Source organism: Sphaeramia orbicularis, chromosome 9 (genome assembly GCF_902148855.1).
Source record: "Sphaeramia orbicularis chromosome 9, fSphaOr1.1, whole genome shotgun sequence".
Taxonomy (NCBI): Eukaryota; Metazoa; Chordata; class Actinopteri; order Kurtiformes; family Apogonidae; genus Sphaeramia; species Sphaeramia orbicularis.
The window spans coordinates 32,496,911-32,568,219 of NC_043965.1; the positions used below are offsets into that span (position 1 = coordinate 32,496,911).

General features: G+C 38.5%; 3 protein-coding genes across 4 annotated transcripts; 1 reads left to right on the forward strand and 2 right to left on the reverse strand.

Annotated features, from left to right (window-relative positions):
- The first annotated feature begins 8,409 nt into the window (after window positions 1–8,409).
- Window positions 8,410–28,429, forward strand: rorb (RAR-related orphan receptor B). Of its 2 annotated transcripts, none has more exons than XM_030143958.1 (10): window positions 8,410–8,726; window positions 23,095–23,180; window positions 23,285–23,426; window positions 23,803–24,234; window positions 24,617–24,738; window positions 24,899–25,031; window positions 25,160–25,267; window positions 25,405–25,515; window positions 25,651–25,763; window positions 26,189–26,353. In XM_030143958.1, the coding sequence occupies exons 1-10, from the start codon at window positions 8,720–8,722 to the stop codon at window positions 26,351–26,353; spliced, it is 1,419 nt and encodes a 472-aa protein (XP_029999818.1). In that variant the 5' UTR covers window positions 8,410–8,719. The 2 variants fall into 2 exon arrangements, with proteins under 2 accessions (XP_029999818.1, XP_029999817.1); XM_030143957.1 differs by lacking the exon at window positions 8,410–8,726 and adding an exon at window positions 22,312–22,527 and having other exon boundaries at window positions 26,189–28,429.
- trpm6 (transient receptor potential cation channel, subfamily M, member 6) lies at window positions 28,176–54,804 on the reverse strand. The gene is made up of 41 exons (XM_030143956.1): window positions 54,599–54,804; window positions 54,377–54,456; window positions 54,104–54,142; window positions 53,325–53,514; window positions 52,375–52,588; window positions 52,171–52,295; window positions 51,884–52,055; window positions 50,453–50,627; window positions 50,225–50,348; window positions 50,075–50,147; window positions 49,638–49,738; window positions 49,358–49,492; window positions 48,714–48,767; window positions 48,376–48,510; window positions 48,081–48,206; window positions 47,645–47,916; window positions 47,248–47,476; window positions 46,515–46,667; window positions 46,277–46,432; window positions 45,465–45,593; window positions 44,983–45,234; window positions 44,716–44,890; window positions 43,750–43,864; window positions 43,065–43,261; window positions 42,781–42,910; window positions 41,053–41,485; window positions 39,038–39,698; window positions 38,841–38,938; window positions 38,595–38,697; window positions 38,330–38,376; window positions 36,964–37,022; window positions 36,828–36,853; window positions 36,652–36,702; window positions 36,421–36,486; window positions 36,017–36,324; window positions 34,774–34,856; window positions 33,477–33,682; window positions 33,345–33,396; window positions 32,084–32,196; window positions 31,438–31,498; window positions 28,176–31,361 (listed from the first exon to the last, which is right to left on the reverse strand). The coding sequence occupies exons 1-41, from the start codon at window positions 54,635–54,637 to the stop codon at window positions 31,337–31,339; spliced, it is 5,982 nt and encodes a 1,993-aa protein (XP_029999816.1). The 5' UTR covers window positions 54,638–54,804; the 3' UTR covers window positions 28,176–31,336.
- Window positions 54,805–62,386: 7,582 nt separating this feature from the next.
- Window positions 62,387–69,576, reverse strand: carnmt1 (carnosine N-methyltransferase 1). The gene is made up of 8 exons (XM_030143959.1): window positions 69,407–69,576; window positions 68,369–68,564; window positions 67,517–67,683; window positions 67,231–67,371; window positions 65,639–65,817; window positions 65,331–65,444; window positions 63,320–63,423; window positions 62,387–63,224 (listed from the first exon to the last, which is right to left on the reverse strand). The coding sequence occupies exons 1-8, from the start codon at window positions 69,541–69,543 to the stop codon at window positions 63,030–63,032; spliced, it is 1,233 nt and encodes a 410-aa protein (XP_029999819.1). The 5' UTR covers window positions 69,544–69,576; the 3' UTR covers window positions 62,387–63,029.
- Window positions 69,577–71,309: the final 1,733 nt, after the last annotated feature.

Consider the following 71,309-nt stretch of genomic DNA (forward strand, 5'->3'; position numbering starts at 1 on the left):
TTTGCCCCTCAGCTCTTTTTTTTTTTTTCCCTCCTGTGTGTGTTGTCCATAAACACACGCATAGACCCATCCAGGCAGTCAATGGAGCCGCAGTGTGTTGCGGTGATTGTGCTGGTCAATGTGCTCCGCTGTGTGACTGCATGCCCCCAAGACTGAGGCTGAGTCTAGACACGAGTCAGCCAAGCCGCCCTGCTGACCTATATCCTACAGTTACACTAAGTGAGAGACATAGAGAATCACACAGAGAGAGAGAGAGAGAGAGAGGGGAAGAGTGAGGGAACGGAGAGAGGGATGGGGGGCGACCGAGACGAGAAGAGAGGATGTGGAAAGTGAAAGGCTGCCACAAAGTAAGAGAGCAAATTGAGAGAAGGGGAAGAGGAGATGGAGAGCGAGAGAGAAAAACATGCAGACAGGAAAGAGGTGGATGGAGGACAGGGAAAGAGGGGAAAGCGAGGGAGCGATGCAGCTATGGATAATTCAGGATGAGTTAAAAGGGGGAAGGGATAGGAGGAGAGGAGAGATTGAAAGTGGCAGCCACTAAAGCAAAGAGAGGAAGAGAGAGAGAGAGAGAGAGAGAGAGAGAGAGAGAGAGAGAGAGAGAGAGAGAGAGATGGCTAAGTACAGTATGTAAAGCAAAAGCACTGAAGAAATCCCAGGAGGAAGACAGCAGACATATTAAATTATGGTCATCATTATATCATAAAAGAGCACTGTGCTGATTTACAGCATGGTATATCATATAACCCTCTTTGATTGTCAGTAGTATGAGACATTTTTAAGTAAATTTATATGTTAGTTGCCTTTTCAGATCATTTAAGTTTCATAAATCAGTCGTAAATAAAGCTAATAAATACTGAATTCTAAATGCACGCTAACATAAAACAAAAATTACGCCTGTAACAGTATAAAAATATAAATAATTGAGAACATTGCTGTTCATATCAGAGAATAAGCAATGGTATGATACGAAAATATCAGTTTCACGTCGTACAGTGTTACTCAGTTATTGGTATTGAAGGAGAGAACCTTTAAATTAATGAAATCAGAAAGTCTGTTTTAGTTGATCAAACAGTATCAATTGAAACTTAATACCGTCTCAGTGGAAGTATGTCCATAAAGTCTCAGTTTTTATGAAAAAAATAAATTACAATCCTCTACAGTTCCTGTTCCAGTAAAAGAACTTTGGATGTAAAAGAAGCAAGACCTTTAAAATGCTCTGTTCAGAAATATGTGAGTCAAACTGTATAACATAACATTTTGTAAAAAGAAAAAAAAAAAAAATAACAGTAAGTGGATGAGAAAAAGCACACATACAGATGCAAGCCTGTGTCCATTTTCTCAGTGCCATATAAAAGCAAATGCAGGACAACTTTCAATTTATTTATTTTTATGCTGCTGATGCTGCTGCAAAACTAGTTCACATCCTAAATTTTGCCTGTTGATAGTGAAATGTGTAAAGAAGGACTGAACTAAACCATGTATCTGATGAGGTTTTATTATGAAAAATTATGAAAAACTTGTAATCAATAATTTGGTAAATACACAAAATACAATAGTATTATTTAAGCCGTAGCAGCCATCCTTTTGTTATGGTTTGTATACATCCAGGGAGTAGAGCCACTCTGAAGTAACTTAGTATTTACCATCTCAACCATAAACCTCAATGGACAAATCATCATCTATGTCTTTCCAATTTTTTCTTTCTTTTTTCCCATTACTCTTCCTCCCATGTATGGGAGAATGAATAGGCCCAGACAGAAGAGGACAAAGACTTAACATGTTTTTCTCTCTTTTCTTCTGTGTATTGAGAGGATGAGCTGGACTGTACTAATAGTCTTTGTGTGTGTGAATGGGACAGAGGGCTTTTTGTGTGTGTGTTCCAGACAGCAGCGCATAAGGCAGGACTTAAGTAGATGTTCGCCAAAGCGTACGTAATGCCAGAGAAATATCAACTAATCCCTACACTCTTCTACCCTACACCCCTCCCTCACTGTTCATTCTTCTCCTCCTCATACTCATCATCACCATGTTGTTACATTAAACCCTCAAAGTAACATATCTCACCGTGTCCCTAAATCTGACCAAATTCTGTACTGAGGAAGTGATTCACAATTCAGAGGTGGGCAGGCAGACATGCAATTACACCTATACTATAGCAAGTGCATACTCTCTCTCTTACACACACGTACACACTCCATGGGGTATTGTTGTTGTGTCTTAATCCTGGTGGATTAACAGACTAACAGACTCATTTTACCTCAGCCCAAACAAAGAGAGATGTCAAATCATCCACCCAACGCTAAAGGTGATGATCGCATTAACATGATGAGGCTCTATATGTGTTTACTAATGTTTCTGTGCTTATTTGTAGGGGGCAGGGTATGGTGGAGGTTAGCTATCTAATGACCACTCCATGAGGAAAAAAAAAAAAAACATTTTCCTGTTACACCTGTTGTGGAAGGTTCAGGCAGACACTCCCTGTTTTAGCAGAAAACACACAAGCAGAAGGTGCCGCTTTACATCAGACCACGGTGTTAACGCATGCTCCAGCCTCTGATTGCATAGGATGTCATTAGCCAATATGCTAACTCCAATATTCTCACAGAGCTGTGAGTGTAAACTGCTTAAAGACGTAATCTTATATGCTCTGTAGGAAATGCGGCGTTCTGTCAAACAGTGGTGCTGCAGAGTGTCCGCTAATCCACATGCTAGACTCCAGATTAACGAGAGGAGATGGGGATGTGGGTGAGGGAGGGGTTAAAAACATGCTGCCCAGAACCTACCCCACCCCCCTCTCCATCATCATCATCATCATCATCATCACACCACACACACACACACACACACACACACACAAACACACACAGATACACACAATCGCTCCCCCTCCCTTCAGATTACAGTGCTTAGTGCTGCCCCTGTGCGACAGACAGTAAGAGGATCTCTGGACGGCGTCCCTCAGGGCCCGGTTATTGGTCGAGAAAAGCCCCCTGGAACCAACACCTATACTGTAGGGGTCAGAGGTCAAGGGGTAGGGGGATGGATGGGGATGGGTGTAAGATGAAGTTATGAAAGATACTGTACATCTGTCTGTTGTAGAGAGGGATTATTGTAAAGTAACACAGCCATACCTCGGATCAATAAGATCAGAAAAAAAAAGCATAAAATGTGACAGTTTAGGAAACGACACAGACAATGTGACGTAATATAAGTGATCTAACAAAATGGTTTTGAATATTCAGGAGAATAAAGACAAACAAATCTGACACACAGCTTCACCCGTCCTCATACAAATGTCAGAAAGTGTCTCCTACCTCAAACAAACCATCAGTGAATATTAAACGAAGACACTGATTTGCAAAGCTGTTGCTATATTCTCCATTGGTTTATATCATTACGAACCACTTCAGAAAATCAACATAACTATCAAGGACCCCTGAACATGAAAGCCTCACACAGTCCCAGTCTGCAATTTCCTCCCCATTTCAACGTCGACGTTTATTAAGCTCTCCCAGAGAAATCAACGACGACTAAATTATTTTGAGAGAGCGCCTCGGGCTACAGAGGCATATTCGATATGCCTACTGAAAGAAAAAAGTATATATATATATTTAAATATATACAGTATATTAAGAGGAACAAGAAAAAGGGGAGAGAAGGGGAAAACGACTGACTCAAAGTAAAACTTGATTTAATATCTTAATGGCTTTGTGTGAAAAAAAAAAAAAAAAACAGATAATAGAGAAATCCAATTAAAATCTGATGATTGGCACTGCGAGGTAGAGACATGAAACTGTTTGTCTGATCCACTAGGTCTATATAAAGCTTTGATTAGATGATGCTAGTAATAGTGCCAGCCAGACTAATAGGTTGTATATTTTTAACTCTGATATACCACAGGCTCGAAGCACTTAACACAAATGTATAATACCACAGCTTCAACAAGGACCACCGACAAAGTGCAGTAGTCAAAGAATTATCACAAGGAATAATGCTAATACTTGCATGAACACATCAAATTGTAGTGAACCACATTCAGAGAGCATGTGTGTCTGTGCATGTGTGTGCGGTGGGTAAGCATTTCCCCTAATGCCTCTCAAGGTGACTTGGCCTTCCTCCTTCAGGGCTTTCCTTTCAATTCTTTTTGGGATTGAAATTATGATGAAGTAATTTTTCTACAGAAATTGCCTATGTCACTTGTGGTATCTCTCCGCAAATTTCTCAAGTGTATTTTCAATCTCTCCCTCTCTCCTCCTCTCTCTGACTCTCATCTCTCCCTCTTTGGCTCGCTTTCTTTTTCACTGAGCTCTCACTTGACATGTCAATGTGTCAATGTCATATTACATAGAAGCAATATATGTGAAACAATTTGGCGCATAGAGGGAAAAACCAGCAACCACTTCATTTCACAGCGGCAAAAACCGCCTGTCTTTGAAACAATGAGGTATACGGTCACGCTCATGTATAAAAACACACAAGAGGAGCTGTGCACAGGCGCACAAAAACACACACAAAGTCATAGACACACGCTTATACCCACACACACATATAGTTTCACAGTGAAAAATCACCTGCTTGTTTCAGGGGAAAATAAGTGTGGAACATGTCGTCAGATTGGAGAGGGAGATTCCTCAGAGACTGGTGGCCTAATTTCTTATTTTCAAGAGGAAACTTATCTAATTATATATAAGTTAACTTCGTAGTGGTCGATTCAAGGGCAGCACTGACTGGTATGAATGAACAGCCTTAAAAGAAACAAGGCTAGCACATCCAGCTCTCTTTAGGCCTGATGTTTTACCCCTTTGAACACATTTATGCCACTTGTTTACACAGAATAGTTGCATGACCGTAATGTTGTTAAGGACTATGTGTGGTGTTTCAGTTTGCATGAGTCCACCGCAAATAGGTTTTTTCTGCTTTTCTGTGTGAGTTGTAGTCACATTCTCACACCACATTAGAAGAATTTAGAAGCACAAGATTTCAAGATAAGACTCTATATTGCATGGTATTTTCTGGGTATAGTTTCTGATTAATATCCTATTAATGTACCAATTTTGCATTAATCCATTTGTCTACATATTGTTATTTGGCTCAGGATCTGTCTTTAAATGTTATTTTTTGACCATAAGTAATAATTAAATACCTCCAGCCTTTCCCCTTAATAATCAACACACACTAAACTATGATATTTAATTAAAAGATATAGGAAAAATAATCCAAGATGTGCATTCTTTTCAACTTGCAAAGATGAAATTGAAGGTGCAAGGCACTTTTAATCAGTTACTCTGTAGGGGGTAAGTTCTGAACGTATAAAGTGTCTATCATGTGTCATTCTTGATTTGCAGCATAATATCAAAAGATGGGACCACACTGTGCTATTGTCAACACTGAACCAGTAGACTTAGGTGAATGCAGCATAAAACAGACTTCAGAATATGAAAAAGTAAAGACAGAGAAAGTTAAGTGAGGCAGATGCATTTAAGGTTATGGAGTTACAAAGGAGATGCAGATAGGTGGACAAAGCTTTGTTGAAGTAAAGGTGATTAGATTGGAAATGTTGATGAAAGACCACAATGTATGTATGACAAAAAGCAGACAGGAAAGAGAAGACAGAAGAAAAACAGAGATGAGAAATTGAACAGGGTTAGTGTAAGTGTAGCAACCTACAAGGCGGCCTAATATCCACCAGACAGGTAGATGCACGCACAGTTGCACGAGTCGATCAGGCAGCCAATAGAAACAGACATAACGACAGAAGGATGTGAGATCCCGTCTTGGTGCAGAGATCTGCTTTCTCCGTCTCCAAGTTCAGCCCTTAGGCATGGCCCGGTCTGCTTCTCCTGCTCCCTTCCTCCTTCTAACCACCGCCATATGGACAGAGCTGCCTACTCGCCACTATATCTCATCAAACTCCACCTCCATGTTCATTATTTTCCCATCCTCACTCCACAGACAATGTATGTATTTGGTCATTTTTTTTTTGGTATTTTAAAGTCTTTACTATCTCTGTGGCTTTGGGAGAACAGTGAATAGTTGGCAATGAGGGGTAATCCTTCTTAATGGAGTCCCCAGACCTCAGATGGATTGAGGTCCACGCAGCGCTCAGATCACATAAGGACGCATTTTATTGCTTCAACAAAAAGGGATGAAACCTTTATTGTATTTTCAAGCTAACTACCCCCCATTTTCATCCACATCCCCTCCCAGGCTGTCTCCTCTTTTCTTTATCTCTTTCTTCTGTCTGCCTGTCTTCAAGAGCATTTCATCCTGACCAGTCTGGGATTTTATCACGCTTGCTTTGGTCATTACATCACAATTATGGAGCTGTTGGTACAGGAGAAATAAGGGATGAAAAAAAAAAAATGGAAGAGTGGAAAAAAGCGACAGATGAAATGTAGGTCAGTGGAGATGTGCTTGGGGCAGTTTCTCTCTGTGTTTCTCTCAGTCTCTCTCTCTCCCTGGGCCACAGCTAAAGAGGCTAAGAGACCGGGGGTGAAAGTGCCTTTTACCCACACCTGCCTCTCCTCTACCTCACATAGACCGCCAGAGCCTCCGACAGCGTTATCTCTTACAAAACCACTCCAATGACAGACGCCGAACGCCGGTCGTGACGCTAACTGTGTGTGACAGGATTGGCTTTTTCCAGCGCTGAGAGGACAGACAGTCATTCTGCACATTCATAACAAAATCAGCTTTTACACTTTGTGAATATTTCACTTAAGATATCACCAGAGGTCATGAAGTGTTGAGCTGGGGTCGAAGACGACCTGGTAGGAGTGATGCAAAATATCAAGTATGCTGCAATTTTCATCATATTATAATAAAAACATAAAATAATCTGCAGGTTAATTAACTCTGAGGTTGTCACAATGAATGATACGATGAAGTTGCATGTATTATTGTATATATCAATCATTTTCCAGCTGTATAAATATTTAACTGCTACTGCTTTGTGTCTGGGTTTACTCTCAGCAACATTTTTAATTTAGTAGTAATGGAAATAGCTAAACAAAGTAATCAACAAGCAAGAACTCCAAAAAACATGAAGAAACATAATGCAAGGTACACATGTAACCCAATATCGTGGGTATAGGCGTTCAAAAAGCTGAGTAGCTGAAAATCTGCATGAGTATGAAGTATGTAGAGTGGCTACAAGTTGGGATCATATTCTACTCGCCGTTACTTTACACTGGGTCATTCAGTGTACAGTACATTTGTCTATACCCTGGACCTACTCTTTTATTTTCCAGGTCAGTATTTCAGTGTTTCTCAGAGGAAGGAGAGGACCCCACCCTGAAAGCCATACTAACGACACCTGAGACAAGTCGTGTCATCTGAGCTGCTCTTCTTTCGGTGACATAAGATCATTAACCTCTATATGTATAAAACCTTTATAAGACTAATGTGATGGATTTTATTATTGTATCATATGCAAACGAAGTCTTATATAACAATCATAGTGCTATTTATTATTTAAACTGTAACTCCAAGATGGATGTGACAAGTTATCCATTGGAATATGATATAATATTTTAGTTTATTGATGTGATATGTCCACATACTTTGTCTTTATTCCAAAAATCACTGAAGTCAACAGAGGATTTTCTGTGCTTTTCTCTTTAAAAACTCATATCCATAGCTGTCACAGTATATGCAATAAAGTATTAAGACAGTGTAAATGAATAAGCAACAAGAAAAAAATAAATTATTTCATCCAAAGAGGGCTTAAATATGTGTGTGAGTCTAAGTAGTGAGTTTATGACCTAATTGCCATTTTTACCTCTAACTTTCTTATTACATGCGGTACTCAGGAGAGTTTAAGCCAGCAAAAACAGGCCTCAGTTTTTTTTTGTGATATTAGTTATATTTGGTTGTATCCTTAATTTATAGTGTGGCTGTTTTATCAACATTTCAAATGTTGTTTTTTATTCTTAGTTTAAAGAGAACAGCAAGCAATCACCCTTTTTATATTAAAGCATAACTTCTCCAGAAAACTTTTTTCTGTTGTTAAAGAGCAAATAATAAATCTTGTCCTCTTCTAAACACTTTGACAGGTGTCTTGATAATTTCTCAATAAAGTATAAAGGTTCCAAGGTGAATATAATAATATTTCCCAGATGATATCCTTAAAAGGCCTTGGAATGAGACTGAATTGGTGTCTTTTTTTTTTTTTTTCTTAGAGTCTCATTGCATGGCTCTAAGGTAATGTGGAAGGTGACATTAAAACTTTGCTCTTTCTGTGGTCTGTAGCGGCAAAGTGCGCCCTGTGTGCGCAGTGTGCGCTCGGGCTGGAGGCTGAGCAGGAGAGAGTGGGAGGAGCGGAAAGTGCTCCAGTCCAATCCGGACCGCCGGGTAAAGCCTCTCCTATACGTCCTTCCCTCCCTCAGCCCGCAGAAAACAGTGAAACCCTCCCACAGAGGTGAGAGCGCAGATGTCATGAGAAAAGCGACCACACGACCAGAGCACAACAACCGTCGCACCGACCGACCTCAGCCCGCCTCCTCGCACTCCGGTCTGGGATGCTTTTAGCGCAGATACGCCTCCACTCAGGGCAGCCAGTGGACGCAGATCAGCCGCACTCTTTACGCTTTTGTTGTTATTTTTAACCGAGGATCTTGCCCCCAATAACCCCCCTTTTTTTTAAGTGTTTATGTTTGTTTCTTCATGACTGCTGTTTTGGGAAGCGAGCCTCAGCACCAGCTCCTGCAACGCCAACACCATGCGAGGTAAGAGCATCCCCCTGCTCCAAACACCGACACACTTTCCCCAAACCCAGTATCCACAACCTGGCAGCTCCTCATTGAAAGTTTAACCCGGATTTTTGTGCGCTCTAAAGCCGTTTTTAAGACTTTCTCACGCCGGGGGGGTTGTATTTGGATTTCTTCACAGCCTCACCAGTCATCCTTTAATATGACGTGCGTAAAAGTTTATTTGGGTGAGAGTATGTGTGTGCAATAAACAGAATAGTGTCGCAAAACCATGCGTAAAATCATCTGCGTCTGGAACTGGAAATTAAACGTGGCGCATTAAATTTCACTTTAATAATTGAGCCACCGGCCGTAATTGCGGGTGTGTTGTCACCAATCAAATAACGCGTAAGGAAAAAAAACGTATCTGTGTTGGGTTTTAGGTTTTGAAGTTAAAACTTTAGTGACGGCTTCAGGAATAGTTTTCAGGCGCTCCACTAACCCATTTTCGTAACGCTGTGCATCGCGCCGGGGATGGTGAAATTCAACGTCAATGTCGTTAAGTGCGTGTACACAGACTCACACAGACACACAAAACACCCACTGTCTCTCTCTCTCTCTCACACAAACACACTTAGGTTCACATATGTCCCTCCACTCTCCCCAAATATTTCCTTGTATTATGTTTACATTTCTACTAAATCGGTGCGTTCATTTTGTTTTTATCCATGGGCAGTCATAGTTGGTCGGGAATATAATGTATTTACCCAAATTATGTCACCTTTGTGTTTTTTTGCAATAGTGTTATCTACTGTTTAATATTGTGCAATTGCGACTGACGCAAAGTTGCAGCCCCCGTTGACCTGCATGTTATTGAACTGCAATTACTAAATCAGTCTGCTTTAAACTAATGGATGATCTGTTACTGCTTGACATTTTAGACACTAAATGTCAAGCAGCACTTAACATTGAAGCACTTTACTCTAAAACATGGAGATGTCTGGAGGTTTCAGGCATTAAGGTGAGGATTTTGGAAAGCTTTTAAAGGGGAGAAGTTACTTTTATATTTTACAGTTAAAGTACATCTCATGTCATATAAATAAAACAATAAAACATTGTGATATGGTTATACTGGAATCAGAACTATGGTTTAATTATTAGTGTGTAGTGATAGTATCTCATAATAAACTAAACATTTTGTTAAGGTTATGAAAATGATTTTTTTAACCATGATAAATAACCTTAATTATAGTTTAAACTAGCCAAGCTATTTTCATGTTTTAATAAATTACACTGTTACTTAAAATCTATCTATCTATCTATCTATCTATCTATCTATCTATCTATCTATCTATCTATCTATCTATCTATCTATCTATCTATCTATCTATCTATGATCTGAATGTCATATAAAGGTTTCTGCTACCTCAGCTTCAGGCCATCCAACTTTAGGCATGAAAAAGCATGAGAAGGCCAAACACCCTCCATCTCTCTCTCATTCTCTCCGCTCTTATCCGATGGCAAACTCCTCTGTCATGCACCTTGTATTTTATCCATGTTTTAATGGGCCTTGCGACCACTCTCGTGCATGGGAGGCTTTGGGGGGTAAACCAAAAGCTCCAGCTCTCACTTTATAGCCGTGGTTGGCAGAAGAGGCCCCTGAAGCGTCTCTCTCACCCCTTTTTCTCCATCTCTCTCTCTCTCTCCCTCTCTCGCTCTCTGTTTCTCCCTCTCTCTCTCTCCATCTTCCTCTCTCCCTCTGCACGCCCCAAAGGGTTTTGTCAGATAGAATTAAATCAGTGTGGGCCATGCGGCCCCCACTCACAACCTGTGTATGTGTGTGTGTAGTCCCGGCTGCCCTTACAGAGAAATGTGCTCGCAACCACAAGGTTATAAAAAATAGAGGCCCCTCATAAGCAATGGTAATTATCATTTAACAATAGCCACAACTCCTGAAGCCCTGACCGAAGATGATGTCACCCCATCGGCCAGCCAGGAAAAGCCAGTGAAATGGCACACAGAATAATATCATCAGGGCCTTTTCTACATCTCAGAAAATGGAGTATTGTGTTTTTTAATATGGCTCAGCGTTGTGTAGGTTGTAAACAGGATTAATTCTGTAATTTCAGTGGCTACATGATGATGCTCTGCTGTAAACAGTGTTTTTTTCTGAAACCCAGGGATGAAGTTGCATAATAAAATAAATAAGTCTTTATATTTAAGAATATGTGGATTTGAGTCACATTGGTAATACTAGCACCATCCTTGTGAGTGGAGGAGAGTTTTATGGGTATGGATTTTCACAAACCAGCCTGAGTGAAAATTCTACTACTCTGTTTATTTTAACTTTAGATTAATTTTAACTGAATCGATGATAATTATTGCAATTTAAGGGTATAATTACAGAATATAAGTGTTCAGTGTTTATTTTAGTCATAATCAATACAAGATCATCTACATACCTTCACATACATACAAACATATGAACATCTATCTAAATTTCTAAAAGATGTAGCAAAAATGTGTCTGCATGTTGATATTTTCCTCAGTGATCCTTACTAGAGTCCTTGTTATCCTATGAGTCTCCATGCTTTGTTGGGCTTATGAGCTTTTACACTACAGAGATGCACTCAGGTCAGACAGGTCAAAGAGTTCAACGATGGAGCGAGAAACAGGGGAGGAGGTCGTTCAGCGCGCCATTTGATCTCCTCCATTAGAGACATGTGTCAATCACACATCTCCCACACTGCTTCACCATGGGAAAAGATAGGATGACAACAAAGAGGAGACAGAGCAAGAGCAATAAACTATTAAGTTAATGATGAGCTGTGTCAAAAGAAAAGACAGGAGATACCATCAATGTTTGTGCCAATGGTGGGAACACATTTTCCCAAAGACATTTTTTATCTAGGTTATATTCCCTTCCACACGCAGTAGCACAAAGCTTTGCTGAAAACACACACAAACAGCTCCAATATTACGCATGACGGCCTCATGCCAATAGAATTAGTCCCATCCTGCTTTGCTTTGGAGGCTTGTGTGAGCATTGATTTGTCCGATTCTAAAGCATCCCGGGATCAATGTTTAGTCGAAGCCAACGGAAGCTGGGTGTTTAGATAAATCCATGGCACATAACTTGGATAACATGTCTTTGCACAGATTGATAAGTGTCAGAAATTATTAAGATTTACATTAGCAAGCCATACTTTTAAGTGTTTATTCATTAGTTTGTATCAGGAGGTTTTGCTTTTATTGCATTGTATGAAATTCTGCAAACTGTTTGGTATTTACATTAGATAAGGTATATAAACTTTGTTGAAAGACTTTAAGAAAAAACACATTTCAGGGTGGTTGTATGAAAACTCTGTGGTGCACTGGAACCAAAATTTGGACACACTGAATGACAGGGGCAGTAAAAGGAAAGCAGCAGGTCATCTAGTGGCACAGTTTTTGCCACACAATGACTGTTACGTATTATTACCATGAAATCATTTTTTGCTGGTAATAACAGACTCCTGCTTCATGCTTTGCACATTTATCAGGGCATGTGTGGTCTGTTGTCAAGCTTGGTGTTGTTGATTGTGTTGTTTATTGTGTGTTTGTGCTGACTAATGGCCTAGTGTTATGTAAGAAGAGAGGAGAGATTACCCCAAGCCCATGCAGGCCACACTGTTAATCCCTCAACTCGGCCCTACTGACTGAGGTACCTACCACTGGAGAGCTGTTGCAACACAGACACGAGTTTACATTCAGGCCTCACTCCCCACCGTCTGTACACCTGTCCTTTGATGCCCACTGTCTATTTCTCACCTAGAGTGTCTGCCTAACCTTTTTTTCCCCTGCTCCTACTAAAAACATCCCGTCATGCTGTGTGTGTGGCCTGGATTGCAGTTCTGCGGTCCCACTGAGCTGCTATCATAGCCTGTGTTTGTTTAGCATGTGCTCAGCGTGCACTCCATGTTGGTTTTATCCCTGCACGCCTGTCTGAGGGAGTCTAGGCAAAGTGTTTCCCTTTCTCCCCCTCCTCAGTCAATTCTCTGTCTTTTTTTTTAATCTTTATATATACAAAGCGTGGGGTATACGGCACATTTTGGTTTGTGTCTCCACTTTATCTTAGCTGGGAGGGATTTCAGCCTGAACCACTCCTAAACTCTAAATCTGCCTTGAAGTCATAGAGTCTTCTGACAGCTTCTTCTGTTTTGTCAGTTTTACTCATCCATAAAGGCAGCGTGTCTCAATGGAGGTACAATGATATTCAATATTCACATCTCCATCTGATTTACATTGAAGTAAAAACCGGGGGAAGAGAGTGGCTGCAGTGGTTGAATGCAAAAAGTGAGTAATGTGTGAATACATATGCCATAGATATCATTACATGGTTAGCTTTAAAAAAAAAGTGCATGTATCTGCATCATTTGAGCATGAAATCATTGTATTGCCTTGTCACCATTTTTTTGTGAGTGGAGAGAGATATTAAGTGGAGTGTTCAACAGTCTAAAGTGCAATCAGAGAAAGATTCTCTTGTTAGGAGCATTTGGCAAGTAAAAGAAGTAATGAATAAATGTCAGAGATGTAACATTTTATCCATGCAGTCAAACAATTTGTAAAGCAGATGTACAATCTTAAGTACAAAAACTGGACTGAAATCGTTGTGTTTTTTATATATATATATATATATATATATATGTGTATATATATATATATATATATGTATATATGTATATATATATATATATATATATATGTGTGTATATATGTATATATATATATATATATATATATATATATAACAATTTATGTGTGTGTGTGTGTGTATATGTCTTAATTTCAGTATTTGTTGGGACTGACAACATTTCACATATCTACTTTAAAAAAGATTGTGACTGATCTATAAGGTCAGAAAACATTCAATCAAAGGGGAGAATATGGCTGAGTGAATGAATGAGCGAGATAAGGAAAGCGAGCAAGTAAGAGAGGGACTTATGAGTTATATAATAGTGTAGTTGTGCGTGTGTGTGTGTGTGTACTTGGGCAATAGAGAGTGTGCCTATGCAGAAAAAGTGAGGAATAACAGAAAAGAGGCTGAATAAAACTGCAGATTGTGTTTGTCTGGCATGCTTGTGGCACATAGTTACACAGACACAAACTACACCTGAATATTGGAGCTGTCCTTTGCAATGAATAACGCCAGAACCCATAATAGTACTATCCAAAGTCCACACTTGCAAACCACCTATTAGACTTTAGCTAACACTAAAAGCAGATTAGTCAACAGTATGTACAGTAGGTGTGTAAAAAGTGCAACATTCTTGACTAGTACATGCACATAAAGGACTAATCGGCTATTGGCTTTGTTGCATTATACCATGAAAATATGTTAAAACAAAGCTATTTTTCCCAAAACTATGACGATACATGTCTATAAGTACATAAAACAGTGCAAACAAAATGCAATACTTCAAAGTGCTGTATTTTTTTTTTTTTTTTTTTATTAAAATGAGTGTTGGTCTCCCCATAGTCACAACAGAAGTGTAAAATAAGTATTATTCTCTGCACATACTCTGTGAAGGTGCATAGCACACACTGGCAACAATAAGCCTATAATATGACTTAGCCTAGTGTGGCATCTTTTCTTAATGGCAAAGATTAGCCTGTTTTAGTGCTTGTAATCTCATTGAAGAGACTCTTATTAGGTTTTCTGTGAGTGTCCAAATCCTGAGTTGCCTCTCTTAACCGAGCTATCTGTGTGCATACATGTGTGTTTAAGCAGGCTTCCTGTCATTAACAACCAGAATGCGACACTGAAACAGCCTGCTGCAGCTTTTGCTCTCTCAACTCAGCTTTAATGTTGATAACACATTCTGTTAAATCATCTCACCAGAGAGAGAGGGAGAGCGATGAGGAGGTAGAGATAGAGCAGGTAAGGGCAGAGCAGGCTGAGCCGAGCTGTGTGATAGTCTTTATGATCAATTTGCCTCTGTGAGAGATGCCCCTGGGGCCACTTTGGGGAGAACCTTGTTAGGCTGAGTTAAATTGTTGCCCGAGGCAAGCTATTAGCGGCCATCCCTGGGAGAGGACGCACACATATACTCACACATGCATGCTCACACACTCTCTTAAACAGACACGACGAAATGCACACACAAGCATTCAGACCTTTTTAAATCAAATATAAACTCAAACGAAAACTCATATGCTTGCAGTCTCTCTCAGTCAGAGAGCTTCAGAAGTACACATAAACCCACAAGCACTGCTGGGAGAACTGTGTAAAAGCAGTAAAACCACCATTAAAGATACAAGGAAAAGACCTTCATTTTAATATTCCCCTAAAAATATAGAAGTCATTAATGCAGAACAGTAGAGCTATATGATATGCATTCTCATTACTCTTACATATGTTAACTGCAGAGGTATATACAGTGAGCATTTAATACTTCAAATATATTGTTCATATGTGTAAAATATTTATTTGCATAGTTACAAGCAACTATTAATGGAGCAGAACCAAGTAGTATGTTTTACTCTCAAATGTAATAATACAAAATGCACATGCATATAACTGAAATATTCAAACAGACTTCAAGTATGGGTCTTTACAAAAGTCTTTATGCACGGTATATGAATTAAGTGTGCATTGTAGCTTTGCATTCCTACTCATAAATACACTTTGCTTGCATTAACACTTAAGTCATGCACATCACAACTTCAGTCAGTTGATTTAAAAGAAATAACATCTGACTTTAACACTAAAACATTTACACAGTCAAGGTTGGTATCTTTCTCTCACAATTCTACTCGGTTAACTATTCACTCTGTGTGTTCTAGTCTCTTAATGCTTAAAAGTCCCCGCAGCCTTACTTATGTTGAAGTTCATGTTTTCTGATCTCTGACTATCACTACAAAGAACTCTACTCCAACTAAAGACAAATTTCTCTACACCTTACGTAAGAACTAAAAGCCATTTTCTGTCTCATGGATGTGTCTTCCTTTTTATTTGTCTCTACTCTGTGCCTCACTGGGATAGCCACCTTTCCTCTCCCTTCCCCCTCAAAGAAACACAAACACACACACACACACACACACACACACTGTCATCTACAATTAGGCTCAAGAGAAACACCATAGGAGGAGGAGCGTGAGGTTAAAGGAGGAAGAGGACACGGCAAATGCCAACAAAACATTATTTTCTCACTTAAGGAATGAAACAGCAGGATGTTGGTCGGTGTGTAAACACATTCGTCCCTTTGGTCCTCCTGCGTGAAATATTAAGAGCCCACTCAGTATTAAATGGCTCGCCATGCACACATACATCAGAGAGAAAAAGTGGATGTATGAGCAGGAGATTAAAGCATTCATTTAGTTTTTGTCTGTTTGTGTGTTTGCTTCTGCACATCAGTGTGTGTGGATTCACGTGGCAGATTTGAGGATGATAATGATCAGATGCACACCTCTCACACTTAGACTCATTCCCTCCACTCAGATGCACTCTGACAGTCCTTAAGGAAAGGTCAGAGGTCGCCAGGGTCCTACAGGTCACCCAGGGGGTTGGAGTTTGAGCGTATGCTTGTGTAGCATGTGTGTGTGTGTGTGTGTGTGTGTGTGTGTTTGTGTGTACAGTGACCATGAGAGGCAGATCTGAGGAGGCAGATGGGCACAATGTGTGTGTGGGTATATAGATGTGTTCAGGCAGGGGTTGGGTTTACCCTGTGGAGTATTTCCCACGCCTCCCACTCCTCTTATCCATCTGAGGACACATATTGCATCGTGTGTGTGTGTGTGTGTGTGTGTGTTGGGGCGGGAAAGGGTGAGCGAGCACAGAATTCATACTGTAAAGTCTGCTTTTTCAAAAACTGTTTGCAGTAATGTATGCATTCAAGCATGTCTAAATGTGTGCTTCTGTCTGAACGTGTCTGTGTGAGCATGTGTGTGTGTGTGTGTGTGTGTGTGCCCGTGCATGTGAATCGATGCACTGGATGACAGCCAGTGGCCCCCTTCTGTTCCCTCTCCATGGCGTCCAATCATGCTGTGGCACAATATTCTATGAGCAAACTGCAGCTGATCCTAGACCTGCTATCTGAGCAATTACCCAGAGTGCTTTGGGCCCGCATGGCAAGCTGGACAAGCTCATGCCCTCTGACATACTGCACATGGGGGGGGAGGGTGAGGGCGAGGGTGAAAGACTGTTTTTCTGACTGTTTGTACGCGCTCGTGTGTGCAGTTGCATTGGCAAAGTGTGTGTGTGTGTGTGTGTGGGGGGGGGGGGGGGGGGGGGGGGGGGGGGGGGGTGATGACGGTGGACTGATGGGAAAAGCAGAGGTTGGGGGTAGGAACATGTATGCTCATGCAGCAACAGTGTGACTATCTGTATTGGAGTGGACAAAGACATGCTTGGCGGCGATGGATGGAGAAGGGGGGAGGGGAGATAGGCCTGTGTGTGGCTTTATTATTATGACTATAAACACCTCAGAGCCGACTGTAAAAACACAAAAGGCCTGGACCAGTACAGTTCTGTGGAACCTTTTATCCATGAAGGTGATTCATGTTACTCAAGTCAAAATCTCCATCATCGATCCAGCCACAGAGCTTAAATCAGACACTGAATTCACTTCTGATGTTTCCAAACACACAAAAAAGCAACTGATACTGTGTTAGTATTGGTAAAAATCAAATGACATGTTTAACATTCGTAATAAATAGTAGATAGATATTAAATTTAATGGAACACACATGGACCTTCAGCAAGAAAATTCGTGTTAAAATCCCTGTCATGTTTCGTTATTTGGAGATAATTCATTAATGTCAGTGATTTTGGATTGTTATTGTCTTCTTATACAAGCGGTTTATCATTTAAAATGTACTTATTTTTGACAGATTAATATGGCTCAAAGTCATATTAAAGTATCATTTTAATATTAATGCTGAAACTCATGAAGGTTTCAGATATTTTAAAGGATGCTTAGAGGTCTGCTATAGCACCAACACTATGATTTATGGTAAATAATGCCATTGTCTGACTAACAAAGTAAAGTGACATCAAGTATGGAAGGGCGAAAGAAGTGAATTAATTTGACTTTATTTTACTATTTTTAAGAAGAGCAGATAGTCCAAGGCTCTTCAGTATGTTTTTAGATGTTTCAGACGGCAAAAACAGACGAGAAAGACAGAAAAGTATGACAGCACATAGCGCAAGTCCGTTTGAAACCATATGCAGTGGCAGTGTTTCATTGATTTTAATGGGACAGTATGATGTGAAAACATGACAGGAGACACATGGGAGATAACCCAAGCAGCACTGCTATATGCTATTCCCAGCTGTGTGCGTTAATCCACTCAGTGATCACGCCACCAAAAGTTTCAATGTTTTTCATCATTGGCGCTTGTTCCTCTAAGCTCTGAGAGAGAGGGAAGACAGAGTTACACTGAGAGATGGAAATAGATCATGAAATAGAGAAACTGAAATGATTTCCCAGTCACACAGCCACTTACAGCGAGGAGGAACACTCACAGACAAACGAAAAAGTCAAACAGACTGAAGTGGAATGGATGGCGAACACTGATAGCATAATTCACAGTATATAGACATCTAAGACCAGCGCTGGAGTTGTTCAAATTTAACAAGAAGTGGTGGGGGGTAAAGTGCTGATCTCCTTCATTTTCCCAGAAGATATCTAGTTAACTGGAAAGACGCTATGCATATTTTTAATGAAGTGGAGATACCACCCACATTCATCCCCAACAAATCAACCCCTGGGACTACAGTAGGAGTTGTGTTTGCATTTCTGAAGTGCCTTACACTGGCAAAAGTTATGGTAGAAAGTGATTTCAAATGTTCAGCGTCTATGATACCACAACACTAACCTCTGGTGTATAGTCTTATTGGTGCTGCACTCATAATGTGTGCTGCTCTGGGTGTGCTTCTGGTGTCGACCCTCCCTGCAGGCTCAATGAATGAAACATGCATGTCCAGTCTGGCCTTTAGTCAAGTGCACACGCACACACAGAAACTGAACATGTATAGCAACATCTAGTGGCCTCAATTTGCTGTTACATCATTAGTACAGATGATTAGTATAGTAAAACCTGTCAAACTGTCATGTCACACTGGTTCTTTTTCTTTCTTGGTGTGTGCATAAGTTGTGTGTGTGTATGTGTGTTTGTGTGTGTGTGTGTGAACATATCTCTTAATGAACCCTTAATGATACTCATGACCCCGTGCATGAGCTATTGAAGTGCTTTAGATGAAGTGTTGCTAAGATATTGGCGCTATGCTGCTGCTTTTTTCCTGCACTGCAATGTAGATAATTAGGACTCTATTTAGAGATAGGACCAGCCCATGAAATACACAGGAGATCCTCACTTCATTAAAAATCAATTATTATAACACACGTGCCAGTGCAACACAGCCCTCATGGCCACAATCAACCACTCACACATGCACGTGTAAAAACTCTTGTGGTAGTGCACTATCTATTCTCACATTGACAACAACTACGTATGTGGGTCTCCTTCTTTTCAAAATATATCTGTAGTTGGTTCACTCTATTTATCTTTTTCTCTGCCACTCTCTCTCAAGAGATTGTGTTGCCCTGATCCTCCTCTTAGCTGAGGAAACGCCAGCGTTGCAGTCCCGCTCTTACATAATAACCTCAGGATAACACTCGTGCTCCCGCTGGCTGAGGACGCTGTCAGTCACACAGCCCAGACTGGGTCAACTCAGGGTGGAAAGAAGGCCCATCCTTACTTGTGAAAGAGATGTAGCCAGGAGCGTAACACATATTAAAAAAATAGAAATGACTGATTCTCCTTATGTTTCTTTTTCCTGAAAATGGAAGCCTATTGAGAGGTTAGGGAAAAAGCTACATTAAGCTTTTTGCTCCAAGTTATTTCTATTTTAAGAATTCACTTTCACTAAAGCTTTGAAGCTACAACTCTGTTTGTATAGAGTAAAGCGATGAAATTAAATACTATCCACAATGCATTATCATACTTTCCAACTTCAAAAACAATACAACACACCCTCCATACAGATAACACATCTTAATTCTCCCATAATCCACCAATGCAGCTAAAACTAACAAGACAGCAGGCATGTATTGTTAACTGGATGTGGAAGTGGGAGTCCTTTGGTAAACAAACACTTAAAAAAAGCCTTTGCTGCTGAGAGCGAGTGGCAGGACAAACAGTGATGATACACTGAGCTGGCTCCACACATCTATGACATCACTTCCTTTAAGAATGTGACAGCTTAGCACATCATTGCTGTGACAGCCAGACGAGTGCAGTGAGTGGGTGGTCACCCTGGCAACAGTGATGCTGTCATGACCATCTCCTTATATCCTACCTGACAGTCCCCATTGGCAATGAGCACAACACACACTCAACAATGCACACACCCACACACACATATTCACAAGCACTTTGTCAAACATACGCAGACAGACATGTACACATACTTAAAATCTCCCTGTGCCTCTTTATTTGCGGCGACGCGTACTCAAACCCCACTCTGAAATGCAAACGCCATGCAATGCACTAAAACAATGCACATGCCCACACGCCTATGCTCCTTTGGGCATAATTATGTGATACAAAGAAAAATACAATCTCCCATGGGGTAAAAAGCAATATACTGAGATATACTGTAATCACTGCAGTGAAACAGCAAAACAAACAGTTCTCCAAAGTGGAAAAATGTAAAGGTTTCCTTCAACTTACTAGAAATAATTAGTATGTATATCCACAAAACAGCAGCAGGTGTGGGCTGGATTCATTCAGCTTGTCTAAATCCGCAGAGATTTACTTGTTTCACGATTAACAGTTTGATCAAAGACTTTAGCTAAAAGTTTTTAACAGTACAATGTTAAATACAAAGAGTAAGAGATTTATTAAGAGCAGAGGCATTACTGATGTACTGTTGTTCTGTCCTCTGTTTACTGCTCATACGTGGTCTGTTGATAACAGCCATGTCCCAGGCGCAACTGACCTGTTTTACAGACTATAAATAGCATTTTACAGGCCACATTCATTGACAGCTTGGTGTACATGTAGTCTGTCTCGTCCCAGTCCAGTGCTCTGCTCTGCTCTGACCCAGTTTGAAGCCAGTTGGGTAGGAATTGGTGGAAATGGGTCATGTCTTGTGCCGCACCAGAACTAACAGCATAAGCTATGCTACCTTAAACACAAAGTCAAAGAGTGTCATTCAGCACTCTGCCCATGGGTCATTTATTAACATAGTTTGTACAATCTGCTGTGAAGGGACACAATGATCCATTGTTGAGTCTGAGCAACTACAATCTATGTTAATCACAATATCACAAGACAAATAAACAGTCTGTCTGCACATTCACCTCTTAACTTTGTTGCTATAAAGATAACTGTAGCCATACATAAAGTGATCACACAGTACATAGTCCAATGCTTTCCCAGAATGATGGTCAAGTTTAGTCTACCTTCCAACAGCCACAAGGGGGCAGACAAGCATGTAAATGAATGAAAAGAACAGGTTAATCTATACCTACTATGTGAGGCAGGGCTACATAATTTGTTGAAAAAGTCAAACTGCAAAGTTTCCAGACAACATTACAATAAAAACATTTTATCCTGAATGTACTTGGTTGTCGAGGTCATTGTCATCAAATCCAAAATCTCACAATACAAGAGAGGTTGTGTGTACTTATTTGGCCTGCTTGTTGGCATTGAATTGTCCAGGTCAACAAGCTAGTCATGTGGTCACCCATTGATAGACAGTAGGTAGAGTGTAGATAGTCATACATTGCACAATTTCCCTGCCTAAATTGAGACTGGTTTGTGATTTCTTTATTACTGGTGTGGATAATAAGCAGGTAGACACATGCACTTTTACACATTTACAAAGAGAGAATAGGTTGTCACATTCACACTTTCACACATTCACACATTTTATTTCATAAAAAGCCTTTAGTGATTAATAATTGCACAGGCTGACAATGGGATTCAATTAATTGTGCAGCTCTAATGGGAGCTGATTATTACTTTGTAAATTTGTGTCTATGCACTATATATTTCTTCTATCTTTATATTCCCATTTCTGCTCCATCAACACAATATATCTGAGAAAAACAGGCAGTAGTCTAGGTATAAAATACAATGCATGAACTCAAACAAGGGTCACTACCCAGTCGCTTAGACAGACAGAACTGTCGCCAGTGATCCGCATATGGGATTATCCAATTACATATACTGCACACTCACTTCTCCACAGCCATATACTTACTGTTCAGACCATCTACAAAGAACACAAAATATAACCATTTACATGCCATACAAGTGTACTTTAGTATGCTTTGAACGCACAAGACACTACAACATCTATAAAAGTGCTGCTCTCTGGAAACACTCAATTCAAGTTACATAATATGGGCATGAATAAATCTTAAGAAGTATTACTGTGGAATCAGGTTCAGTTGTTGACTTTAAGTACTGCAGAACATCCTAAAAAGCTCATTAAACATGCAAAATTTTCTACAGGTGGGACTCTACAATGAGATTACTGGTGAATGGCTATTTCAGCTGTGGCTAAGCCAGTAGTCAGCAGAGGCGGCCAGCTCGTTGGGAAATAATTTAGGATTAGAAAGGCTGTCTAATCTCTTTATGTACAGTGTGCCATCTCAGCAGACATACCTGCCTACCTCTACATAGATCTCATATCTCTTAACAAGAACTGCAGCTTCCTCCTCTGTACATTATGGATAGTATCTTTAAAGACATTTGGTTTAGCTTCTTCTGTGTGTTACCCTGAAGTACTTTACTTCTCACTGTCTGTGCCTTTGGTTGTGACTGTACATGGATCTACCTATTCACAGTGAGTAAAACATTAACATAAAATTGAATAGTGATAGTGAAATAAGTGTGTTTTAGATGAACAAAAAGCACAATGTTAAAAATGTTGTATTGGTTTAGAGAGAGAGGAGAGTCAAAAGAAAGTATGTCCTTTAGTGATGTAACATGTTTTTTCATTATGAGCAACCTTTCTAACCTGCAGGGGTCTGTCCTTCAAACGTAACAAAAAGAAACACACAAAGCTGTCCTGCGAGTCAATGTGTGTACATGTGCATCAGCGCACATATGCCATTCATTAGAAAAACTCCACAAGGACATACAAACTGCCCAGATGTCAATGTGCCCTTGTGAAGTTGTTTCCTGAGGTCAGACACACAGAGTAACCTGTTATTAGGTCCTACAGCCCACAACCAGGTCATGTATTTATTATATATTTTTAACCTCCAATTAGCCCACCACCTGTGGTCTGAAAATCTGAAAAGTTAACTGACAGAATCAGGTGTGGTTTTTGTTGCACGGGAAACAAAGTCTGTGTTCCCTGGCCTCAGTTTTGTAACACATATATTTTCTGTCCTCTGTCTATTTGCAGCCCAAATCGAAGTTATACCATGCAAAATCTGCGGAGACAAATCATCAGGTATCCACTACGGGGTCATTACATGTGAAGGATGTAAGGTAAGACATTTTCATTTATCTAACGTTATTGTGCTATCATGCAAATTCTGTGTTCTTTACTGTCTACATGCCTGTAATCCTGGTCTCTGTTGACATGTAACCAGGGTTTCTTCAGAAGGAGTCAGCAGAACAACGCATCCTACTCCTGCCCCCGCCAGCGGAACTGCCTCATCGACAGAACAAACCGGAATCGCTGCCAACACTGCCGCCTGCAGAAATGTCTCGCCCTAGGAATGTCCAGAGATGGTAAGACTACATATATATATATATATATATATATATATATGTTAAATAAAGTGACACTAATCTGAGATGCATTCCTTAGATACATTGCTACATTTGCATGAGTACATATTTGTGTGCACATGTGTAAGGGCCTGACTTAAGAAAGCTGGTTCACACAATTAAAAAGCATGCAGTTCTGCCTGATGCAAAATAAAAAATCTCACCAAATACCACACGTTATTGCTCATACTAAATCTGGGACTGAAACATTAATATGATTGATGTCTTCCTAAAAATAAAGCCCCTAAAACTCTTGCTGATCCTGATGCTTCCTCCTGGAACTGAAATATCTTTTCTTTAATAAATTTTGTCTCCTTCTGTTTTGTCCTCCACACAGCGGTAAAGTTTGGCCGCATGTCTAAGAAGCAACGTGACAGCTTGTATGCAGAAGTCCAGAAGCACCAGGCACGACTTCAAGAGCAGCGGCAGCAGCAGACAGGCGAAGCTGAAGCTCTGGCACGTGTTTACTCATCCAGCCTAACCAATGGACTGTCCACCCTTAACCATGAGATTGGGGGCACCTATGCTAATGGTCATGTCATTGAGCTGCCCAAGGGTGGCCATGGTAACGGAGGTGGAGTCCCAGGGGGCTACTACGGGATAGATTCCACTCAGCCGTCCCCTGACCAGTCAGGTTTGGACATGTCGGGCATGAAGCACATTAAACAGGAGCCTGTGTATGACCTGACGCCTGTGCCCAATTTGTTCAGCTACGGAGGTTACCAGGACAGTCAGCTGGGACCCAATAATGTCAGCATGGGAGAGCTGGGTAAGGACCCCACATTGCGTCACTACATGTTTAAACCACATGAAAGCAATAGGAAAAATGAATGGTTACCCACAGAGAAGTCTTGAATGTGAGTCAGAGCGCTAATCTGAGAGCAGAATAGAAGATCAGACAGGCTTACACAGCTAGCTGACAAGGTGTCATAGTACTGCATTCACAGCTCTGGCTTTTACATTTACACAAGTTAGAAGTAAAGATCTAAGACAAATCCAAGGAAATTGGATGATAATACACCAAATGTCACTATTTTCTCTTTGGCTATAGCGTTAAGGAATTACACATACGTTAACATGTATGCTTCAGTATAGCTTCTTTCATGTGTGTTGAATATCACTAAAACAAACTTAAACCCCCCCACTTCCAGACCGCATTGCTCAGAATATCATCAAGTCCCACCTGGAGACCTGTCAGTACACAACAGAGGAGCTGCAGCAGCTTGCCTGGCAGACACACTCCTATGAAGAGGTCAAAATGTACCAGAGCAAGGTGAGCTGGTTCAATATGACATTTTCAGTGGAGGGTTTGACTTAACAATGCCCAGTGTGGGTCTAGTTATTGAAATACAACTATGACTATTGTAATGCTGGTGATTTTTCATAGTTTTAGTTAAGTTACAGTATATTTAAGTTGATATATTTGATTTTAGCCCCGGGACGTGCTGTGGCAGCAGTGTGCCATCCAGATCACCCATGCAATTCAGTACGTGGTGGAGTTCGCCAAGCGCATCTCAGGGTTCATGGAACTGTGCCAGAATGACCAGATCCTCCTGCTCAAGTCAGGTAAGATGACCAGACTGGTTTTGTCTGCATTTGGTCTGTCACAAGTCAGACAACGTACCCAGGTTTTGCTTTCGAGTCAGCTGCGACACCATCAGCCTCAAATAATCTGTGGTCCCTTTGTCTTCCAGGCTGTTTGGAGGTAGTGTTGGTAAGGATGTGCAGGGCGTTCAACCCTCTTAACAACACTGTACTCTTTGAGGGGAAGTACGGTGGCATGCAGATGTTCAAAGCTCTAGGTAAGTTATCAAAATGAAAATTTAAAAGTCCTCTTCGCTCTCAGGTGTTTTTTGCTCCTCTGTGCACACATGACTAGAATAAGAATAATGACAGCCTCTCATTTTTGTCTGCCCTCTCCCTGTCTTCTCTCTCCAAGGTTGCGATGACTTAGTAAGTGCGGTGTTTGACTTTGCCAAGAGTTTGTGTTCACTGCAGCTCACTGAGGAGGAGATCGCTCTGTTCTCAGCAGCTGTGCTCATTTCCACAGGTCAGTGCTCACCTCTAATATCAAAGAAACCTGTTTAGCTGAGGCAAATCAACACAAGTTACTATGTTTAGAAGTGCATACAACCCGTATCAGGTGAAGTCAACAAAACACTTTTTCTCCCTTATTTCTGGTCAGATCGGCCATGGCTGATGGAGCCCCGGAAAGTCCAGAAACTCCAGGAAAAAATCTACTTTGCTCTACAGCATATAATGCAGAAGAATCACATGGACGAGGATGCCCTGGCTAAGGTAGGCCAAGTTTTGTAGTGTAGTAAGTCGTGCCAAGGTAGCCTCCGTCTTCTGTAGACAGTAGCTCTGCACCGAAGGAAAGGTGAAGCAGTGTCAAACAAACATAGCATATTTATTTACTTATTCATGGTTTATTTAGTATGGCTAGATAGAGCACATTCAGATAAGCAGCCATCTGATGCATGGATTATAGTGTTTTTAGCAAATCTCTCAAGGGGCTTTTAGAGACTAAATAGTTCAAAGAATCTAGAGAAAGTGTAAGAAGAAAATAGACCAAATGTAAGTAACTGAAAGCAGCACCATGCAAAGAAAAGATGTGTATGAAATAATGCAATTTTTTTTTAGCTTTTTTTTTTCTTTTGATTACAACAAATTGTCTGCCACAGTGTTTTTGACCGTGCCTGTCTCTCCCTGTTGTGTGGCAGCTGATCAGCCGTATCCCAACGTTGTCGGCCCTGTGCACGCTCCACACCGAGGAGCTCCAGGCCTTCCAGCAGCTCCACCCAGAAACTGTCAACGTCCTCTTCCCTCCGCTTTACAAAGAACTCTTCAACCCTGACCCCAACTCTGCCATGGCCATGCCCAAGTGACTGCCTGCGGTCCCACTGCGACAAACAGCGCCAGCAGACGACCAAGAATATAAGAGGACTGCCACGTCTGACAGAACAACAGCGGCTGTGTTGACTACGTCATCACCATGGCAAACACATATTCCGGAGCTCCCCCGGCCTCATTTCAGTCTGGAGGGAGAGGAGTCATCTGCCAGAAACTTACAGTTATCGCCAACAATACTAGGAATGTCCAGCACTTATTCCATCCTGTTCACCGATACAGTCTGAAGAATGTATATATACAGTAAATGAAACGTGCCCCGAGCCACAACCTAAGCGGGGCTTCCTCCTGTCTCCTGAACTGAACTGACTGACCAGAAATGTACAGACTTTAAACATCTAGGAACAATTTTAAGCTGTCAATCTTTTAAAAAAAATGGGTAAGTTAATTTGTTTTAACTTTGAAAAAAATCTTTTTTTTTTTTTTGTTTGATTTTGTTTTTTGTTTTTCACATGAAGAAGTTGTGAATATGAAGAAGCCGGATGGGGAAGGGAACTGTGGACTTAGAGAAGCTATTGTAGATATTCTTCTAGTGCAGAGCGGATTCCAGTATTACTCATTGTTCTGTTAAAATAACTTAGTCCTAATTTAAATATACAGCAGTCCATCGTGGCTGGCAATACCATGTCTATGTGTTTTTTTTATTTTATTTGATAGTTCCTTGTGTACAGAATTTGTAAAGTTGAGACTTGTAAAAGAATATTGGGTAAAACCGGGAGTCGATTCGGGTTTGTTGATATATAGAAGCCTTGTCTGGATTTTGTTCATATGTAAAGGAGGTACTGCATCCTTCTGATGAGAACTTATAGAAATGTAAAGAGAGCATATGAAGGATTTAAAATGAAAATAATGACTACTGCTACTTTTCAAGGTGAAGATACAGTATATACATAAATATTCTATTTTGCAAAAAAAAAAAAAAAATTTGGCAGGTTTTGCCATCCTATCAATCATTTTTGTCGCTGCAATAACCGTGTCCAATAAAAACTGGACTGCTTTTGAACAATCAACAGAAAACAACTAATCAAACCAGTCAGAAACTAGGACCTCACAATAATCCCAACCTTTTCCTTAATACCCCTCACCCAAACCCTTATTCCTAACTTCTTAGGGCCTTGATGTGAGATTTCAGCAGAATAAAGTGGCTAAAAATCTAAATGAAAAACAAATAAAAATGAAACCTATTGAACAGAAGAAATATTTAATTATGGTAAATGTTGGAAAATCTAAACGAACTTGAATTTAACTTTCCTGAATGGGTGCTGTACACCCTCATTCCTCACATCACTATTTGCACAATCTAGTCCATGGATGTCAGTCACTCCGGGCTTTAAATATGAAGGACCCTTTTTCTAAAGAGCAATAACTTTTCACACTGCCTTTCTGGTCTTACTCCTTTCCTTTCCTCCACTTCCTGTTTTCTTTTCTTTAGAACAGGGTAGCAATTTTAACTACAATGCACTATATCTGACCTTACCAATCATTTCTACTACAGTATTCATTCCACCAGACTGTCATGTTTCCATTGTGATAAAATGTGATCTGGGGTTAGGACATACACAGATCAGCCTCCAATAGCATTAAAAGCTGCAATATTATATAAACAATCCATATAGAAAGACAATCACCTTTCATTTTTTGAGAATTATTCCATGTATATTAGCACTTATAGATCAAATCCACTTTCTTACAGCTTACTTCTGTTTCTTTTCTCCTCTAATTTTATTTGTTGATTAGCATTTGGTCACTGTGTAAATTGCTGCTGTTTTGTTTTTTTTTTCTGTCTGACAACATACTTTCACATTATCTGCAGTTCTGTATTCGGCCACTAGATGCTCTATATGCATTACTTTTGAAATCTGTGAGGAGGTTTGACAACTCTCAGAAGCAACTTTCAAAATGAGCAACTTACCAAAAATAGGCAAAAATAGGGCCCGTAGACCACAGGGAATGCACTAAATTAACCATCTGATGGGACTGAGTTCTTTTTTTTCCCTGTCTAACCAGTTGACAGAGGGGAAAATCACACTATATAATCACATATATGTAATTTTAACTACTTAGAACAGCACTTAGACTTTTACCTCAACTTTGCTTACTGTGATTATATTAGGGGATAGCTTGAGCACATGTGGGAACATTAGTCAGGTTCATTTAAATGTTTGGATGCAATTTTTTGTTGCACAGTGGCCAAATCTATATCTTGCTTTAGGTGATCACATTATGCAACATTACATTTATTTTACACATTCCTGTTTTCTTTATGTGATGAAAAACAATACTGTCGACAGCATGAGGAATGAGCATGAAATCAATTATTAGCGATCTACTTTACAATCGTTTCTATGCTGCCTCTCAGTGATCCATTCTGTGATTCCTCAAAAAGCCCAGGATCATTTCTTTGACCCCTGACCCTATACCCCAGATCAGAGGCCAGTGACTCTTAAAGACAATCACTTGCTCATAAAGGCTCGATGCACTACAAAGCATCTCTCAGGGAGCAGCTCTTTTTCTGACTTTGCATTAAAAGAGGGTTTAATATTTTTGCAAATTTACAAAAATTTAACTATAAAAGAATTACTTTTTGTGATAAACAGCATACGCCACCAACGTATGTCAGCATTGGAATATGCCCAGACAAGGCTTTGATAAGTGTGTGTCTGTGTGTATGTGTGTAAAGAGCATGAATTCACTGTCCAAACCTATTTAGACATCAGACTACATAACGAGCATTGTCACGTAGCACAATAACAAACTGCTGTATATCAGTGTGCTTTTGTCACCGCTGTACACTAAAGTTTACTGCATTTTTTGCTGCTCTTGGGACATTAGGAAGAGTCCACTAGTATACTGTGAATCAAGCGCCATCACAACAAACCTAGGACAGTGAATTCTAGCTCTGGAAATGAAGTTTTTGTGTGTGATGTTTTTTTCCTTGTTAGACTGTGAATCAGAGGGGTGGGATGGGGTTATGAGACGGGATGTGCTGGCAAGAACGAGTGACAACATAACACTGTAAGTAAGATACTGTAGCAATAAGAATTGGAGGCATTTACTACTGTCATGTTTGCATTGTAAGATTATTTTTTATTTTATTACTATTTACTATTATTATTGTTCTTATTATGACTACTATTCTTCTATTACTATTAGCCTATTGTTGTTCTGTTCTATTTGCATGACGTTTCATTGCAATGAAACATTTGGGGCTTATTTGTGTTTTCTCTTTTCATGATATTGGGGGTCTCGTGGGAGGGGTTATTGGCAGGGTGGGAGATGGGTTTAGGGCAAATTCCACATCAATTCAGTCAGTTCAAAGCAAAAAAAAATTTTTTCACAAGTTGAAATAATTTTTAAATAAAACGCTCTTATTTATACACAAAGTTAAAATTTGTGGTTGGATTCTGACATGTTGAATTTTCCTTTCAACCTCTGAATGTGTGAGTTGGTGTAACCAGTCAGTGAACTGCCCTGTCTGAACTGGCCTTATTGAACCGGATCAGAGACCCTGAACCTGCAGCGGGAGGGACAAGGACGTGGGGAGGGGAGGGTAATTTATTCTGAATGTTATGGAGTAGCCTGTTCAGTGTGAGGGGCTGAACGCATCATGCGCCTTTACCACTCCATCAACACAGATTGACAAAAACAGAGCGCACAATAAAAGCAGTCATCAAATCATGTGGTGACTCAGACGGACGTTTTTCATACACTTGCTTTCAAATGCATTTCCTACACTTGGTCAAATACACTCCACGCAAAACCTCCTTTTACCTGCCCTGAGAAAACTTGTGTGAATGGGTGTGTGAGAGACATAGAAACATAGAGAATGGGATGATGAATGACTTTACCAATGCTTTGTAAACTTTCTTGAAGCATTACACATGCGTGCAATTGGAGTAGTGTTGAGAAGTGTTAAGTTATTGTTTAGAATGTCTTTGCGTCCCAGCAAGAGCAAATAAAACAAAATGTAGCAATCTGTAACAGAAACCTGAAAGGTACTTAGGTTACAGAATCTCTTTTACACAGGACTAACATAACAAAACAATAAAATACAAAAAAAGGAAACTTTTTTTTGTTATTTTCAAAGTGCCATAGGTAGCGAGGAAAGGAAGGAATGGCAGAAAGTGGGGTGTAGATGCTTTACTGTGTGCGTTTACTTGAGAAACAAATCAAAAAAGGGGAACTCCAAGGAAAATGTGTATTTAAATACACTGACAAACCATTTTTACATTTTATGCTTTTTTCATTTGGTGAGAAGGGCCTCTGTTGGACTCTGAACTCCGACTCTATGAAAATCCACAAGAGAAACGACACAAACAGGTCTCATCTTCAAATAAAAATTAGAGTGTGTATGTTCATGTGTGTGTGGGTGTGTGGATAAAAACAAGCCACAAATGGCTACATTTAACGAATCAGACTGAGTTGAAGTTCAGAGCTCTGCAGAGCTCTCAACGAGTCCTCCTTTGAGATGTATATACAACGTGAAGGTCTGAAGTGATTTTTGTTAAATTCTATATTTTATCGCTTTTGTAGACATTTTGTTGTGGGAAGAAAAAAAAATAAAAGAAATTTTATGGGTGCATTTCTGTCTCATTTTTCTGTCTCATACATGTACACTGTTAAATTTGAGTAGATTTTATTCCATCATCTCAAGCTAAAAATGTTTATAAGCAAAGTGTGCAAAAATGCCCTTTTAAATCATAAGATGTATTATAATTTTTACTATACACAGAAATTATATTAAAATATTTTTCCCTTACATTTTTAATAGCCCCCAACTCTCCCACTGATTACTTCTCAACCATACAGTATATATAGTCACATATGTGTGTGTACATTCAAATAGGCATGCCCCGGTACATATGTTTGTATATGTGTCATTTTTCCATACTTCCAGAGTCAATGGTTATATCCCAGTTTCTTCATCCTCTTGTTCTTCTCTCCCTGACGGCGGCTCTTCTTCACTGTCCGCACCCCTCCTTAAATCTGAACAACGGAAACATCAGTAAGCGACATGTTGCTCCAATAACACAATCATTACCACAAGAAAGAGAATACTGACAGGCCTGGGAGGAAGTCCACGCATCCAGCATGAATAATTTGGTTTGATTTGTTGGAGAAATCTTGGAGAGGACACAAGAAGAGGAAAGGGAAACACAGCGCACCTTTGAAATATCAAAACAACTGTGTCTGAATGTTTGCGTTTGTGTGTTTGTTTGCCGCGCTTGTTTGTTTTTGAGCACAGTTTCTTTCCGAGCAGTTATCCTCTAGATGCCGGTATCGTGTCTACCCAGAGACGTTAATTAATAGCTAATCAAAGCTAATGTCTCAGCAGCACATTGCCAGCACAAAGACATGATTAATATGTAATCAAAGGCCATGGAGCACAACGCACAAAGCAGGGCCCACCCCCATGCCTCGAACACTACTGTTGTTATAGAAATAAACGAACACTCGCAGCTTAATTAGTTGGCAGTTGGTGAGAGTTATCTGCATTTGAAGTTGTTGGGGATTTATCTCCAACATCTCCAGAGCCAACATTTGCCTCCTGAGTGACGACACAGAGGTGACGCATAAATACATGCATCAACACACAAGTAATAAATCACACACTGAGGAATTAGCATCACATGTACAAAAAAACACAATGTTTTTCAAAATCTTAGTTCTCTTAGTCTTAAACAGAAATAACACTGAATATTTCTGACCTGCTAGGCCCAGTCTGCGGCAGCACGTATTGCAGGAGTGTTTTTGAAGGAAACCGTTGATGGCAGTGTCTCCAAGGTTATCAGGACCAAAGAGCATTTCAACCCTGCTGCCACTGCAAAAGGATAAGAGACAAGTCTAAAACAATACCTACTAATGACCATTCAATGTTCTAAAATCAAATGGTAAGATATTATTAAATGTTATACAGGCTTTTCTTTAAAACCGATATTTAGATTAATATAATAATAAACCTCCTCAGTCATCACTTATATCCACCTTATATCTGCAGAGACCCTGCCCTCTGCCTGTATTGTGTTACTTTCTTTTTGTTCCGCTGTGTTTGGGACGTTTCTTGTTGTTAATCTTTGACTAGTGTGTAAACTCTGTGCTCTGTTGCAGATCTTTGCATCTGTTTGACCAAAGGCAGGGCTGAGATGAACACAAAAAGGCCACTACAGTTGGAAGGAACGCACTGGAAAAAACAAGGCCCGTTGATGATCTCAATCCAGCCTGAATATGAAACAACCCCCCAAAAATCAAAGTACTGCATACATTTATAAAGCCCTATTATAGGCCTCATGCTTACTCTAACTGACCTCAAGTGACAGGTTTATTAATCAAAACATGTCAAAATGAGAGTTAAGATGAATACTAAAAATAAAATTAACATAAGTTGTATTTTTAGATAAGCATGTACAAACATACATTTTGTCAAGTGCTGGTTTAAAGCCAGTGTCATATCATAGTACAGTGAGTGTTCATTGTAACCTTAGGAGAGTAGCAGATTGAAACAAACATCTGTAAAAAATAAATAAATAAATAAATATTTGTAACAGAAAGGTCTTATTTACTGAGACAAAGATCCAAGTCTCCAAAGCTGGAAAATCTCATGTTGTCAAGCAATCTGTAATGTCCACCAATTTTAAGTAGCTTCACACAGTTCTGTTTGTTTCAGGTCAGTTGTCCCTTTACTTTGACTACGTAAATCAGTTTAGGAAAAAATGTCCACCCTGTTCTAGAATGTAACCGCTACGAAACAATCAGGGAATAAACTTTTACCTAATTCACTGCTTTGTTCTCATTAACCTCTGTTAGTTCACTTTCTACTGCTGCTCTCTCTCATTTTATTGAGCCATGATGAAGGCCCAACTGTGCATGGTGTGTTTAAAAACAGTAACTAACAAATTTGGCATAGTGTACCTTTATAAATTAAATAATGCTAAATAATAATTCAGTCTGGCAGATGAATGGACATTATACCTCCGGTCCTCTGCCATGATGACTGTTGGATCAGTCAGTTCCTCACCTACTCCTGTCAAGAGCATAAAAAGGGACACAAATATTACAAATTGATAGAAACACTCATCAGTGTGTACGTAACAGTAGGACTACCTTGTATGTCGAGAACCAGCAGCTCTCTACATGAGTACTCATAGGTCCAGTGGGAAAACGCAAGGAGCATCTCTTCAAGTGTGCAGCAGGGGGCGATCTCCTCTCCTGTGTTATTGTTATACTTCCTGAAGTCTCCAGACATGTTCCTCTCAATGGTCAGCCACTGGCCATTTGAATGCCAGAGGACAAGTGATACGTCTAGAAACCTGGTGGAGGCAAAGAAAAGTTACTACGAAACATGCCGCACCAAATTATGTAATGATTTTCCTCAAAATGTAATAAAATGTGCATGTGACCAGATAAAAATGTAGCAAACTGACCAATAACACGTGATACTGTGATAACATTTTGCTGGTGATGTTCTATCTTCTTACCTCATTGGGAATTTATTACATTTTCACACAGGTAATTTATTTTTATATTTCAAAACTCGTAATGTAACACTCTTGAATCATTTTAATACTATGTTCATTTTAAGTTAATGAGGGTTTAAAGCAGTGTTTTTCAACCTTGGGGTCGGTACCCCACATGGGGTCGCCAGGAATTCAAATGGGGTGGCCTGAAATTCCCAGTAATTGATAAAAATAAAATTACTAATAAAAAAATATGTGGTCAGATGACAATCACAATACATAAAAGACATGACAAACTCTGAAGCTGAAACTGAAGCACTGTGGTACTGTTTATCTTTCAAATGTTCATTGTGGTCGGTTTAAGATGCTGCAGCTCTTTCATAATTCATAGTTTGAGTTATTGTTTGTTCAGTATTAATTGTCAGCCTTGTAAATCCAAGCTGGACTGACTGTACATATCCTGACCAAGGAAAATAAAATTCTCACTTTGTGCACTAATCTCAACCTGGCTTTTCTGCCTCTGTCCATAATAATACACATTATGTAGTCTAAATGTTGTCTAAAATTACCATTTATTTGCAACGTAGTACATCAAACTATTACGTGATCAAAAACAAATTCATTTTAGCAAAAAAAAAAAGTCTCCGTTTTGAATGTCACTAGAAATTTGTGATGTTAAAATGGGGTCACGAACCAAAAAAGGTTGGAAACCACTGGGTTAAAGTCATTCATTATATGGTACATTGCACACATTACACTTACTAAATCATTGTCAAAGAAAGTGGATGAAGAGAAAATGCTTAAAAAATATCCTAAATAAGTAGCTGTTTACAGTATCAGTCAACAGATGTAATTACGTTAGTAGACTTTATTCCATTTTCAGGATATGATTATATCATTAGGTAGAAACTACACAGTTAGAAAAAACGATAAAATGCAAACACCTTGGCGAGTGGTGCATGTCCTCAGGTTTGATCTGGTTAAATACGTTCATCATCTTCTGAGCTGCTCTCTGCTGTTGGATGTCCTTCAGAGACACAAACAAAGGATGATCATTAAGGTGAAGCTCATGAATGTTCGAGCAACATTAAATATACCATGTTTTGCTAGATAAGTGGGTTTACATCCACACTTACAAGTGTTATTTCACTGCTGCTTCTGGTTCAAACACACACATGCTGTATTAGAAATCAAAATGTGGATAAGCATTTCTCTTGAGAATCGCCTCTTAATGCGATTGACATTCATCAGCTTCTTAATTAGAAGAGCTAATTAAGTTTAATTAGGTTAATGAGTCTTTTGTACTATATTGTCAGGTAGATTACAAACATACTGTTAAATGTAATCTGTGCATCAGAGCAATCTGAATCTAAATTTTCCCTCAAGGTTCAAATTTGAAGATTTGAAGTTGCTCATATGAAGTGAAGGTTGTATTGGAACTGATGTTGTGATAGAAGTGCATTAGTTGACAGCATTTCTTAAGCTTATGGTGGCTAGAGCACCATGCTGGTAGTTTAGGTTAGGTTGGTTAGGTTGGAAAATGGAAAATTGCCTTTGGTTCCAATAAGCTAAAAAGATACAAAAACATAATTCCCACAAAAATCATGTTGAACAATCAAAGAAAGTGACCGAGAAAAACTGGAGAACTTGGGTTCAGTCACAGGCAATTAATCCAGCTCAACCTTAATTGCACCTTAATGGGACAAATCACTTTTTATGTCAACCTTTCTTCTTCATATGCAGCAGATTCTAGTCACTGAGCTGTATCTGTGGATTTCAGATTATTTTACTTGCAGTATTTACCACCCTGCACATTTTGGCTTAACATTTGATGTCCAGGTGTCTTTACCACGCTACCATGAGGAGCAAAAGAGAGACACTGAAATACCAAGAAAAAAATGTAATGATTTTCTCTGAAAAAAATGACCTGCACCTCTGCGTAGAAGTCAGAGTATTATGCAACCAACATGTTGTTAGCTTAGAAATGGAGTTAACTAACACCCATAAACAATCAGCCCAGAATAAAAGTGAGTCCAACACACATAATCAAGTTCATAACTACACATAAATCTTCCACAATGGACCCTTAAGAAACCAACCGAGCAAATGGATCCATCAAAGCTGAAATAATAGGTTCATTTACCACGTCTTTTGTGCCAACATGCATAGATGTTACAATAAACTTACCCTTAAACAAAGCTGTAGTGCTGTGCTGCCTTCGAAGTATCTTTGCCAGGCACGAACAACCTCTGTCCTGAAGGCTTTGACCACATACACTAAACCAGGTTTGAGTACGTCTTGTTCAGCCCAGGTACAGAGCACTCTGCATCCCTGGCGCAGACCCCCATCCAGAGAGCCCTCCTCACTGGCGAGGGGCTGCAACATGGCTGACAGACCTCGTGATGACCAGGATGAGACTGAGCTGGAGTGACTGAATTCACTGTCAGCATTAGAGGGTACTTCATCTAGAGAGTAAATGCTGACCTCTTCACCTCCTGCAGAAAAAGACAAAACACAGACCTTAAGAGGTCTATTGCAAAGAAGGCTGAATAAATTCAACATATAAAGTGACACCATGAAAAAATATTTACCCATAATGGAAACGAGAGTAAAAGGAATAGTGTGAGCCAGTCTCATCAAATTATTTCTTTCCATTGCTGTTAACACACAAACAAATCACAGCTGAAACTACACATTAGCTACAATACAGGCATAATTACTTGAACTACCAGAACAAATAACACTGGTCTGTACAGGTGTGCATAGAAGAGATGATTCCAAATACAAGCTTTTACTATGTGAAACACATACTTTCTTAATACCTGAATAATGTGGATACAAATTGTCGGTGGACTGGAATGAGGAGCTTCTTACTGCAACAGAGGCAATATAGGGCAAATAAAATACAACTGGAATATATTTTCAGACAGTAAACAAATGAACCAGATGGATGCAAATGAATATTCTATGTAGAAATATTGCCAATTTTTAGACATACCCTCCAGAGCAATGCCACTCTGTAAACTGCAAGAATAAATTGGGGCTTGTAAATAAAATGAAGACCAGTGTTTGATTGTTGCAAATTTCACATTAAATGTATTGAGAGGCAAAAAAACAGGAAGACTTAAAAAGACCTGCGGCTAACAGATCTGGCTCGACTGTTCCAGGCAGAATGAGTAGGGCTCCACATATCCTGTAGATCAATAAAAACGATTAGATGAACTTCACTGACACACGGACACTTGCTGTAGGTATTGTATATTATATACATACAGCGAGTGTCTATGAAGTCACTCCCCATTTAATATACAATGTAGTCAGGCTGAACAATTAATTTATTTAAGAAAATTACAATTTGGACAAATGGGTACATCTATGAAACTGGGTTCATTGTGGTACCTGGCACTTGGCCAGCTTTGTAAACCCAATAATAAAGAGAGAAATTTAGACATATTTCCCCCTAGGATGTACCTAATGATGACCTCAGATAAATGCAAAAAAATTATACTCTTGCTCTGAGCCATCCCGAAATTAATGAATTTTTAATAAAATATTGGAGTCAAAAATAGAACCAAAATTGGGACATGAAAAACTGCCTAGGTGTCAGTGTATTTTTATCTTGAAAACATCACTTGAAATGGTCTTATATACCCCTATAAATAAAGACACTGTGTTAAATGTGACGATCTTAGTGGTTTTTCTAATCCAGACATGTGGGTTTTTCATGAATCTCAGTCTCATTCCAAGTTTCATGTATAACCCATTGTGCCACTCATGTTAAATTCAGAACTTGCTCATTTAAACACATATAAATTGTGAGTGATTTTGCAACAGTTGTCATTTTTGTGAAACACTCTGCCTTGTATAATTAATTTGATTCCCAAAATGTACCTGTGAGATATAAAAGATATTCAAAACAATAGTTGCATGTAATTTCTGTATCTTTTTTTACCAGGGTACATGCAGATTTTTGTATAAATGTAAAAATATGTTTTATTTGAAAAATTGCTTATCTTTTATTTCAGTAAATGTTTATTTTTAAAATAGACCCAGACTGCTTCCAAACTCGCTTCATAACATTAGTCTACATCTGGTTTAAATTTTTAGCCCCCATGTCCTGTTTTTAGGTACCAGTTTCACAGAAGCACCCATATCTAAATCACATGAGCTGCAACTGTTTAATAAAGGTAAATAACTCACAACAAATCATTATAGCTGAAACTTTGTGATGCGATAGATGCCCCTGCCTATAAATCACATCTCTGTGTGTAGTTAACACCCCAGCAAAAATCACATTATCAGCATGAGCTTTATATTTTTTCCAGTGAAAATGAAATGCAATGTGTAAGTGTGAACGCTCATTCCTCCAAAGCACTAATAGCACCAATGGCAATGGTGTGTTTGAAATACATACATTTATCTACCACACAATACCCATGCAATTTTGGTTGCAGCCTAAATTTCATGTATCTCCTTCGTAGTTATGTAGCAGAGACGTACCTGATGGGAAAACACCTGCCTCAGCAACAAATCCATGGGTTCCAGATCTGAAACAATATTATTACCATACATTAGTATTACCATTCCATTACACTATTAAACATCATCTAACTTACATTACACTTCCTTGGATTGTTTATACATTCTGCTGGTTACATAACAAATCCCTTAAAGAGTTATTATTAACAGCCAAGAGGCTCTTTTTGTGATTCAGTGTTACTTTCCAAACTGAGTCAATGAATACTTTCAGAGGGATGGTCCTTACTGAGCTGACTGAGGCTGGTTGAAGCAGACCAACATGTAGGTTCTCCTCTTAACCTGCGTTGCCTTCTCCAGCAGGCGTTAGATAAATGAGACTGCATGGCTTCCTGTTTCCCATGAAGGATATGAAAAGAAGAGCAGATTTACATTAAAGTCATTGGTTATTTTTCAATTTTATCATCAATGCCATGAGAGTAAATTCAAATGAAACTGAAAAAAAAAAATCTCAGTAGGCTTTGTGCCACATTACATTATCAGGACTGCTCTCTTGTATCGTGACTGTTTTTCTGTTTTGGGATCTTCCTTTGCTGTGCAAGGTTCGAGCAAAGTCAGAGGACTTGGACCATTCTGCAGAAAAAAACACAAGGACTTCATCAGCTATTTCAATATTAAAATCAAGGCTTTTTTTAGGCTTAATATAAAGATACATAACATAACCCACAGTACCTCTGCTCTTGCTGCAATATAGTGAAGTGTCATCCCTAAAGCTCCTCACACCTGATAAACATTCTTTCCTCATGGGTTCATTAAGAGTAGGAAATGAGCCCCTCAGTGGATTGTGAGCTGCCCCAGGGAACGTTATATTCTCAACACTGGAGGACAGAGATCTGCAGTAGCCATAAGGACGGTCTCTAAACTGACAAGCCCATCTGGGGGTTTTCACGGATGCTCTCCACTGGCTGGAGGGTCTGGACCGAGATCTAACTTGGTTGTCATCTGGACAAAAAGCAGGATTCACCAGACCTTCAGAAATGTCTCTGGGGTCAGACAACAGGATGGCCTTGCTAGAAGTTCTGGATTTTTGTAATGTAGACAGCTGTTCCTTTGTCTTCTGATCCTCTGCTTCTGCTTCATACAGTTCCTCTTCCTCTTCATCCATCCATGCCTCTTCCTGTGTGGGATACATGTGTGGTTCACAGGTCCAGAGTTTATAGTGTAGTGACTCTAGTCCTCTGTCACTAACCCTGGGAGAAAGAGGAGACCCACAGCGGGATGGTCCACAGGACTCAGAGGGTGTCTGATTATCTGCCCCGCCGTAATGGTGAAAAAATGCAGTGTGGGATGCAGGTTGAAACATGTCATTGTGGACATGGCCAGACTGTGCCTCCTAAGTAAGAGAATGGAATATATTTTTAAAATCTCTAAAATTCATTATTTAATAAGTTCATCAAAGTTACAGCACTGTGCCAGCATTTCCTTGTACTTGATAATGTTGTACAATGTTATATCTCTGTTGTAAATATGTATAGTCTGAATAGTTTTTTATTACTTTTTTAAATTTTATAGTTTGTTTTTGCACTATCTTTATGCACGTACACTTTTTTTCTTGCTCTTTACTCTGTTGCTGCCTAAACTGTTAAAGTTCCCTGTTGTGGGATCAGTAAAGTCTGATCTAATCTAATCTAATCTAATCTAATCTAATCTAGTCTAATCTAATCTAGTTCTGGTTTGTGATTATGATTGGCTGAGCATTGTTACGACATTACTGCCAGATTTTACTGGAAATGTTGATTCACTAGGTGGGTAAAGTGAAGATAAAACCACTGCTTATGAATCATCGCTGGATAAAAAGTCTCTTGTCAGTGACAGTTCATACCAATCTTCCCTAAGAGCGTATATGGTCCCTCAGCTGTTCTAAAGTCCATGTACATCACAGCCATGGTGATTTATTGCTCCAAAGCAGTAAGAAGAAATACAGGGAAAACACACCCGTAATTGAAAATTTTACATCCTTCTGCAGCTCTCTCCTCTCTGCCCAAATCAAAACAATAAATATAAATATAGATGATGTGACATTGTTTCATGTTGCTGTGGAAAAGTGAAACCAAAGTATCACAAATAGGGGAGCTCCTATGTTACTTCTGTGCCTACTAAGAGAGTAGAGCAGTGCAGTCACTTTGGATGGAATCTCAAGCGAGTAATTAGCACTATCAATCACATATTAAATGTCCTACCACTATGAAAACACCTGTGATTATCCAAAATCTTGCATTACTGACAAGTTAATATTGTAATATTCACTCATTCGTTTTTTAAAATTTCACAGGGGTACTGGAGTCTATACCAGCTACCAACACGTGTAGGCAAGGTACACCCTGGACACACCCCCAGTTCATCACAGGGATGATATAAAGAGAAAAACTCCACACAGAGAGGTCCTGGAATCAAACCCAGGACCTTCTTGCTATGACATCAGTGCTAACCACTGCACCACCATGTTGCCCTAACGTTGCAATATGCTCTAGTGACACCAAAAAAGAATTAAAACCATGCAATTTAAGATAAAAGAAATTATTTATGCTTGCTCCCCTCCTGAGAGGTCAAAAGTTGCAAAGTTATTATGCGCTCTGGATCATTGTCATTGCCTTTCAATTTAAAAAAAGTTGCTGTTTTGAATTTCCAGCAATTAAGTAATACACCACTTTGAAGTTTTAAGTCTTTTGAAGATAGTAAGATAGTACCTCCTTTGCTCCTCCCTCTTCTGTGTGTCCTTGTCTTCCTCCTCTGCTCCCCCTGCTCCCACCATGACACTCCTGTGAGGTAAGTCTGTTTGCCATGAGATTATAGCCCTTCAGCAGAGAAGGTGGGGTGCTTTTACATGACTTTGCCACATTTCGCCGCATACTGACTCCTTCAAAGTCGGCTCCACTTCTGTACGGCAGAGTCCAACTGTGAGGGACGATGTGCCGGGATGCTGCAATAGGTCGACACTGAGCCAGACGGGCCTCTTCCTGTTGCAGGCTGTCAGAGGCAGACAGCAGGGTGATGGTGTCCACGGCCAGAGCTGACAGGTCCTGGAGTTGACCCAGCTGACAGTCCAGGCCTGACAGGCTGTCCTGAATGAAATGAACCTTCTCTGAGACCTCTCCCACCATCATGCTCATCTCCTCTGCTCTAATGGGATAAAATAACAAAAACAATTCACACTTCTCATAAGAGTTTTAATGATGATACACTAAATAAAGTATAACACAAAAATTTTTGTTTTTAGAGTTTTTCCAATTTTCTTTAGTTTCATTTTCATCTGGTCTTTCAGCTTGTTTATTGATTTCAGTTTAGTTTTAGAGCAGTAGTTCTAATTTCATTTTGAGCATCTGTCTGTCTTTAGTTGAGCTTATTTTATTTTCAGGTACTGTATCTTGCTGAAAGGATGCATGACCAAAACCATTTTATTCTTGCATGCACATCATAAATAACATTGTTGGGAAATAAAAGATAGGACCAATGTCCCTGTAGCTCACTGGCATGTTCTATCAAGCATCAATAACAACCTGAAGTTGTGAGGTTGTCATGTTCTGCTGCTATATTATAGTCCTGTGGTCTTGATGCAGGAGATCAATCTCCCAACAGAAGTGAGTGGTACTTTTACTGAGGGACAAATTAAATTAAAGTCCATATATGACTTACTATCAGTGCTCGATGCAAACTATATTGATATCTCGAACCATTTCTATGGTATAAGCCATCAAAATATGGTCCATCACAAGTAAAGCCGAAAAAAAAAAAAAAAAATCTAAAATTCAAAAATCTAAATATCTCAAAATTGTGAACGAGCTTTGTAGACATTGTCCTAAGGAAGTTACATATAAAATTTGAAATGAATCCCACCAGTAGTTTCGTCAGAGAACATGTTTGAAGATATTGCTAACGAGACAGTGACAAAGACGAAGGCGACAAAGACGAAGACAACGAAGATGACAAAGATGACGAAGATGACAAAGGTGACGAAGACAACAAAGACGCAGCGCCGTCATAATAGCTCATGGCCTATCACCCAGTTAGATAAAAAGCTTATCTTACCTTCAGTTCTATGTGGTGTCATTCATTGCACTTTTAGTTTCACAGGTTTTTTTTTTTCTTTATTTCTACTTTGAGATTTTTTTTTTTCCACAATTTGTTTTAGCTTCAGTCTTCTTTAACCAGAATAACCCTGGTTCTTATAATTTACTACAGTTCATAGATGACAACAAGGACCACAACCTATCTGCTGTTCAGTCGTGTCTATCTGACTAACTCAAATATGCTGTCATTATACAAAACTGTATAGGTTGTGATGTCGGTCAATTATACAGCACATGGGACAAAATGCAGATGTAGGACACATGTTGCACCTTACTATGTTTATCTTTAATATCATGTCCTACACTGCAGGTTTATACAGTATAAATCAACTATAAAATGAACCTAACCTCTCAGCTATGACTCTGATCCTGTTGATCTGATTACTGGGACCTTCATTCCTCTCATGAAAGTAGGCCTCTAAACATTTCTCCTCAAACTCATGGAGCTTCTTTCGATCCTCATGGCCCAGGTACAGCTCTGGTAAAGATGTGTAGAAGACAAGACATGTTTTCAGTTCTAGATATGTTATTTGAAATGACCTATAAAATGTGTAAGTACTGTATATTGTACATGTATTACGTATTGTGTAAGTGCATTTTCTATCCACACAGATGCACTGTACAGTACTCACTGAGTCCAGAGCCTCTCTCTTCCCGTTCAGTGTCTCCGCTGAGCCTGTTGTAGATTGCTCTTAAAGCTAAAGTCATGTGACTGAGGAGAATAAGTGGTGGTGGAAGCCATGGTCTCTCCTGGTAGGTCATGATGTAGCGATAACGATTGTACCTCCACAGCTTATTGGATGTAGATGCCATGTCAAAGTAGATGTTACTGATGTGAGAGGACAACAACGTTAAGTAACCATGTTCTAAATCTTGACGTACTGCTTAAAACACCTTCATACATTTGACAACATGTGAGCAGCAAATCACAACACAAGCAAATACAGAACTGCACTGCAAGTACAAGCTGTCGAGCCATTTAACACAGGTACAAGGAACACGAGAAAGCCTTAGACTGGCAGGTACTATGATCTGCATTCTGTAATATCTATAAAAAAACAAGCACTGAATCGTAAACATAACTGAATTCTTTACATTTGTCTCCCTGGAACACATTTCAGTTATTGCCTTTGTAACTTGCAGTAAATGCCAATGCTGTAAAGATTTGCAATGCATGTGTCGTCAAACTGAAGCTTTATTTGCTTTCCCTTTGTCTACTTGCATGTTTTCTTGAGATATGGTGATTTTTGAGCTTTGTATCCCACCGTACCAAATTCACACCATTAATTTAGAAATCTTTTGAATAATGATACTCACTTGAAAAATGCAATGAGAATGTTGACCATGATAATATACTGGAAGAACATGTAGACAGCCTGGAGGAACGGCGTGAGAAAGGATGCAGGAGGACATGGCTGACCATTGGCACATGCTGTTAACACATCACATATACACATCTTATATCAGTATTAAAATTAAATTCATCTTTAGAGGGAATAAAATATTGTTCTCATTTTACATATGAGGCAAATTTGTATCATTACAGCTCACTGATCAGTATTATCAGTCCTTGTAAGGTCTGTTTTATATGATATGACCAGCATTAAAATTGCTGTTGAAACAAAAACTTCATTAAATAAATGAAATAAAACAATGATGCTAGTGATAACAGAGACTGCTAAATAATATTCAGAACAGATATATACATTTGTCACAAAGAATAGTATAAACTCTAAGACAAAATATCTTGTTTAACTAACAGAAAACTTTTCAATGTTATCTTAGATCAAAAAGCTCAAGGAACTGATCATTTCTTATGAAGTTAACTGAAATAATAAGTAATCCAATTAGATATCCAAAACCTTAACCCTAAGGAAAAAAAGTATATATGAATAAAAATAGATAAACTTAAATTTCTAACCAAATTTGAGTCTCAATTGGCCCCAATTTAGTAGCAGCTAGTTTTATTATTTTATTATTATTTTTGTATCATGTTTTATATCATCTTTATGATGCTTATGGGATCAAAAATGTTATCTTATCTTTGCAGAGAGTGGAGACTACAGAGAAAAGCAACTGCACCAGAGTCAAATAATACAACATTTTTAAATGAATGAATTTTTCTACATTGCATATCAGGAAAAAAATCTGAAAATGTCAGTAGCAGTAATCATAGAAAGGCTCAAAATTGGTTCAGACCAGGCTGGTAATTATTTCACTCCTACTACTACTACTACTACTAAAACTACATTAATGCAGAATTAACTCTTCTGAAACACTAACGATCTATCTCTGACGCATAGACCTCCCCGTAGATCATCCAATACGGTTGAAAGACAATGTCTCGGGCAAGATTCCAGGATGGCTCCTCGTTTGGTGACAGAATAGCCTTTCTGGACACCCCGAAGCTCAGCAGCACAATTGCCATCATCACCACAATGAAGAACATATTTCTGGTCTAAGCAAATACAAACAGAGGAATAAAGTAAGCAAAAAAACTCCATAAATTCTCTCCTTCACATTTACAAATATTGTAGAGTACCAACTCACCATCTTGGTGATCATAGTGAGGTAAGGACCGGCATGCTGATTGACAGCCAGCAGATCCAAAACTCTGACAAACCAGAAGATAATATCCAGACAGTAGCTGAGACGTCCAGCAGTTTGGAAGGGACCAGGAACCAACCGCATCACCAGACCAACCAGGAAGAGGATGATGGCAATGAAGTCATTTATGTTCCAGTACTCTGAGAACCAAATCTTCAACTTTTGGCTTATTTTCCGCGGCTCTGACATGAGCACCTTATCATAAAGATGTTAAAAAAATCGTCAATATAAAGGAATTGTGACAGGAAAAGTTTAAACCTCTAATTACAAATGGCAAAATATTTAAGAACTGCTCTTTTCCACATAACAGATTCATTAATCATCCAATACAAGGTCTTACTCTTCCGTGCTTTACAAAATCTCTTTTTAACAGTGTAACTCCGTCCATAGACTGTTCTTTTACATGTTTCTTCTTGTTCTCTTACCTCTCTGGTTTTCTCTACAGCAGTAGACAAGATATACGCTATGACTAGCCACTCCTGAGCACTGGGTTGATCACCCATTTTCACCAGAACAGTGTAGGAGAACAACATTAGAAATGCTAAGTATGACATCTACAATGGAGAGAAGAGCACAAGAGAAAGTCCACATAGTTTATTTACTTAAACACAGATTTTACACTGCAGCAAAGGCATCAATTATCTGCATACTTGGCCATTACATCCAAAATTTCACCCAATCTGCATTACAAGTCTGGACAAAAATTAAGAGACGACTCAAAATTTCCAGACTTGAACCCCAATCAAAAACCCCTGCAATGCAATGAAAAAGAAAATGGCTTGTCATTAACCATCAAACAAAGCAGAGCTGCTTGCTTTTAATGCACTAGAAGTGACATAAAGCCCACTGCTGCAATGTAAAAGCCATGACACACTAAATATATGTCTAAAAATCAAGATTATTCCACTAAATATGGATGTTGTTTTTGTGTTCAGGTACATGGGCCAGACGTGGCCATCAAACAGGCCGGGGGGATCTGGCACCGTGTAGTTCCTGAACTCTTGCTAAGTTAAAACACTACTTTTGTGACCGTTGTGACTGTAGCCATTTTCTACAAATAAGCATTCTAAATGACAACAATTTTATTCAGAATTTGGGTTAAATCTTGTCTGTACTTTCTAGAATAAAGTAAACTTTATTCAGACACATAGCTATAAATAGTCTATTTATATAATCTATTATATAGTCTATTTCTATTGTCCTCTGACCTCTGATTAACAAAATATACATAACTCACTGTGTGGAACCAGAACTTGACAACCGGGGCTGTGTAGAATTCATATATCATTGTGATCCAGGACAGACACTGCTGGGTGATAGAGGACACAGTTTGTGAAACTGGAACAAAACATCTGTCATGGAAAGACAGGCCACGCTCTGCATCCTCAGTGCCCTGTGAGTGGAGAGAGGAAAACGTGACACTCCAGCATTTCATGTTCCAGCCTAAAAACAGCATGCAGAGTGAAGTATTTTACCATGTGATCAGTTTTCATGTCTGTTGCCACTGATTTTACAGATTCACGACCAAACAGCATTGCCTCATGGGACTGGGGCACATGGCACATTTCAGCTTTGCTTTTGAATTCCAGTAGCAAGATGGCAGGCGGCAGAAGGAGGCTCAGTATTATCTGAAAGATATGAATCAAGGCTCAACATATCTCTTCATTTCAAACTTCAAACTTTCGTTTTTATGTAAAGGCTGCCAGCAGTGGCTGCAAGAGTACATACATTCTTTAGTCAAGTAGAAGTACAGATAAAGACTCTGGTAAAAGTAAAGTTACTGATTCAACTTCTCTACTACAGTACAAGTGGAAAAAGTACAGGCTCTGAAATGTTAAGTATAAAAGTAGGACATTTCTATTAGCTGTTTCTGTGAAAAGCTCACTGAACCTCAGACTGTATTAACAATTCACTGAAAATGATGACTGCTAACTTTGTTCCAATATGCAAATATATTTTCATGTGAGCACCAAAACTTGAAACATCAGGACACCTCTATAACATAATGATGTCAAATAAAAATAAATTATAACTACCCTCAAATGTACCAAAAACTAAAGTTACAATACTTCAAAAAATTATAGTAGAAGTATTTGCACATCATTATTTTCCATAGCGCTATTGAATCTAGGTGGCCAGACACACAGCAGCAAAATGACTTGTGTTTCTTTGTGTGTGGTCAATATTTCAGCAAAGCAACTTCCTTACCTTTAAAAAGGAGTTCTTTCTCATGTTGAGTGGACCAGTCCAGAGATCGGTCAGGAGGGTCTGAGTGCATGAGTGAGATACAAACGGTCTATGTCCTGATGAAACAGCCATTTGCAGACATGTAAAGTGGCTCCATGCCTCCATCTCAGAGGTCAACAGCTTCATGGACATTTGTTCATTTTGACGAAATGCACAGTCCAGCACATCCACAGCCAGCTGCCCAAATTCACTGACACACAGACAAGTGTCAGATAACTACTTCATCTAAATTACTTGACACTTTGAATGTCATATTAACTGGGAATATTAATTATCATCGCATCAAACACAAACAAAATGTAGTTTTTTCCTTTGAAATTCTAACTTGCATTTAATGAGCAAATATACTTCTCCTCACAGTGAATATGTCTTGAATCGCTCTGAGATGTCGTCATCCATGCTGCTCTGCCGTGCCTCCAAGGCCATGGAGCGGTAAAGTTTACAGGCTACAGTAGCACGTGCCAGTGCTTCTTCACCATGCTGCCACAGGAATAGTGCCATCTGCTGTCGCTGCTGAAGCACCGCCCACACAAACAGGTCATTAAAGTTGAAGGGAACTAGAATTGGACTATCTCCGAGTCCAGGAGTCGATGTTATCTCTTGACTGCTCCCTGGTGATGTGTCTCGCTCCTTAATGATCAGATGTTAAGGGAGAAAAATGGATGCAAAAGAATGAGGACATATTAAGGTTAAGATGTTATTAAAATGTTGACACTGCAGTCCACTCATTGAAACACACCTTTGCTCTTCTCTATGAGATCATACTGAAACAATGTCAGTTAAAAAGGACTCACCTTTCGTTTGTAGGGCTGTGCAGTTCTAAAGAAATGCAGGTCTTGTGAACTCCTGCTCCTCTTTGTGACAGGTATCAATCCCCGTCTCTGTTTAGACACAAAGCTGGAACTGTCCCGTCTACCATTCTGTACAAACCAAAACAACAAGAAGAAGGATGGTAGCGTTTGTGAGGAAGACCAAACATGACAACAATTATTACACATATAAATATTACTGATTCGAAGCAATTTCTTCCAAAGACATTTATTAAAACACAGTACATCATGAAAAAGGAGTTTAGGTACTGGTGTTCACCTTGTCCTGTAGGCGACTGTAGGCTGCTCTGAAGTGTTTCCGTGTGTAACTGCTACGGTACGCTCCTCCGATGAGGTATTCTATTACCAGGCCCATGTCAATGAGAGACAGACGGTAGCCTATAGGCAAAGAAGTCTACAGGAACACAGAGAAATTAGGTACATATTTACATAAACTCCAGGTAAAGTCTATCCATTTATACCTATATATATGGATAGATCTATATGTGCTGTACACAAAAACAACTCATATCATTATCCTGAGTGATTACTAAATAAGTATGTGTTAGGTGTCTGTAACATATTGTTGTATTACTCAGTTCAACATGCTCTACCCACTTGTTTCACATCTTCAACGAGGTGGTGGAAAAAACGCTTCATCTGCCCCCGAGGCTGTAGAAAGGAATTGGAATAGTTTTTAGATAAAGGCTGACACAAAAAAAACTAAACAGAAAATGTTAACTATCAAAAAACAATACAAAAAAATCATAGTGGGTATTGTTTAACAGTATGGTAAAAACAAAACAAACATGTGCATGCACAGTAGCTGTTGTTAGACCATTAGTTTGGCTGCTGTGGGACATTATTATCCCTGATTTATGAATAAGTAAGTATACTTCGATACACAAAACACACTGGCAGTATGGAAAGAGCCAAGTGTGATGCAATGACGACAAAGGAGTGTTTGTGATCTCAAAAGCATCTTAAAACAACTGGGAAAATACCCTGAATGCAATTGCCCAGAAAACAAACAAACAGAGAAACGAAAGCTTAGAGCACACAGCTACCATCACAAACAAAAACAAAAGCCCAAAAAGGTATCCCAGAAAACCAAAAGAACAAACAGTGACAGGATATTCTGATCAACAGATCATTTAATAATGGTTTTTTAGCAATTAAGAGACGTCAGTTACAAATTTTAAAGGCGATAGAGCATTGCAAAAATTAAAGAAAACACAAAAAGGTTCATTATATTATAATACCGTGTTATAGAGCTCTTCAAGGCGCTCGACAGTGAGGAAGCGGCTCATTGTCATCCCATTGTCAATAAGCAGTTTGACAAAACTGACACGGTCCATCACCAGAGCATCCAGCATGGCCTGCTCCAGTGAACCTACCTAGAGACATTAATGCATAGTTACAACCACCATCAAACACAGTGGTATAACACCTATGAACACTTTAAAATAGTGTAGTACTCCTTTTACACTTTTGGTATGTAATTACACAATGTGGAGTTGTTTTTCTCTTAATCTGCCTCACCTGCCAATGCTGTCCATACACCAGCACATTTTTTTGTGCAATGTCAGCCCTGTCCCAGGCTAGGGCCATACTCAGCTGCTCTGCAGGACTGGCCTTGGTGCCTGTTCATCATATAGAACAACATGAACAAAAAAAATCCAGTCAGGTTCATTCCATTTGTTCAGACATAAGATCACACACCTATCTACGGTAACTCTAAAAACCTGTACAGCACAAAACATCTTCCACTTTCTACTCCTTGTTCTCATAGGAAAGATTACCAAGCAGTTGTGTAATATCACAGATGTTTTCAGTTAGACATACTACTGAGCCAGTCATAATAGGAGAGGACTGATAATACCAAACACATAGCAATGAGCATTTATTTTATCAGATTATACCTACGGTTTCCTGCCACAACATCTGATACTTCACAGTCATTCAGAATAAATGAGTACCTTTCAGGGTTGTAGTCAAAATAGCTGCATCTGGTGCCATGTGGTCCTCTGATTCAGAATCAAAGATGGTTATCTGTTGAAAATAGTGAAACAGCGTTAGTACACCATGTGTGTAGTCAAACTACCTTCAAAAATGCTTTCTTTACTTACAGACTGTCTGTGATCCATGCACTGCAGAAGGAGTGTGTAAAGGTGAACAGCTTCAGATCTCTCAATACCAAACACCTCTCCAATTCTGACAAGGAAGTCTTCTTTAATGTCTGCATCCAGCTCCCTAAAATGCATGTGTGGGCACATAAACAGAGCATAGTGAGCATTCAGCAAATAAAAACTGAAGCTACTCATGCAGTTGTTTCATTTCAAATAGTTTGATAATACCTGTTATTGGCTGTCTGCTTGTGTAAGAAGGCAAGCAGGTCAGCAGCTCTGCCTGATCCCTCAAAGACGAACACTGGTACAGGGGGTACACTACTAACATAGTCCAGCACCGTGGACACAATAGTAGGACCTCCCTCCACCACTACACACACTACAGGCACTCCTTGGTTCAGCCCTACAAAGAGAGAACAAGGTGACTTGTATAATCTGGTAAATTCAAAACAAATATACTGTGAAATACCTAAAGGTAGTCTCTTACAATCACACCTGAGCCATTCATTTGTAATTTCATCATTTTCCTGTTGTTGTTCATTCACTCATGATCTCATAATCATTGCTTTTAATTCACTTGACTATTGATACTCTAGTCTTGATCATTTAGAATACAGTCTCCATTGTGTTTATTAAACTACAGTGTCAAACTTAGCCCGGGCCAACTTCAATCAACTGTTGTTTAAACTGTTCCCTGATGAGTTTACAGGCAGACAGAATATCGCAGCCTTGTTGGTGTTAAACTCTGTCTCAACAACAGAGTGAAGTAAAACTAACCTCAACCAGCCCCAATTTGGACTTGGAAGACTTCTTCAACCTTTCACCAAACAAACTGCCAGTAGAGTAGCATAGAATTGCTCTATTCATGTGCATATGATTTAACACTAGAATTTACACCATATTCTTGTTGCACTCTAAATCATACTTCAATCTTATTGCACTGTAATTATGATAATTTTAAGAAGTCTGTACTTTTTTTTTTATATTTCAACCTTTCATTGTTTAAGCATGTTTTTATTTTCCTTTGGATGCCCAGTTTATTTACGTAAAGCATGCTGAATTCTGAATGAAACACACCATGCAAATGAACAAATAAACTTGCCTTGCCTCATGCACAGCAGGTCTGTTATTATTCACTATTATTATATAGCAAACATAAAGTAAAGGCAGAAAAATGGTCTGACTTAATCAAAATCCTTGGTTTCTCTTTGACATATATTCTTGAGTCCATATTTTTAATCAGATGTATCCACGATGCTGAAAAAAATCTGCATTGTTTCAACCTGTATGTATGGTGTAAGTTTGAAAGTTTTCTAAACCACACAAAATTTGGATTGGTATGGAAGAGGTCTTATCAGAAACAATCAGGTACTCACTGGCAATATAAACTCACAGTTTCACAACAGTACGTTTCTGCATGTATATTTGTGAATAAATGTATTGTAATTGAATCATGAACACTGGATATAGTAAGATTTTAGAGGACATTTAGTGACAATGGCATGTAACAAATTATTTTTATCAAGATTTTTCTAGAGACTGCAGTTTTACTGCAGAGACTTTCAGGGGGTCCAAAGAATCCTACGGGACCTGCTCTTATTTTCCCACCCTGGTTACAACCATTGAGTTATTCACACATCGTGTATGCATGAAACTCACGTGGGTGTATCCTCTGGAGCTGGATGTGTTTCTCCAGCTTGGTTCTGAGACCATGCTGGCACCCATGTTTACCCATTGTTCCATCATCCACCAATAGGAAGTGAGAGTGAAACCTGTTTAGACCATCCCGTTTGCTCAGAGGGTTCCCCAGCGGCTGGTAGGGCCTAAACACCTGAACAAAGTCACATCAAGAACTGAGTTGAAACACTGAAGCACAGAGATGTTTAAACACGAAACACTAAAGTGGAATAATCTCATTTAACAATAAACAAGACTTTACTACACACATCTCTGCCTATGAGATCCGTGTTGTTGTCAGTCACTCCCCATGGTGTGATCCCAACAGTGCTTCTCTTCCTGAGGTCATGGCCCCCAAATTTTTTCATAGCCTCACCTACATACTTAGACACACCTAGAGAAGATGGAAAGAGCTGCTTCAAAAACATACAAACAAACAAACAGATTATATGACATTCATTTCTAATACATACCAGTATTAATTCCATCAGTGAGAATCCATGCTCCTGTGCTGAGAGCAGCAGTCATCAGCCCTTTGCTAAAGGCCTGATTGACTTTAGGGGGCAGAATAAAGTTGTCTGAGCCCCCCTGGACAGTCAGTAGAAGTTTGGGTCTCTCCATCTGCCACTCCCTCAGCATCAGCTGGAGAATAACCTCTGGCTTTGAGTCCACAGCCAAACGCACATACTGCAGAAGCAATAATGGTTAACACTCACATATTGCTGTTACTAACAATTTGTCACTGGTTTGTTGCCATTAACAAAAACTGAGACTAAACCTATGAGAGAACAAGTTTTCATCTTCATCAAATACTAAATAAAAACAATAATGAAAAATGCATGATGATCTCAAAACAAACTAGAATAGCGGATAAAGTCAGCTTTGTTTACATTTTCTTCCAGTATTAATAGTCCATGGTTCATTGTACAAGAATAAAAAGCCTTTCAACAATATAGAACCTCTAAAGTGGTTTTGTAACTCATATTTGATGTCATGCATGCTTTCAACCAACTTTTGTGAGCTTCATAGTGGCTTAAAAACTCAAACAAATACTAAAACTGATTAAGAAAAAACAACACCCAAAAACCAGGCCAAAGAAAAAATAAAACTACTGGTGCACTGAAAAACATTAAAGTGAAGTAAAAAAAAAAAAAAAAAAAAAAAAAAAAACAGATAAAAAGATAAAAATAAACAGTAATGAAAATTTGTTTGAGTAGAAACTATGACCTTCTGTCTTTGGAATAATGCCTGTTTAAGAAAATTATTAAAACCTAATTCACATCTATTTTGGTTTCAGGAGTAGCTGAATTACTTTTAGAATAATCCTGTATAGATAAAAAAGGATATTAGATATCTAAATTTGATATTTGGAATTTTTTTGTTAAGCATTTGAAATAAACATGTTGTCACTATACTCACAGACCTTGGCCCGACACACACGTGTGGCAGTGTCTTCGAAGTCTACAGTTCCATAGGCGTTGGTGGGACTGGCTATGGTGTGACGCTCCACAGACCAGTCCTCATCCAAGTCCTGACCGGGACCAGGATGGAAGGATATGGGGGGAGCAGAATACTGCCAGGAGTGCTCCGACATCAGGCGGCCACAGCAGCATCTGGTCGAACAAAGGATGTGTGAGTGAATAGGAGGGTAAGCAGAGGTCATATTGCATGTACTTTTGATTGATCTTGTCTTGTCAAAATGACTGTGAGAAACAGATGCAGACGGAAAGACAAATACATTTACACATATACCGACAGTCGGTATATGTGTAAAGGGTATAAAGATCTAAATCTAAATGTGGTATTTCCTCTGTGCTTTGGGTGATAGAGCAACAAGAGACAACCACCAAATATAAACCCTAGGCTGCAGCGAACACAAACATCTAAACGTGGCAGTAAATAAGTTAATGAGTTATTGAACCTCACCCACCACAAAACCAATCCAGATGCATGGAAAGAAAGAAAGAAAGAAAGAAAGAAAGAAAGAAAGAAAGAAAGACAGAAAGAAAGAAGAAAGAAAGAAAGAAAGAAAGAAAGAAAGAAAGAAAGAAAGAAAGACAGAAAGAAAGAAAGAAAGAAAGAAAGAAAGAAAGAAAGAAAGAAAGAAAGAAAGAAAGAAAGAAAGATTCACTATAATAGGTGGAGACATGGGGGCATGTAGTGGGATTAGAAGATAATGTAAAGACAACTCAGAAATTATACCTGATCAAGTTCTGGCATACTTGACACACTGGAATACATCTGTAAGAAAAAAGAAATGCCACATTACCAGAGAATGCACATGGTGGTTATTCCTGGAAGGAAAGGCTGCATGCCAAACATTTCTGCTCCCGGAAAAACGTTGTTTTCATGCACGGTTGTGAATATGGCACTATGCTGCAAAGTAAAGGAGCTTTCAGTTCTATTGAGAATCATTCAATCTGATACTTAAAATATTTTTTGGCAGCTCATCAATGCAATCAGTTTCCAGTTTACCTGTGATGGTCCCGAGAGGAAGAGATAAACTTTACACACTCTCTCTTGAAGAATGTTTCCTCAATCCAAGACTTTCGTGACTGGAATACAACAAGAAAATGTTTACTTACAGTTGGAAAGAAACCATCAAGCAGCTAAGCACTACATTGTGTAATTCAATGTCAAAATGATCCTCCAGCAAAAAAAGGAAAAAAAAACTTCCTAGAAAAAGTAATCAGTGACCTTCTCAGTAAAGCTCATGGCAGTGTCTGGATGAAGCATTCATGCTGGACTCATGGAAAACTGCAGGTCCCTCCCTGCAGGTCTCTCTAAACCTGAAGTACACTCACAAACTCTGGCTGGACGTCAGACATTACAGCCAACCTGTAATTTAACTTCACAGTCGCCTTTTTGTTCACTCTCCCTGTTCTTTCATTACTCCTGCTGCTTTTTCCTGTCACATTTAACAATAGCTACACCAAGTGGAGCAATGTTGATAGGAAACATACAAACATCCCCTTCCTGAGGCACAGGGTCTGGAGATGATGCCACTCCCTCTTCCTTGTAGCAGACTATGTCAAAGCTAAACAGAGCTGTGTAGTACAACCAGAAACAATGTAGCTCACAGCATTTCTACAAGAAATGCAATTATTTTGATTGGCTTGAGCTGCAGCAGCTGTTTTAGTATTCACTCAACAATGTAACAATACCATTAGTAGAGTTGTATAAAGATTCCTAGCCAGCTTGTACAATAACAGCATTTACATCATTAGGGTAACGGAGTTAGGGCTGAGAGGGTCAAAATTGTTCAAATCAGAATTAAATTTTTCTCAACATTTATCACACTAAAGGTCATGACATTACCCTTTTCAAGTCAAAAGGCTGACTTTTGGTACTGAGTGAAACTTAAAGAAACAAGACAGTAATTTGTAGTTTTAAATGACTTTTTTTCAAAATTAAAATATGCAGGATTTTCCCTGTCATTAATAATTATAACACTTAGCCAAAGTGTAGCAACTAGGTATTCTTCCACAACACCTAAGCCAAATTAAAAAGAAAAATAATACATTTCTCAACCACATTTTTCTGTCCTACAGTATGGTTACATTTAATCCCTTCACTACTACACAGTTATTTTGTCATTGTTAAAATTTAACATTACCTCAACAGTGACAATTTTTGTTTCCCTTTTGTTCCTACCAATGCAAAAGTAATGTGAAAAGCTAAAATATGTGTTAGTTTCACTGCGCTAATTACCAGATTGAAGGATCTAACCTATTGGTATCTGTTTACTTAAATTCAGGTGGTGACATTTGTTTTATTAAATATAAGCTTTAAGCTAAAATTATCTTACAAGGTCAGGGCGTCACAACAATCCATGTAAGTTTTCCACAAACTTAGGAAAGATGCTAAAAGCCAAACACCACCTATGAAACCCAAAACAAAAACCTATTTAACAAATAATTAAAATCAAACTATAAATTATTATGTATTATTATAGATTAATTTACTTAGGAATACATGCAGTGATTAAAATGAACCACATTACTACCAGATAGCCTATAACAAGATCAAACATTTCAGAGATTTACTGAACTGAAACAAACTATACTGTAGTATGAGTACTCTTTATGTAAATGATAAGAGTGCTTGCTCCACCACTGATGGTAATATCTCCCATGACATTAAATTTTAAGAGCCTGTTTTTTCACCTATTGTTTTCTTATTAATCTTGATATAAAAGCTTCTCCCACAACAAGAAACTTTAAATACTTAACCTCCTGAGACCCAGGAAAGTGAAAGTTTTATCTTTATTACATTAAACAATTGTCTTGATTGGAAACTGCATAATCCAACAGTTTTTCAGACACATTTTAAAATTATTTTATTTATTTATTTATTAAGGGAATGTCCTTTGCAATGGACAGCATTTTTTAAGTAAAACTGTCAAAATTTTGTCCCCTACAGAGGACAAAAAATGCATTGCTGGGTCTCAGGAGGTTAAGGATAATGTTTTTCATTTACAAATAATAATAATAATAATAATAATAATAATAATAATAATAATAATAATAATAATAATATATTGTCAAATAACGCTAGATGAATGTTTCATACATACAACACAGACCTATCAATTTATTTTATGCTAATGCTAATGCTAATGTAAACTCATTTATTTTTTGGGTCCCCGTGGCTAGTGCCGTTAATATAAATAAAAGAGAAAAACAGAGCATGACATAAAATATTTTGTTACATTAATTAAATTCAGTGTGTATTATTAACAATGTTAAGGTAAACAAAAACAGTGGCTAAGGTTAGAAAAGGCAACAAGTTAAGTGTTTTATCACTACTAATTTGCATACGTTGAGGTTAAATGCGCTCGATTCTTTCTAAGCTAGCAGCTAACATAAAAGTACTATTACACAGTGTAACTTACCATGACTGGATGAGAAAATCTGTAACAAAACGAGCATGTTTACAGGGATCCCAGTTGAAATCCCACCACTTAATCATCTTCATTAGTCCTTAGACTCTATGGCCTTTTATCAGCAGTGGGTCCAAAGGGCGAGGAGAGCCTTCAAACGGACACCTCTGACGGTTCATGAACTCCTCCTCCAAACACAAGCAGGACTGTGAGGGTGAGGGGATCTTTAGGGACCTGCAAACCTCAAACTGCCTTATGTTTAACAACATTTAATGCTCCATCAGTGTTACTGATAATGGTTAATGCATACTTACACATATGGAGCTCCATACACACAGGGCTACTTCACACAGGTGACATTTATTTATATGTTCCTGAATTAACTGGAATCAAGCAAATACATACTTACCTGGAAAAAACACAACCAATCCCAGTGAAACCCAGTGGAATAGGATCAAGTAGATGATGGATGGTCATAAGTCATCAAACAAAGCTGCTTGCATTTTTGCAGTGGGAGAGGCATAATAAAGGAAAAACCACATAAAACACCAATGCAGGTGACAATGTTCCTCAACCAAATATTGATTTTTGAAGTTTTTCCTCTTTTAAAACACAAGTATTGTGCTTTTAAAAAATGAACATTCACTTATTTGGATTGTTTATTTTACCAAAATGCTCTAAATTAAAACATACCAGTACTTGATAGTAGGTACAACATGTATGGTGGAAACCTGTTGTTTTTTGTCCCAGAGCTGCATGCATTACATTTTTGCAAACAGAATACTTTTTCTCTAAAAATATCAATGTTTTTGGTAGTTGGGTGACATATACAAGCTGGGTTTAAAAAAATTCAATAAAATAAAAAGATCAGAAAGACAGCAGAGGTATAAGGTGAATATTCCAGAAAACTGCTGACTTTTTAGAACTGTCTGCTTTTTATTAGATTATTCCTGTTGATTAAGTCATCAAGATCTTTTTCATGTTCAATTTAATTAAGTGTATTTGTCCAACATCAAAACCCAGGTTTACTATAGCTTAACATCAGCTATTCTATTGGCATATAAATTAATGCCTGATACACATTTGGGTTAATGATTAATTAATGATCTGCTAAGTGTTAACTCATATAAACTCATACTGTCTTGATCACATTCTTAATTGAGAGCAGCAGGAAGTACACAGATACTCTCTGCATTAATACATTAAAACACAATGATTTATTTAGTTGCACATTACCAGTATCTCACTCTCCTGCATGTTTAGTCTACAGGTTAAAGTATATTTTTCCCTCTCTTGTTTGAACCCGTGTGTAATCCGTTATTGACATTTATTAAGTCAGTGTGGCCATTGGTCCCATTCTCCCTTCATTAACTTTGTATTTTGTAGCATTAGATCACAAACATTAGATATTTATCGTTTTAACATCACAACCCTTAGTCTTTTGCAGTCATTTTCCCACCAGTGGGCACTGCTCTCAACAAATAAAAAATCCAGCAGTTAAATGCAAAAAAATTGCTCCCTACGGATTTTTAAATTTTGTACTGATGTCCAGCAATGCAGATTTATTCATTAAGACATTTATTACTTTGAATTTTTGGTTCAACAATTAACCAATTACAAAAAGAGTTTATTATTTCAGACAGGCATAGTGTAATTTCAGTGTCAGTTTTTGTAAGATATTTTGTTTTGCGAGAGGTGGAAATGATATTAGGTGATTAAACAGCTATCAGCATTTTCTGACAACTCAAACTATCATTATTATATCTGTCTTTAAAAACCCAATACTGGTCAATTCAATAATGCAAATATTAAAAAGTTACAAAAGAGATTAGTTCTATAAGCAGCACAAAAAACTGCTTTACTGAAAATATGAACAAAATAAAGCTCTTTTCAGAACATAGAGAACTTACTGTACAGAGCAACTATACAGCAAGTTACACACAAAAGTTTGTCATAGCACACACCTCTGGCAGCATTCAGTAGTTACATTACATTGTGCATGGTAAAGTACAGATGAAAACGTAAACATCAGGTGCCTGAAACAATCTTTAAACAAAGCTGCTTTCAATACAGGAAATATTTAAACTAGAAAAGTGATAAAACATCAACAATGAACAACTATACCTGCTTTGAGGTTAACAAACTGCCACCAAATTTTTGGTCATCATATCATTACATTGTTGCAGTGCAGAGCATACACAGAGCTATGGTAATGATATCAAATAAATCTACCACGGCAATTGCTGGATAATAAGAGACCCTTAGCAGTGCACATGTGAGTTTATGTGCTCGAAAATCCACACAGCTTCATCACGTTATTGAAAAAGTCATGATAGAGTATTAACAAACATGATGCACGTTTCCTCAGGTTTCCATGTCATCAGAAGAAGAAAGTTTGAGCTTTGACTTGTCTTTTGGTGGGGAATGGTCTTCTAGCAGTGACAGGTCAAGTTCGGGCAAAGGCATCCTCCAGTACTGAAAAGAGTTGAAGATGCTGTCTTCAGTGTCCGTGGTTTCTACCTCTGCCTGAAAGTAAAGACAAAGGGAAAATATTTGGAGTAAGGGTTGACATTATGGTATGAAACAGAAGCCTGATTTTTTTTTTTTTCCAGTATCATGGGCAATGCAAACATTGACTTTTTTCTCTCAGCGAGAAGTTCATACAAGATACGATTTGCAATACTTCTTTTAACAACAGATATTGTAAGTGCAATTGGCAACAATAAGAAAATGCAAAACTTGCCAGGGAGAGTGTGGCAAGTGCTGGAAATTATGTAGTAAAAAAAGTATATATAAATTAACTGTAAGTAAATTAAAGCTCTTCTAGTTGGCAATGCCCGGAGAAACATTCACAACAGAAGTATGACACAGAGGTTGCATTTATATTATTAATTGGACAAGAAAGGTTTCCAGTGGAAGAACACATCTCAGCAATGTGGTTTTGACATTTTTCACTATTTTCCAAAAGCAAAAATTCAATCACATTTGTTATTAGCCATTAGTAAGTTAGAGCTTAGGAAAGTGTGCAAAGAAATTCAAGTTGTAACATTTTAGAGTGGGTGACAAAATGAACATTAAGAAATAAAATTTGGCAAAATACAAATGTACAAGTATAATGAAATGCAAATATATAGTCCATATTGCAGTGTATAATTTAAAAATGCTTTACATGTCAAGTCCTTGAGGGAAATAAATTTAAAAGAGAGAAAAGTAAATAAAATCAGTCAAATAACCTAATATAGCGTGTACGGGGAAACACACTTATTTTTAAGAATTTCACTTGTTTTTTGTTAACGTGTTTAAAACATCTAAGTGTCCTGTACTGGAATCTTTACAAAGTGAAACTAATGACATCTAGTGGATACTCCGTGCCATTACATAGGCTTACTTCATTTGATAAATGCGCAGTGTATTATTTGGCCACTTTTATTTTATTACAATTCACTTACTTTATCGTTAGTTTTGGGTTTAACCGTATCTGAGGCCGCGGAATCCGTACGAAATCGTTTCTGGCTGTTTGTGAGCATGGCAGAGCTATGACGGTGTTGGAACTTTCCAGAATTCTGAACTGTTGACGCACGTTCCGTAGACTTCTTCAACACATCGCTCTGGCCAGTGTTGCGGGTAAGTGCTGCTTGTGTTGTCTGCTGCTGCTCTGCTTCCTCAAAGTAGTACGGCCTTTTTCTGCAGCGGCTGCCCAACAAAGCTAGCAGGGACGGTGGGCTCACATCCCCGGCAGAAGCCATGCTCTCCAGCTGCATGTCAACACTGCAAAGGGAACGAAAATGTCTTTTGGAGGGTAAGTCCGGAAGTAAAATGTCCTCCGAACGTCTCTTTGCCATGAAGATAGGTTGTTTTGGTTCACATTTACGCCTCAGTAAACTAATAACGGCCACCTGTGCGGTTCTACGTGAGCATCATGGTTAACCCTCAGCGGCAAAACAGTGAACTCCGGGAGTGAAGTTATCGCGATAATTAAGCGGACCAATCAGAGTAAAGGATTTATGTCTGGCCCCGCCCTCTGGTTTTCACTCTTCCTGTGGCGGGACATCAGCACATGAAGTGTTCACCCTCACTCTGGAACCTCTGAAAAAATGTATCAGTGGAACAGCCACTTGGAATAATGTTGTTATTCTAGATGCAGAAGTGTCATAAAAGCTACTTGTGTCACCTTTTTTTCAGGACTCCTACCTTTCAAGATCTGCTTTACTGTGTGTTTTAGGTGTCAAAACAGGGCACAATAACAGGAAAAAAAAAAACAATTAAATTTTTTCAGGTTTATGAATGAAGGCACTCAGAATGTGCATCAGTGATGGATTTAGGACAGGGGTGTCCAATCCTGGTCCTCGAGGGCTGGTATCCTGCATGTTTTGGATGTATCCCTCCTCCAACACACCTGATTGAAATGATAAGCCTATCATCAGGCTCTGCAGAAGCCTGATAATGACTGTCAGGTGGGTTGGAAAAGGGGAATATCTAAAACATGCAGGATACCAGCCCTCGAGGACCAGGATTGGACATTCCTGATTTAGGATGTTCAGCATAAACTGTGAATTGTAACACCCTGAACAACAAGTATTTTGGTCCAGCAGTTTTTGTTTTGGGTCTCTGTCTTTCTCAATCAGTCCAGCTGTTTTTTTGGGGGGGGGTTTGGCTCCTGGTTGAACTCCAAATAGCAGCTCCTCTACAGCTGTAAACAGAGGCCTCTATTGCACTGCTGACACTTCTGATAAGATTCATCCCGAAGAATTCTTGTAAAATGTAATAAATATAACACTTGTGTCTAGAATGGCAATACAGGCAATGCTGCTTTAAGGTGCAGGAGACTTTCGTGAGCAATTTTTCATCAAATCTGTAAACAACCATAAACAAAACATGTGTTTACAAACAGAGCCAGTAGGGAACTCAGGCATCTTCGGAATTTTGTCGCGATGTGCACTGTGGGAAAGGGAGGCTCAAAAATTCTGAAGATGCCCGAGTTCCCTTCCGGCTCTGACCGTAAACACACGTTTTGTTTATGGTGGATGGCACTTCGAAATTGTTCACTGTAATGAAAGAGATTCAGGTGAGTAATCACAGAAAGACTTACAGATTCGTGGTACTTAGGCTATGACTGAGGTTTTACAGATCTGATGAAAAATTGTTCACGAAAGTCTGCCGCACCTTTAAGTAAACAATAAATTAATACATAATAATGATAAAAAGTTTGGAGTTGTCATTATTGATTGATTACTATGCCATTATTTTACTGGTTTGACCTACTCAAGATAGTTGGGCTGTACATGGCTCTTGAACTAAAATGAGTTTGACACCCTTGATTGTTAATATTTCAGTGTAAGTTTTAGATTTTTAACAAATTCATCCCACGCGCCAGATTGGACCCTTTGGAAGCCCTTTTGGCCTACAGGCCATATGTTTGACTGCCAAGATCTCTGAGTAATCATGTTATAAATGGCAGAAAAAACATTAAAATACTTTAGCTAATAAAACATAAAAGCAAAACTATATAACTGTTTAATTTAATAGGTATTAGCGGCAATAAATTTCAGAATGGTAATATGTTGGTGTGAAAATTCAATGTAAAATTTAAAACAGTAAATGTCTGGAAAGTTTTAAAATGTTTTACTTTATTCCAAAGTGTAATAAGAAGTAATTTACAATTTTAAAACAACTTTTCCTGAAAAGCAGATTAGTTTTGATTACATTCTCAGCAGTTGCTAATGATGAATGCAAATATGGTTATTGGCACCATGGTAGAAAAAATAAATAGATTCAATACGTAAATGTACACAAAGCACTTTCAGGCAGTGACAGTTACTGCAGACAACGACTGCAAGACTTAGAAGAAATCTTGATGTTTTGTAATTGACATGGTTAGAAGATCAATGACAGTCATGAGTAGACTCCTCTTAAACCCAGTGATTGATGGACTCTTATTCACTGCATAATCTGTAAATTTCATGCACACACATCATTTTACTTTTTCTGAGAGTATATAACTTCAGCTGATGATATTTTCAGATTTGTGAAAGTAAAATTTACAGTTGTAGCCAGGATCAGATCCTTTGCATGCTTCCAACTGAGAAAGACATGTCATGAATTACTAAAACAGATATGTGACAAAATTACTTCCACTGATTTGTTTTCCTTCTTTGTCCATGTTCTTGTCTTTTCAGTCTTTCATTCTTCTGGCATAATTGTCCAATGTGCTCCTTTAAGTTTATTTTGTCATCACAGGATTTTCTGTCACGTCGGGCTGGCTGTATCATCTCGCCGTGGTGACTTAGCAGCAGGTGGCAAACTCTGTTGTTGGTTGTCTTGCTGAACATTCATATAAACCCCTGTGGGTTTCCGTGCCACAAAGAAGACACAGTCGTAAACATATCGCAACATAGAGCGGTCATTCTCTGTGTATGTGGTTGGTACCGACTCTCTTTCCACCTGCAGGAAAAACAGGAATACCAAAGGTTTAACCACAGGAGCCTTTCTCGGGACAAATGTGAAGTTATGCATATGATTTAAAGTCCTGGATTTACCTCTATATGGAAGCCATATTTAACCATCGCTGACCTGATGTCTTCATAACTAAGTTCAACTGAAAGCTCATTGGCCAGATTCTCAAAGTGGTACAGCAGTGGACCTGATAAAAACATTGAATATTAAAATGTGTAGTTGAACATTCTCCAACAACCTGCATTTAACAGTCACATAGCTACAGTTTTTAACAAGTAAAACAGCTAGGGAAATCTCATGCTATGTCCAAACTAATACAGACATTTTTATAAAACAAGATTAAAACAGATATTTTTCCACCTTTTTTTTTGTTAATTGTCCACACTACAACACAAAAAACAGACCACAAAATAGCAAAAAAACTCAAAGTACACCATTGTTTCTGATGGACTTTAAATTGCAAACACTGACAATTTTGCATGTAACAATTGCAGAAGTCATGAAGTTCAGCAGCGACAAGTTAAGTTAGAAACCTCAGTAACGTTAAAGTGTTGGTTCATGTGGTCAAAGTGTAGTATACGCAATCCAGTGTTTTTAAAAATCTTCACTATGAAAGGCATTTTTAAAAATCTATATTTTTGTAACCTAAAATAGCATCCACATGTGGATGAGAGGCCTAAACATAAAATGGAAATGGAAAATATCCACAAAGAAGTACACACTGCCTGGCCAAAAAAAAAGTCGCCACCAAAAAAAAGGTCACACACACTGATATTTCATTGGACCACTTTTAGCTTTGATTACAGCATACATTCTCTGTGGCATTGTTTCGATAAGCTCCTGCAGTGTCACAAGATTTATTTCCATCCAGTGTTGCATTCATTTTTCACCAAGATCTTGTACTGATGATGGGAGAGTCTGACCGCTGCGCAAAGCCTTCTTCAGCCCATCCCAAAGATTCTCAGGTTCAGGTCTGGACTCCAATTCATGTGTGAAAAGGATGTCTTATGCTCCCTCAATCACTCTTTCACAATTTGAGCCTGATGAATCCTGGCACGGTCATCTTGGGATATGCCTGTGCCATCAGGGAAGACAAAATCCATTGATGGAATAACCTGGTCATTCCGTATATTCAGGTAGTCAGCTGACCTCATTCTTTGGACACATAATGTTGAACCTAGACCTGACCAACTGCAGCAACCCCAGATCATAGAACTGCTCCCACAGGCTTGAACAGTAAGCACTAGGCATGATGGGTGCATCACTTCATCTGCCTCTCTTACCCTGATGCACCCATCACTCTGGAACAGGGTCAGTCTGGACTCATCAGACCACATGACCATCTTCCATTGGTCCAGAGTCCAATCTTTATGCTCCCTAGAAAACTGAAGCCATTTTTTCCGGTTAGCCTCACTGATTGGTGGTTTTCTTAAGTTTACACAGCTGTTCAGTCCCAATCCCTTGAGTTCCCTTTGTGTTGTGTGTGTGGAAATGCTCTTACTTTCACTATTAAACATAGCCATGAGTTCTACTGTTGATTTTCTTCAATTTGATTTCATTATACATTTAAGTGATCGCCAATCACGATCAATCAGGATTTTTTCTGACCACATTTCTTCCTCGAAGACGATGGTTCCTCACTATCCTTCCAGTTTTTAATAATGCATTGGTTAGTTCTTAACACAATTTTGCAAATTTCTGCAATCTCCTTAGATGCTTTCTCTGCTTGATGCATGCCAATTATTTTACCCTTCTTAAACAGACTAACATCTTTTCCACAACCATGGGATGCATCTTTCGACTTGGTTGTTTAAGAAATGAGAATCTGCACATTGCATCAGTTGGGGTTAAATAACTTGTTACCAACTGAAAGACAATCGCTCATGCAGTAATTATCCAGTAGGAGGCTCGTACCTATTTGCTTAGTTAAATCCAGGTGGTGAGTTTATTTTTGGCCTGGCAGTGTATATTATATCTAACACTTTTACAGTAATAAACAGTACAGTAGGTGTGTGGTTTACTTTAAGTGAAGCAAGAATGATCAAATAAATTATGTGCAACTTTGTTACTTATTTCATTAGAAAACTGACTCACCCAAGTTGATCCACACTCCACCAGGCTTCAGAATTTTCCAGATGGTCTCCACATACTCTAACACATTATGAGCTGTGTCAATGAAGAAGCAGGTAGCCACACAGTCCCAGGTGTCTAACAGAAGCAGACAGTGTGAGCTCTCTGGCTAATCATCACCAACAAATCATTGGTCATGTTTAGGGTATTGAGATTAAAAAGGATGGTTTACGAGTAGGAACGGCTCAACCTTCATCTTAATTATCCACGCACCTCTGCATTTCAGTTTAAAGTTCAGTTAAAACTGTTTCCTATGACTAACATAATCTGACCTGAATCACTGTAGACCTCAAGGAAGTCCCCTGCTACCATGGAGAAGTCTGAACTCAGTGGCAGGCTCTGAGGGTCCACATCAGGGAATCTGATTGGTCTTGTCTGGTCAGATGATTTCTTGTTGTTACTAAACTGGTGGATCCAGGGGTACAGGGTCAGAGAGTTCACCTTTTCACACCTGAATGGAGTATTTCAAATTTATGAGTGTCCATGGATTAAAGTTTTAACCATAGAATATGTGGTGAGAGTTGTGCTAGTTATGTTTTGAATTTCAGGCACATACATGTACATGTTTGTCACTGAGCGCTAGAATTAAAACATGGGCTGTGTCACATGAAAAAAAGTCTCGATCCCCAATATAGTTCAGTATAAGTAATTTCATATCCAGATAATTATACAGATCACAAAACAGCACATTATCTGTAAATTTAATGAATACTTAGCTTATATAATGTTAGCACATAGATAGGCCTATTATATTACACAGAATTAAGTAACATGGTACTTACAAATACTGTATGTGGTTTAGAATATGTGTAAAGAGGTCATACTGATCAAATATTTTCCACTACTGACAGGGTTTTTTCTGGCATTTTGACAGATTAAAGCACTGAGGGCAATCTAGCCTAACTTAAAATAATTTACAGGCCACACGGTGATTAACAGCCTATGTCTTCTGTCCAAGTGCAGTCATTGTGTTGAAGACCTACGAACTGGATGTCAGTGTTCAGAACAAAATGAGCACAGTCAAGAGAAGTCATGTGTCTGAGGCAAAGACACACCTTCAACAACCTCAAGACAAACAGCTAATTGTGTACAGTCGTTCCATGAAACTGCAGTATTCATATTTGCCTGTTTAGATACAATGGCTGCAGTGTTTTAGTGTCTCCTCTGTCTCTGTAGAATAAAATATCATTCACCTGCCTCAGGTGATGTTGAAAAGTGATGCAAAATCAGTGGCTCTGTTTACCTTCGCTTTCCATGCCCTTACACATGCATAATGTATAAATGCATTCTGTATGTTAGGCTAAGTATTTTTCTATTGATAATGCTATTTTTACAAATTCATTGCTATCAAACATGACTCATTGACATGAAAAATTTAATTCTAAAATTATGGGTAAAAATACAGAACGGAGTTTTTACAACTCTGTCCATAAAAATGTTGAATGGTGATAAAGTCTCATGCACCCTCTGACTATAGTGCTACCAAATAAATATCTGGTAAAAAAAACAAGTCAAAAAACGTAACCTGGACATTGCTATAAAACACCTAATCACATCTATATGCTTTGAGGAAAAGCATAGATGATGTCATCCAAATGTCACAAAATACTACTATAAAGAGTGTATTTTACATTGAGTTGTGTAACTTACATTTGTCTTGGTTACATTAAAATACAATGAATGATTGAGTCATAAATGTGAAACATTTTTTTCTATTGTCAGTAAATACTGTTACATTGCACAGCTCTTTTTTAAATGCTGAATTAACTGCCACTATTACCTTCATCTGTGTAAGACCCATGAAAGGCTGCCTGTTGTAAAGCAGCTTAACTAACAGGAGAGTTGGTGGAGGTGTATGTAGTACCTGTTGAGAACAAAGTTTGAAGAGAAGAGCATAAAGAAGCTCCATTCGTTGCCCTGGCACATGTAACCCAGCCGAGCGATTTCCCAGGCCAGACGTCCAAGCCCGGCCCCCGGGACAAGCACGCTCACCTTAGACACATCACTGACATAATAAAATGCACAGAATACACATATCACATAGAAAACAGGCCATAAGTCAGAAGAACAGAATCAATAAAACCTGCTTTGTGTCAGTCAGTATCTCTACATGTGTGGGACCGTGTGAGCAGTGAGAATAATTTTCCTACTATTTGTCACTTGGGAAGAGTCTCTGGATCTCTTGAATGATGGGTTGATAGCAGGTGTCCCTCTCCGCCTGGCCTGCTTCACTCCAGTCTCTTACAAACTGTTTTATGGTGGACTTTAGCTTGTCCATGTCAAATGTAGAGGGTGTACGTGTCTTCCTCGGATCCTCCTAATGAAAGAATAAATGAAGTAAACACCAATTATATGACTGTTGCAGTTATGTGTTCTTTTCATTTAATTATGCTACAGTAGTAGAAGCCTAACAATGGATTATTTGTACGTATACAATGTCTCTAGAAGGTTGTCAGACACCTTCAGTTTTTCCAGTTTGCAACACCGAATACTTATTTAAAAAAAACACTGGAGCATTTTAATTTAAAAGTCAAAAATTAATGTTCAGTCCAAGTGAAGTTAAAACAGAATTTTTTACTCTTTAGATTCTGTCCAATATGTGGCTGCATTGATGATTAGGAGTTGACCTGAGGTAAGTACAGCTGATTGGAAAATGATTTGGATAATGCCTGTATAAAATCTGGCAGTTGATATGTATATTCTGATAAAAATTGATGCCATGACGTCAATGGACCTTCCTGAGGAGCTCAAGAGGATTCCATTGATGTACGAAGTTGTATAAGGCTACAGAAATACTTCTGCTATAATAAATGATTGAATGCTCAAATGGAAAGGTGCTGCAATGAGATGATGTCATTAAAGGAGCACCAGAGAGTCAAATCTGAGGAAAATTATTTTGACAGGCCTAAGCATCCAACAGTACCAAAATTCCTCAGCCTATTTCATCAGGATTTTATCTGCCAGGACATAAGATGATAAGTGTAATGTGACTTCAGTCTTACCCTATTTCCATATTCAATGTTCTCGAACATGTGGAGGCTGTTCTGGATGATAGCCTGTAACACGTCTTGGTTGTGGTCGGCACACTGACTGATGCAAGTCAAGTTGGATAAAACACCAGGCAGCATATTTTGATGGTGCTGTGGCAGGCTACGGAACTGACGCTCAGCACGTTTGACCTGCTCCTGCACATGGACCCTGGGGAAGATAAGAAGCTCAGAACAATCCAAACCACTGCATGAATCTCCAAAACATTGCACTGTTGGGTCCAGGAGGTTTCAGACTGGCATATAGTGTTAGTTAGTCTCAGTTTTGCTCTTAGATAGACTTATATTAAGCCTAAAAAGATAGTAACCCTACCCTTAGTCTAATTCAAAACTAATTTTGAGTAAAGTGGCATCAAATGAAAAAACAAAAAACACTACTTATCATTTGTAGTTTACCTGTGATTTAAGAAACAGTAGAAAGAGAAATTATAAGATAAGTCATGCCACATTGTCATTAATGTTTTACCACTCCACGTAAATGATCTTGTAATCCGTAAAACATTTCATTTTCCGATGAAGTAAACTATGGATTAGTTTTTTAGTTAGCAAAGAAAATAAACAAATTGAAGAACAAAAAGTATATTTAGTTATTTATCTGAAGGCAATTAAATACATCTGAGCTTTGAGCAAGGTGTATATTCTTTACTACCAAACCTTTATTGTTGTAAAATAAACAAATTGCTCCTTATTTTATTAATTTAATTGGTTTCAAATTGTGAGTGGTGTAGGGAAAAAAATGCTCCATGTATGGAGTCCAGTGTCATCCTAAAACAGTTGCTAATAGTAGATACATCATTTCCACATGAATCCTCTTAATCACTTTGGATTTACCATGAAAAGCCTCAATTATCTGAATTATTAAGTGTCTCAGGAGGACTAATCCCTTGCAAAGCTATCTTTTCTTTGCTATTGTTTGCTAACAGTAAAATTAATTCACACACACAAACTGTCGTTGCCTGACTTTGTGCTTTATTCATGTATAGTTTATTATACCTGTAATATCTAAAAGCATCGATTATTCTCCAAAAGTGCTGCCTTTCCAGTCTGGCCTCTTCCTCTTCGCTGTACTTTATTCTTTCTTTGCAAAAATAAGATCCATCTTCGTGTTTGTTTGCTGTGTTTTCAGCCATGTCTGAAGCGCACTTCTTCTTCGTCTGCTTCTTCTTCTTTGTTATGGACAGTCACTGAAGGCTCACTACCGCCACCAGCCGGTACGGAGAATACACTGCAAATGAGGACTGTAGGTGAACTGCAGGTGAACAGTGAAACAGTTCAGTTTAAAACAGTGGATCTGATCAGATCTGTGTCACACCACTTGCTATATCCTCCTGTTGCTGAAAAAAAAAATTACGAAAATTCAGTGAGAACAAAGCTTCATCTTGCTTAAAATAAGCACTAAATTGACAAAATAAACCAAAACTAATGCAATAAGCAACAAAATGAACAAAAAAGTAGAATAGGAAACAAAACTGTATAAATTCACCTGTAAAAGTACAGAAAACAAAAATCAGAATCAACAAAATTAAGAGAAATGAATAAAATAACATATTTTTTAATGAACAGAAAAAACAACAGCTGTGCAAAATAAGCAATATAATAAATATAAATTAACAAAATAAGAAACCAAAGGAAATAGCTAAAGTAATTTCTTTTGATATGCCAGTGTTTAAAATATGTTTTACTCAAAATTTTCTAAAATTGCAGAAAAAAATGATAAATATATTTGGATCTAAACCTGGCTGTAATCTGCTTGAATATGAATATTCTCCTGAAAATCCAAATGAGGGACATTATATCAATATGTGGGACGTGCAAAGGAGAGAAATTCCAACACAAAGTGGGACACCTGGCCATATTTTAAGAAAATCAGTGGTTTCTTCAAATGTATACCATATGCAGCTTGATGCACAACACTGCTGCCTCAGGAAGATGTCAAGTATATCTTTTGATTATAATACAGTCTTAAAACATCATTAATGTCGAGTCACTATACTGTTAATAGCTTTCATTTTGACTCGATCAAACACATGTTAATGTGTTTTGCTTGTCTGTTGAATGAGAACACTGGGTTGTACTGTTTTATGTGAGCTATAGGGACTAAAGATGGAAATTAACCTGAGCAATAATCTTGCATATTGACATACATGGTGTTTATTAGTATGCACTGCTCCTCTGGAAAAACAAAACAAAACAAAACAAAAAAAAACTTCAAACTTCCTTATATGAACAATATATGAACAATACATTGAGGCCTTCAGATGGAATTGGATATACAGCCAATAAAACCTCCAAAAAAGGCTGTTTCACCCTATAAAGAATGACATGTTTTTTTTGTCTTGGACTGCATAATATAATATATAAGCTATTAACACTGACTACATTGCAGTGTTTTTCATTTGATCATGAAATTCATACATACTGCGGTGGAAAAAAAGTTTTCAGACATCCCATGCCATTTTCAAAACCCACATGCTCCCTTCTGCACATTCTGCTCCATCGAGGTAAAAAGCGTGTTTCAGCAAGATAATGACACACATCCAAGGCATGACATGTTGAAACTGCCAAGAAATTAGTTTGGATATTTTTTCTTGTTATCTATCTATCTATCTATCTATCTATCTATCTATCTATCTATCTATCTATCTATCTATCTATCTATCTATCTATCTATCTATCTATCTATCTATCTATCTATCTATCTATCTATCTATCTATCTATCTATCTATCTATCTATCTATCTATCTATCTATCTATCTATCTATCTAAATATAATCATTTGCATATTTTTGTATCTATCAGATGAAGCCATACCTATTTAAACACAAAAAAGATTTTTCCACAAATATTTCAAGCTAATATTTATGGCTGTGTAAAATATTACAAGTACTGTATACA

Coding starts and splice junctions, on each gene's coding strand:
- rorb (XM_030143957.1), top strand. Junction 24,739..24,898: donor TCAAAATGTACCAGAGCAAG/GTGAGCTGGTTC, acceptor ATTTGATTTTAG/CCCCGGGACGTGCTGTGGCA. Junction 25,516..25,650: donor AGCTGTGCTCATTTCCACAG/GTCAGTGCTCAC, acceptor ATTTCTGGTCAG/ATCGGCCATGGCTGATGGAG.
- trpm6 (XM_030143956.1), bottom strand. CDS start 54,637: ATGCTTCATCCAGACACTGCCATGAGCTTTACTGAGAAG. Junction 42,911..43,064: donor AGAGAGAGGCTCTGGACTCA/GTGAGTACTGTA, acceptor CATCTTTACCAG/AGCTGTACCTGGGCCATGAG. Junction 36,325..36,420: donor TACTCTCGTTTCCATTATGG/GTAAATATTTTT, acceptor CTTTTTCTGCAG/GAGGTGAAGAGGTCAGCATT.
- carnmt1 (XM_030143959.1), bottom strand. CDS start 69,543: ATGGCTGAAAACACAGCAAACAAACACGAAGATGGATCTTATTTTTGC. Junction 67,372..67,516: donor CTCTTCCCAAGTGACAAATA/GTAGGAAAATTA, acceptor TTATTATGTCAG/TGATGTGTCTAAGGTGAGCG. Junction 65,445..65,638: donor TGAGGTCTACAGTGATTCAG/GTCAGATTATGT, acceptor TGCTTCTGTTAG/ACACCTGGGACTGTGTGGCT.